General features: G+C 43.5%; 2 protein-coding genes across 3 annotated transcripts; one reads left to right on the plus strand and one right to left on the minus strand.

Moving 5' to 3' along the window:
• Positions 1-6,472: 6,472 nt before the first annotated feature.
• Positions 6,473-13,444, minus strand: LOC141128547 (uncharacterized). Its single transcript, XM_073615937.1, has 2 exons — positions 13,260-13,444; positions 6,473-9,018 (listed from the first exon to the last, which is right to left on the minus strand). The coding sequence occupies exon 2, from the start codon at positions 8,704-8,706 to the stop codon at positions 7,573-7,575; it is 1,134 nt and encodes a 377-aa protein (XP_073472038.1). The 5' UTR covers positions 8,707-9,018; positions 13,260-13,444; the 3' UTR covers positions 6,473-7,572.
• A 10,179-nt stretch (positions 13,445-23,623) lies between these two features.
• On the plus strand, positions 23,624-59,746 carry GSTT4 (glutathione S-transferase theta 4). 2 transcript variants are annotated; one of them, XM_073629203.1, is made up of 5 exons: positions 23,624-23,785; positions 35,892-35,979; positions 38,960-39,110; positions 43,520-43,696; positions 59,406-59,746. In XM_073629203.1, exons 1-5 carry the CDS (start codon positions 23,671-23,673, stop codon positions 59,604-59,606), a joined length of 732 nt encoding a protein of 243 aa, XP_073485304.1. In that variant the 5' UTR covers positions 23,624-23,670; the 3' UTR covers positions 59,607-59,746. The 2 variants fall into 2 exon arrangements, with proteins under 2 accessions (XP_073485304.1, XP_073485305.1); XM_073629204.1 differs by lacking the exon at positions 23,624-23,785 and adding an exon at positions 26,343-26,519.
• The last annotated feature ends 12,343 nt before the right edge of the window (positions 59,747-72,089 follow it).

Below are 72,089 nucleotides of genomic sequence, written 5' to 3' on the forward strand. Positions count from 1 at the left end.
TTAACAATTGATGGCATCGCTGTGTATCTGCTAAAGGGCAGCACGTTTCTGTGGTGTCAGAAAAGTGATTTTGCATGCATTCCTGACACACACAAATGTGAACACAGGTTAAATGTCTCAGTTACTTTGGTGGTCAGTGTAAATCTTCTCATTACATTGGTGTTTGGTGTAGAATCCTTTCATTCACTAGTGACCAATGTGAATGTTCCCCTTACATTGCTGGTCAATGTAAGTCCCTTCTTACATTAGTGGTTATGGTTACTGTGAATGCTTCTATTACATTAGTGGTCAGTGTAAATCCCTCCTTACATTGGTCGTTACTGTGAATGCCTCTATTACATTAGTTGTCAGTGTAAACCCCTATTACATTGGTGGCTAGCTTAAAACACCTCTTTATATTGGTAGTTGGTAAAAAAATCAGCATTGCCACTGATCACACCCTCCTCTCCCCCCAGCACTGCCACTGATGCCAGTAGTTCTAGGATCCCTAGGAGTTTTCTCTCTATTGATGGGTCCCCTCACCTCCTCAGTCCATGGTGTGCAGGCAGTGAGAAGATGATGTGCTGTAACCTCTAGCAACCAATTGGAGAGCAGTATTACTGTACAGTAATCTCTAGCAACCAATCAACAAGCAGAAATCATGTACTCTAACCTCTAGCAAATACTCAGTGAGCCGTAATGTGTGCTGTAACCTCTAGCAACCAGTCAGTAAGTGGTAATGATATGCTGTAACCTCTGGCAACCAATCGCAATCGCTGCCTGGTCTGATACAGTAAACTGATTTTGCGTCTAGCTACTATTTATTGTATGTCTCAGAGCAGGTGGAGAACGAAATTGCATGGGGGGCGGGGGCTGGTGGGGGCCCCAAGAAAATTTTTGCCCAGGGTCCAATCAATATTAAAGATGGCCCTGCCAGAGCCTAGGGAGCAGTATGATCACATCAGGAGACCGAGTAAGATAGATTAGGTACTCTTCTTGGTTTGCGGGAGAGGAAGCAGACCAGTAATTGAACATTGACATAATGGGGGTTTATAGGCAGCAGTGCGGAAACGGACCATGGTGGAGGTTTGAAATATAGGAAATGAGAGTAATAGCTGAACTCCAGGATAAGAAATATTGGGCCAAGCTAGCCCTAATGAACTATTAACTGCATTAATAGGCGTGCTGTATGTATTGTATGTAACCTTAGGTACATACAATATACAGCGTTGTGTTTCAGCAGTGGGATGAGAACTTCGCTTCTCACTCCCAAAACAAAACAGAGTTGGGCTGAACACACTCAGACATTTGTAGGAAGGTCTGTATTCTATGAATGAACACAAAACTACCTCTGAGTGACTGAGACAGATAGGCAGACAGATGACATCATAATCACAATAAAATAAATATTACCAGGTAAACTATTTGTAATTATTTCTATTTCAATTCTGCTGGCTCCTGTTGTCTGTCAGGGAAGTGCTGCTTCCCTGAACATTTGTGTAGATGGAGGAAGGGAGGAGGAGGAAGAGGGAGGAACAGGGGACTTCCTAGCCATTCTAGACTATGGGGCTGTGTATTTCTATTGATGTGCACAGTGCAGGGAGACACAACTCTAGTCCCTGCATGTAAGGGTGGCTCCATAGGCCACTATAAAACAGGAAACATGGGGCAGTGGTCATGGCCCAAGCTTAAACAGGATCATAGGAAAGGATTAAAAGATAAAGAAGCTGCATACTCAGTAAATGATTAAATCGCCTGCTGAAAGTGCTTTAAAAAAAAATAAGGATTTAATATCAATATATAAGTGGAAATAAAAAGAAGTGCAAATAATATTGAGTGGAAATAAAAAAAAAGTATTACAGACAGAATTGTTTTGTTGCAATTGCACTAATACAGCTACAGTAGATTTATTTACAAGAATCAGATGGCTATTGACATACTTAACAACTTAATTTATTGACACGATTTCCATTTTGTTTCATCAGGCAAAGAGGCGTTATCTCAGACTGTGCAGCTTAGTGACAGAAGTGACATTCCTGGTGATTCAGCAGTTTTCCTGTGATAAGTCATTAGGGCCTCTCCTATTGTGCAATTAGGTGAAACAAACAGGCAGGCTTGACAGTGAAGGCTCGTTAGGGGACTCATTACATTTCTTTTTTCCTACATAGAAACACCTGGAACAGGTTTAGTTACAATGTCAGGAATATTTACTGAACGTTTAGGATATCGTATTGATGACAAAAATTGGCAAATCAATCTAAAATTCTGGGATAGGATGGATTAGGCCAGCTTAGCTACTACATGACTACAAACAAGAAAAAAAATAGTAAATTATTATATATATATTCATGATGAATTTTGTATGTATAAATGTATTATCTGATATGCTGTGTACACGCTCCAAAATGTATACAATATTTATAATACAAAAAATCGTAGTATTATATATGGACCTACACTCATTTGGAAAAAAGTTTGGGTACCCCCAAACTTGAGCACGCGGTCCAGGCATTCTTCCCTGGGCACATACTGCCCAAAATATACATATTGCTCGGCGCACATATATTTACGTCCAGCCACAGCAGCTGTCACATTCATCTGTTCCCTCCACCTGCAGGTAAACGCTGGAGCCTCATGCCTAGTGTGCATGAGGCTTTAATCTAATACAGGAAGAAATTGGAGAGCCAAACTTCCATTTATGTGCTTGTGGGATGAGACACAGAACAATGGTCACATCTAAGTGCACGCCATAATGTTCAATCGCCAATGCACAGGACTCCAAGCATTTTCATATACGAAGTGTCAAGCATGCAGATAGTGCCAGGACAAGGTCATCCAGTACCCAGGACGAAGATAACAAACTGTGCACCCCCCCCCCTAATAAGGACACAGTGAAATGTATGTAATGCTTGTGTGATGCTCCGAAATACTACCAATAGTTGTGGTACACCAAAGTGAACTGAAGAATTTAAAATGTTGCACCAAAATGGGCCTCGGGAAAAAATTTTCCCCAAGTTATTGGTGTCACCGAAAGAAAAAAAGGTCTCACCATCGGTAGTGTCACTTGGAGGAAAAATGTCCTTGTGTCACTGGAAGCAAAAATTTCCCTGTATCAGAGGTAACTCTGGAAGGACAAAATATCCCTACATCAGTGGTGTCACTGAAAGGGAAAAAGGTCCCAGCATCGGGGGTGTCACCTGAAGGGAAATTGTTCCTGTGTCAGTAGTGTTGCTAAGAGGGAAAATGGAGCTGCATTATTAGCAGTGGGGAAAAAATGCCCTTGCATCATTGGTGTCAGTAGAAGGATTGATTGGCATCTCTTTTCATTGGGATGAAGGTGCATGGAGGGGTGCATGGAACTAAAAGGCTCTAAGGGGCTTGTAGGGAAGAAGGGGGGCTGAAAGGCTCATTTAGACTGTGCTGTTACTCTGAAAATTTATCTGCTTTTCATCTGTGTACTCACAGTTCATGCCTCAGTCTCAGAGCAGGAATGAAAACAGAAAATTGAATAATTACCTTTCCGTAATTTTCCTTTCCTGGTGCCTATCCATGGCAGCATACCCATGGTTGGTTGCTCCACCCCCAACCAACCCACAGGACCAATTTAACTCTATAAAAGAAAGAGACAGCCCCCCCATATACCATTCTTGTAACTAGACTCAAACTTTAAGGATTATAGAAAGGGAGGGCATATGCTGCCATGGATAGGCACCAGGAAAGGAAAATTACGGAAAGGTAAGTATTCAATTTCCCATTTTCCTGGTGCCTTCATGACAGCATGCACATGATAAATAACTCACTCACAGGGAGGGTTGCTACAAAAAAAATGTAATTTCGATTATAGAGCAGACAACTGTAAAGCTTTTTTTCCGAAGTCGCGAGAAGTAAGTGCGGCTGGATCCAGACTATAGTGAGTCATGAATGTGGTGAAGGATGACCAACTTGCCCCAGGACAGATAGTTTCTGGAGAGACTCGCGCTAAAGCTGCCCAGGAAGAGGTCGTTTCCCGCGTCGAGTGAGCATTGATCGATTTCGGAACTGGAAGACCACTAGCCCGATATGTCCTCTGAATGAGACGTACAATCCAACTTGCCAAAGTTGTCTTTGATGCTGCCATTCCTATTCTCACGGCCTTAGGGATCACAAAGCGACGTTGATCCTTGCGAAAAGATTGTGTTAGCTCAATGTAATGTCGGAGAGTCCTTGCCCCCTCCAGCTCGTGCAGTTTTGATGTTGCTGGATCTTCCTCAAAAAGCTGGGAGCACCCATTCTTGGTTAAGATGATATACAGAGGGAACCTTGGGGACGAACTGGTGTATCGGTTGGAGGACCACCCTGTCTGGGAAAAACGTAATGTAGGGATCTTGAGCCCCTAAAGCTTGGATCTCTGAGACCCTTCAGCCAGAGGTGATGGCAATTAGAAATGCCGCTTTGAGAGTAGTATCTTCTAGAGAGCATTCTTCCGTAGACGCGAGTGGAGGAGCTGTGAGCGAACTGAGCACCAAAGGTAGATCCCACTTTGGGTATAGAGTTTTTCTTGGCTGTCTTAATCCAAGGACTGCCTTTAAAAATCATTCTATCAGAGAGTTTAGAGCCCACCTGGTGTCTGTTAGAGTTTATAAGGCTGAGACCTGTACCTTAATGGAACTACATCCCAGGCCTAGATCTAACCCCTTTGTAGAAACAGGATAATTTCGTGAACACCTGGCTTTAACGGGTTGAAATCGTTAGTTTCCACAAATTCGGAGAATTTTTGACAAATCTTGTAGTAGGTGCTATTGGTGGAAGCCTTTCTGGCCTGAAGCAATGTCTGTATTACTTTGTGGGAGCATCCCAACTTTTCCAGCCTCTTCCGCTCAATTTCCAGATCCTCAAATCCAGGATTTCTGGATTGTGTTTGGAGGAAGTTATGAAGTTGGAGTGCTCTCAAGAAATCTAAGGCAAATCTTCCATCCAAGTGCATCAGGGTCAGGATTGATGGCCAGCCTTCTGAATTGAGAAAATGTGACACTTTGTGACACTGCGCCTGTATCCAACAAGAGCTGAAACAGGCCCCCCCACAGACCAGAGGGAAAGTCGGGATTACCAATACAGGGTATAATGGTGACTTAGAGGTGGTAATAGCCGGGTTTTTGCTTAAAACTTGGCAAATCTTAAACTACACTCCTTTATATGATGCCACAGTATACGTGACCTGCAGACCTGGCAAAACCATGATCTTTCCTGGATGGGTAGAATAGCAACCGTCAAGATGACGGTTCTCCCCCCGTATTCCATTTTATTTTAAATATCTTCCGATACCAGTCCCTTCTGTTTTCCTCCGGCAGTTACAGTCCCTGATCTATAAATTTATCTGGAATAAGGGTGGTTGCCGGGTGGCCCGTTCTACCCTATACAGGTCCAAATAGCGAGGGGGGCTGGGAGTCCCACATTTCCTGCAAAATTATAGTGAGGCACAATTGGTCCAATTATATCAAATTTTTGCTGAAGGACACAGACCCGATTGGGTCCAACTAGAGGCGCAAGCCAGTCAGACCACTCCACTGGATCTTGTAATGTGGCTACCTGCAAAGGAGCGTCGGGCGGTGTTAAGCCTGTCATAAAGACTCTTTGCGTCTGTGGGACACAGCGTGCAGGATACACCCTTTAAAATCCCCCCCCCATCTACCAGCAGACCCACTTTTCAATAACCCTCACTTTCTGCCAGGCCAGCAGATCTCACAATTCACGTGGTGGATCAACAAGGGTCTTTACAGAATTGCTCACTTTATAGATAACGGGGGGGATAAGACGACCCAGCTATTTTAAGGAAACCTTACCAATGCCCCCCACAGAGACTTATCGCCTGTACCAAATTATCCATTTCATGAAAACCTTGTTGAAAAATCAGGTGGATATAACCACTAGGACCCTTTTTGAAAACTGCTGTATACGAGGTCCTGAATCACGGGGAGGGGAAACCTTCCTACCACACGGCTTGGGAATTGGACATGGGGGAGGTGGTGGAGGAGGAGGTGTGGACAAAATGGTCGACCATGGTGCACAAAGGCATACTCAACACCTCATTGGTAGAGGCAAACTATAAGGTGCTAGCGCGTTGTTACCTTGTCCCTACAAGGCTAGCTAAACTATACCCCAGCACTTCACCCCTTTGTTTCGGGGGTGCGGACAGGAAGGAGATATGTATCATGTCTGGTGGTCTTGCCCGAAGGTCTGACGTTTTTTGGAACAGAATATTCAACCTGATCTACTCAGTGACAGGACAAAATATACCTAGAGAGGCCAAAACAGGGTTGTTTACTGACTTATCGGAGGAGATCCCTAGACATCTACGATCTCTCATATTTTTTATTCTCCTAGCAGCTAAAATAACCATAGCCCGTGCATGGACAACACCTGTAATTAACGTTACCTTGGTAAAACACAAGGTGTTGTTAAGTTGAACCTTGAAATAAAGGACATCAACGCCAATAGAGCTGCATTCGTCTTATGCATGTTTACTTCAGAATATGCACCGTACAGTGGATCGCATTTCTTCAGGACAATGCGATGCAGTTTACAAGACAGTACAGTTTATATAGAGAATGGTTATACAGTAAGTATTTCAACACAGGTTTGGCTAACATTTAGGGGTCACTAACCCAAAATATTTCAAAATGACAAGTTGTTTTGACAGAAGGGAGAAATAATTGTAGGAATAATTACTTGGAAAGAAGTTAAGTTGACATTTAGACAGGGACTTTCTATGTCAACATCTTTCCCTATCACATATTCCGAGAATTGTGTCAAGTCATTGGCAGAACATTTTAATGTCAACTGGTCAGCCACATGTGTTGCAATACCAAAAGAATTCAGAAACATTTTACAGAAAATACAGAAAAACAAGTATAATAAGAACTATCAAAAATACAGCTTTATGTTGAAGAGGAACTCTGGATACATAAAAAGATATGGCTCCTATATTTCATATCTTCACAGCCCCTGTGTTTAGAATTCTTTCGGTATCTCTTTTAAGATTCTTCTGTGTCTTTAGGCTGATCTCCAGGTATACGGACCACCATCTCATGAGCAGTTCTGACTCGAGACCTTAAGGGCTCAGAAGAACCAATATTAGTACCAGCACTTGTGATTTTCAAACAACTTTTGCATAACATGTACACCTAATTCCTACAATGTATAAAATACCATGAAAAATTCCAGAAAACCATCCTGCAATACCTGAAAACCAGTTGAGAGGTTTGAGCCAGGGAAGTCAGCTTTCCCAGCTACCTTCCACCCAAGCAGGTTCGGTATGTTCTTTGCGAAATTTAACCTTCATTTGTTGTACCTTTTCTACATGTGAAATGATGGCATCTTCAGTCTTAGTATCATTTCCGATGTAGTTACAACAAGTAGTTCCCACTATGGTGCACATTCCTCCTTGACTGGCCGTGAGATAATCCAGCACCAGCCGGTGCTGCAAAACCTCTTTTTTTATCATCTTTAATTCTATAGCAAGGGCTATAAAGTTTCCATCATACAAAGCAGTAATGTTATCCATCAGGTCTGCCAAATCAATGATGAAACTGAAAGCCTTTTTAATACAACATCTATTTACCCAAGGAATAGAAAACAATGGTTTAATCTCTCTATCATGTGATTCAATATTTGTGAAGTTATCATCTGACTTAGAATAAAATGTAGGCCTATCAGGAGAATCATCATCTTTCTCATTAACCTCGAGTCTTCTTCTTCCTCTTTTCCTCCTGGGATTTCATCTTCTCCTGTAGCTGACTGATCAGTGAGGTCCCTTTTAACAAGGTGCACAAAGTCTTTTTTAAGAAAACATATAGGTATTTTGTGGAGCTGTGTTTCTTGAAAGTCATTGTCCTCCATATACCAAGTAGCAGGTATGACTCTACCAAAGTAACAAACCCCATTAGAATTCAAAGGAACCCAAGTATATGCTTTCTTTCCACATATGAAGTAATAACCTGGTGGGGCAGCACAAGCTTTATTGAAATTATATCCTCGTAGGCACATCAATAGCTTCATATTATTCTGCTGGGAATGTTGACGATGTGTGTAATCATGTAATTCCTGATATCTGTCAGTAGTACTCCACACAACATCCTTACCATCAAACCAGTACTTGATATCGGCATTATCCATGCAGCTGGAGTTCCCAGTCAGTCGGGTAGTACTCTGGTAACCCTGGGAAAGTAACTCAGGTGTATAAGTTCGAGTAAAGTTAATGCAGACTGCTGGTTTTCTCAATGGAGCATTTGTGAACAGTAGAAGTGAAATAGCTCTGTCAATCATTGTTCTACTGACATCACCAAAGTGTGCACTGTCCTCTATTTCAGCTAAAGTGCTAGGTATTCCTAACAAAGAGGAGAAAGTCTTATGAGAAATAGGTGCGTGTGTGCATATCCAGCAATTAGTGATATTCAGTTTCTTGGCAGCTTGCAGGTGCATAGCTACAAAAGAGTTATGGAAAGGCTCTGCCAGCTTGGCATGATATTCATGTGCAGCTTCCCTCCGTGCTCTCAGATCAGCATCTGAAACCGGTTCACGTTGTGTCATTTCTTCCATTACAGTAGCATTAAAAACAAAAGTGTCTTGTATCTTACCCTTTTCTTTCTTGTATGTCCACTCATATGCCATGACTGTAATCCATACCACCACACCACCGCAGAGGATAACACTCCAGAGCTTCACATTCATCTTAGGCCCTAGGAGATTCATTCTGCAGTCTTCTTGCTTGTGCACGAGTCAGTGAAGGAGACCTGGAAGGTAAATGTACAGAACAATTCTTGCCAGTAGCAGACCGGCTTTTATTCTCTTTTGGAATCACAGACTTCTTACAGTGTGAACCATGCACCCAATACTTATAGTCTTTCAGCTTCACTGCAGTAGGAGACACAAGAATGACCTGAAATGGTCCTTTCCACTTAGGAGACAAAGTAGTCCGGGGTGTGATTCTTGATATACGCCCAATCTCCTGACTTTAGTACATGAGTTCCTTCACTCGTATCCGCAGGTTGTCCTGCTTTGGCTCTGGAAAAAGTATCAGAAAACACATTTGCCAATTTGCGAACATATTCTATCATGGAATCTTGACCATTTATTAAAGTCACTGTCTCTGGCTGGACAAGAGATGAATTTAGTCTTTTAGGCGGTCGCCCAAACAATATGTCAAAAGGTGACAGTCCATGTTTCTCCTTAGGGGTAGCCCTAATGGTCGCCAAGGCTATAGGTAACGCTTATACCCATGTGCTTTGTTCGTTAGCAGTTATTTTGGCTAAATACCTCTTCAGGGTTTGATTGCTGCGTTCCACCAGGCCACTAGCCTGAGGTCTGTAAGGAGTATGCAATTGATGCTTCATACCCAAAATACTACTTCTGCCATGAGTTTATTATCAAAATGTGTGCCTCTATCTGAGGAAATTATTGACCCTATATCAAACCTTGGGATCAATTCCCTCGTCAGACATTTTACCACAGTTCTGGCAAAATTTTTGGACATTGGCCAAGCCTCTGGCCAGTTCAAAAATTGATCAATGCAAACCAAAAGATACTTAAATCGACCACAAGGGGGCATATCCGAGAAGTCAATTTGCACAATTTGAAATGGCTCCTCAGTATGCGGAATATGCTTCATGGGAGTGGGCACTGACTTTCCTATGTTATGCATTTGACATATAGAACATTCAGTAACCTGTTTAGCAACATATGCAGAAAAACCTGGAGCCCACCAATCTCTGGCTACCACCCGACTCATCCCTCCTGTTGAGACATGGCAAAGCCCATGGCTCAAAACAAACAATGAAAGAAACAATGTCGGAGGAGCAACCAGTCTGTTTTTTAATCTCCATATACCATATGCCCCACAAACAGCTCTCTTTGTGGTCCAAAAGGATGTATGAGGCGAGCTTGCCTGTAGAGCTGATACAATATCCAGATCCACTTGAAGATCTGTGAGCAGAAATGTTGGAAGCGCTGTAATTGGCTCATAAGAATGTATAGCATCTTTAGCATACCTATCAGCCAAAGCATTTCCAAGTGATATACTATCATCTGCTCTGGTATGTGCTTTACATTTAATTACTGCAACTTTAAGAGGCAGCTGGACCGCTGCCAATAATCTAACAATTAACTCTTTATGTTGTATAGGGGTTCCTGCTGCTGTCAAATAACCCCTTTCTTGCTAGAGTTGTGCAAAACTATGCACTATGCTTACAGCAAAGGCTGAGTTACTATAAATATTTACAATAGCCCCTTTTGCTTGGGGTTAATAAATTGCTGGCATAAGGAGCAAATCTAAAGTCTCCCTTTACTTCAAGTATGTTTTACTCCCATTCCTTCAGTGTTTAAAACTATAGTTATTCCTATATTTATTACTATACCTCTGTCTAGCAGACTGCCAGGGGAGCATGGCGATAAAACAAAAGAACACTTATGACACTGACCTCCCAATCTTACTTATAGAGGTTCAGTGACTTTGGCAGTAATTACATCATTACCTACCCCGACCAAAATTCACCTGCTGATTCGAAGTGGCAACATTGGCATCACATATATTTAACAAACTCTTTGAATCGCCTTTATCTATTAAACACAGGATAGATAAACCATTAACTGACACATCAATCATTGGTTCTGTATTTTGTCCCAAATTCAAGACAGCAAGTTCAGGGAAGGAATGAAATTTTCATTAATCAAATCACCACACTCCACTATGTGCTGAACCTGAGCCCCCACTCTTGGGGCATTTCTAACATACATCTTAGTTCTGCTAGACTTAGTTCATCTTTCCCTTCTACTTTGAACAGCTAAGACCTATAATTGTAGAATATTGAGGTAAAAACTGTCTACAATATCCCACTAATCCAAGGAATGCTCTCAACTGTTTGAGTTGTGGGCATTCGTTGCTTTGCAACGAATTATTTGGCTGTCAAATGTTTTTTTCCTTTTCCTTTTTGGCTGTCAAATGTTTGATACCTTGGGAGACACAGTGGCCCAGGTATTGTACTTTTAATTTAACCCATTGCACTTTTGCAGCATCTACTCTTTGTCCTATACTGGCCAGGAAATTCATTAAAGACATAGATTCCTCAGTACAAGCCTGTTCATCAGAGGATGCTAGCAAGAGATCATCCACATATTGCACTAATATTGATCCCATGAGTGGCTGCTACTCATCTAATTTATCCTTGAGCGCCTGAGAAAAGCAACTGGGGGAATCATGATACCCCATTGGCAATCTGGTCAGGTAAGTTGCTTTTTATCAAGCGTGAAGGCTAGCAACCAATGATCATCAGGATGAACAGGAACGCTAAAGAAGGCTGAGGCAAGGTCAATTACAGTAAAGTGAGTTGCTGAAGGAGGTATTGTTGCCAGTATAGTAGAGGGGTTGGGTACTACAGGTACTGATGGTATAATTACCTTGTTGATTGTACGCAAATCATGCACCAATCTCCATCGACGGTTATCCTCTCCTGCTTTTATAGGTTTGGGAACTGGATAAATAGGAGTGTTAGCTAAACTCCTACAAGGAGTAAGAACACCCTCCTGTAGTAACTCCTCTATCACTGGTTTAATACCCTCAACTGATTCAGGAGATAAGGGGTATTGAGGTAGTCTAGGTACTGGCAATGTAGGGTCTCTATTTAACCTCACAGCAGCAACTTTCATAAGGCCAGGAGTGTTTGCTCCTGTTACCCATATGGAAGGGTCAATTTTTTGTTTGGCCTGTTCTGGAATTCCTCCCTCCATATCAGCTACTAATAAAGGTATGAACAACAGATCAGTTGCTTCCTCTTTTAACCTATGTGGTATGTCAATGACAGCTTTACCCGGAGATAAGCAATGGTTACCCCCATTTTAGAAAGTAAATCTCGTCCTAATAAATTACAGGGGGAATGTGGAGTCAATACAAATGAGTGTTCTGTTGAATGCTCTCCCAATGTCACCGGTACAGATTGTGTAACCCTTGCTGAGATTATATTATTACTTACTCCAACCAAAGAAACCATTTCATTGGAGAGTGGTAAGTTGGGGTCAAAGACATTCAAAAGGGACCGGGAAGCTCCTGTGTCTATGAGACCACACAAATCAATACCGTTTACATTTATTTCAACCATTGGCTCATCAACAGAATCAACTTCAATTACAGCTAAAGCTTGATAAAATGGGTCATCTATATTGTCACCACATCCCACGTTATCCTAGCGCCCCCTACAGTCCCTGGCTATATGCCCACTCAATCCACACTTGTAGCAAGTGGGGGAGGCACGAGGCTGCAGGGTTGGGAGTCTTACTCTATTTGGAATGATCTGTTGATATCGGGACTGAATTCTAGAGTTTATGCGTTGTCCCTCATTTTGTCTCCAATTACCACACTTTTGCCGTGGTGCCCCATAATTAGAGATATATACCACTCCCGAAGGTGGGTAAGGGGGGGCCGCTACTGGTACACCCTGAGGTGTTACCTGTACTGTAGATACTGGTACCCCCTTGGGCTCTGGGACTTTTTCTTTAACCTCTGGTAGTTGTATATTCATTATTTTTGTTTTCTCCTTCTTTTCTACCTTGTCTTTCCTTTTTTTTTAACACTTCTTAAGCTATTTGAGCAATCTCAACTAACTCAGGGGTGGGTTTCTTTCTCCATCCCAGTGTACAAAGCTTTATTTCTTCCCTAATCTCAGGCAACATTCCACCCACCAATACATTCACATACTTTGGTCGCTTCATATCACTTTCATCATCTTGAATCCAATCAGTATGCTTCTGAATAGCATCTTTGAATCTATTCCAGTAATCTAACACATCCTCATCTTTCTTCAGCACAACATCCATCAATGCTCGCATATCTTGCAAATACATTCTATACATCCACATCACATAACTTTTTATACCATTTCTTTGGACTTTTCTCTAAGTTGGGCAGATCAACAATAATTGCCCTAATTTCATTGGGTTTCCAGGGGACATAAACTTTTCCTATTCTTGCGGTATAATTACCCTGGCCATCTTCTCCATGTAGAGCAGCTTTCTCTGAGCACATTTTAAAGGGGGGGTGGTTTTATATCCTTCCTGGATACTTTTTCCCAGGCTGCTTAACATTCAATCCCCCCACAATCAAACATTTTTAAAAAGCAGATTAAACAATGCATCAATTGTAGGCGTATCCAGAGACCCTCTGGTGGCCACCATTTAGATGGGTCCCTTTTATACTCCTTTTTTGTTAGTTTACAACATTTTACATGATGTTTCAGGGCATCTGGGTCTCCACTCACCATCACGTCGGGGTCACCAAATGTTAAGTTGAACCTTGAAATAAAGGACATCAACGCCAATAGAGCTGCATTCGTCTTATGCATGTTTACTTCAGAATATGCACTGTACAGTGGATCGCATTTCTTCAGGACAATGCGATGCAGTTTACAAGGCAGTACAGTTTATATAGAGAATGGTTATACAGTAATCTTATGGCGGACACAAACCCAAAGTTACACGTCACAAGTATGCATTTCACTAAGTATTTCAACACAGGTTTGGCTAACATTAAGGGGTCACTGTATATTTCAAAATGACAAGTTGTTTTGACAGAAGGGAGAAATAATTGTAGGAATAATTACTTGGAAAGAAGTTAAGTTGACATTTAGACAGGGACTTTCTATGTCAACATCTTTCCCTATCACATATTCCAAGAATTGTGTCAAGTCATTGGCAGAACATTTTAATGTCAACTGGTCAGCCACATGTGTTGCAATACCAAAATAATTCAGAAACATTTTACAGAAAATACAGAAAAACAAGTATAATAAGAACTATCAAAAATACAGCTTTATGTTGAAGAGGAACTCTGGATACATAAAAAGATATGGCTCCTATATTTCCTATATTTCATATCTTCACAGTGTCCTGGATCATGATCAATGAAAAACTGGCCAGTATAAGACAAAATAGGCAAGTTAGGTTTGAGAAAGTCTGGAAACCCTGGATTGCTTATCTTCAAGCTCCCTGAAAGCTGGGTTATTTGTGATGAGAGGCCTGGGGGACTCATTCCACTCTGTTCTACTCTACCCAATTCCTTATTTCTCCTGTTTTTTTTTCTTGGTTCTTGTTATGTTTATGTTTTTGGTTTTTCCACTCCATCATTTTTTACCCGAAATCGAAAGAGGAACAATGTCCTTCTGTCGGGTCTTTGTCATCGAATGAGCTGAAATCTGCATTAATGTGCTGAGTCAGGGTCTCTGCATGTAACACCCTGGTGTTTAGGCAGGGTTGCTAACAACTTTATTTTGCCAGTTAGTAATTGTCCTGGCTAATTGTTAGAAGATCCATTGATTTCCCTCCAATTCTGGAATTGCTGCACCTTTTCTCTTCTCTCACTAGGAGGCACTGTGGCTGGTGACATTAGATCGACAAGGGCATAGCAAGGTCAGATCATGAATAGATGGGGTGTCTCAGCCAATTGGCAGGGGTTTCTTTAGTCCCTTGGCCTGCTGGGAGAGCCTATTTATTTGGGTGGAGTCAGGTGATCGGGGTTCTGTGCAGTGGCGTCTCCAGCTTTCATATTTAGGGGGGGCACATGGGGGGACAGGGACAAAAGTAGGGGGGCAACTATAAAATGTGTATATATATATATATATATATATATATATATATATATATATATATAGATCTAGATATATATATAAATATATAGATATAGATATATATCTATATCTAGATATAGATATATATCTATATCTAGATATAGATATAGATATCTATATCTAGATATATAAATATTACTGGGGCCCTTTACTACGACCCCACAACGACCCTTTCACATGTTCTGCAGTGAGCTCCCTTCCTACTCTATTGGGGCCCCCCAGGGTGGCAGAAAACAAGAGATATATGTCACCAGCATACCAAGAAAATATAAGGATCCAAAGCAGTGGGAGAACTATCAGGGTTGCAAAGGTTGTCTTGCCTCCAGGCCCTGTTGTTCTGCCACTGTGGGGTTCCCCAGCCTCCTCTTGCTGTCCTGCTCCTGCTATTGACTGCTCTGGTCTGGCATCTCTTGGAATTTACAGGCTGGTTCTCCTGTCCTAAGGATGGGAGAGAGTCCTGGTGGAGTCCTTCCTGCAACTCGCCCTTCTCCCTGCCAATGAGGATGCAGGGGAAGGAGCAGATCGGGCGGCCGTGTGAGCGCTCGCATTATGCAGTGTCAGCAAGCAGAGGGAGGGGGGAGGAATCACCCGCAGGAGCTGACTGGGTACGCTCTCCCTTTTAGACATTGATTTTTTGTAAAAAAAAAAAATTATTAATATTTTTTTAATGGGGGGGGCACATGGTGGGGCACAGCATAATGTTGGGGAGGGCAGGGCCCCCTCTGCCCCCCCCCCCTAGGGACGCCATTGGTTCTGTGCCACCTGGACGGCTGTCAAGGTGGACGTGTGTTATGTCGCCCCGGGTTGCTAGGCGGGAAACCAGAGGCCTATCCTGGGGACACCTGGCTGCTAGGCTGCCTGAGGCCTATCCAGAAGCAGGAGAAGCAGCATAAGGTTGGGACTGCAGGATTGGAGTCCAAACGAGTTGTGAAGGTTCAGCCGGACGGGGAACCAGTTGTGGTCGGAGGTAAGGGGGAAGCAGTCGCCACTAAGGGACCATCCACCTTTTTACCAGAGACTATTGTGAGTAAGCTTGAGCAAGTACCAGAGCAGTCTTCTCACCAGCCTGGGATTGTGAAGAAGTGGGAAAGCTTTAGCAAGTGCCAAGCCAGGGATCCAGCAGGTTAGCGGGGGTGACGCTTAAGGAGTATACAGTGGGTTAGCTGTGGAAGAGCTCAGGGGATCCGGTGATGACTGGGATCTGGAAGTCTAGTGAGAGACTAGGAGCTCGGTGAGTGAAGACCTACAGTGGGATACTGTGAGAAAGGAGAAGAACTATTCTGTGTTACCAAGAGTTATTTACAACTACCTTTAGTGACTGTTACAAGTTCAGTTGCCATAAGAAACAGCAGTCCTACCTATAGAGACGTGGCATCATGCTGGAGGCCTTTCCCTGTATAGCTGTCTACCTATAGTGTCTCAGAGTCTGCCAATTAACATGGCATCTACCATGTTAGGGTAACCCTGATGAGATCGTCAAAGGAGCTTTCCAACACTTACTTCATACAGAAATTAGGAGTGATAGAACCAAGAAAGTGGACGACAACCCACAATCAATTCGTTTTGTCACACAGTTCCACAGCCAATTTAGAAAAATGAAAAGGATTTTGGCCAAACATTGGCCCATTCTAAGTGAGGACCCCCATCTCAAATCCATACTTACGGATCGACCACAGGTCACTTATAGAAGAGCCAAAAATATTAAGGTTAAAATAGAGCCCAGCAAAATAAAAACACAAAGCTCTAGATTGACTGCGAGCGCTTCTCTCACTTTTTTTAATCTTAAGGGAATGTACCGGTGCAAGAAACCTTTGTGTCTTACATGTAAACATGTCACACACAGACAAAAAGAATTTACTTGCAAAGGCAAGCAATACGCCATACCAGATTTTTTTCACTTGCTCCTCTGAGTACGTTGTGTATTGCTTGACATGTCCCTGCGGTCTATTTTACGTAGGCCGCACCATTCGGACCCTTCGCAAAAGGTTCAGTGAGCACCGAAATTTTGTAGAAAAAGGGTAGGACAAATATAGTGTTGCAAGGCACTTCAAGGAATTTCATCAACAGTCCTCTGTAGGACTGCATGTCTGGGTCATAGAGACCATTCCCAAGCAGCTTCCCAAAGCAGAACATTACATAAGGTTATGTGAAAGGGAAAACTATTGGATTTTCACCTTGGATAGTCTTTCGCCCGGGGGCCTAAATGAAGGCATAGAAATCAATATCTTATTATAACTATCATCTATTGCTTCAACATTATCCTCATTGTCTCTATGCCTTTAATTGTAGTTGTTACACATATACAATACATTTGTCACACCGAGTGTTCTCACACGTGTACAACCAACTATCATACCCACATTATGTTTGGTAATTAACATCCTTCCTCTGACCCCCGAACCTTTTTACGTAGTCACCAGTGATTGATTGTTGATTTCCCCCATCAATTAACCAATCACTGTTTTATTTTTAACAAATATATTAAAATATGTTTATATCATTTTTTATCGCATGTGCATGTACATGGGTCTGTATTCCCTATAGACATGTCTGCCCATGTATGCATGCACATATGCATATATATATATATATATATATATATATATATATATATATATATATGTGTATTTATAATAGCATATAGATGTTTTAATCCGATATATTCTTTTATTTGATCGAGCCGGCTCATTTTATATACAATTTTTTTATATATATTCTTTATATATCTTTTATATAATTAAACTATTGAACGGCCACTTCCACATAGACACATCAGGTAATTTCTCCTTTTTTCACATACCCATTGTTATCGATCGATGAGTCTATGGGAATACTCACTTTTCCCTCTCCTATACTCTGGCAGCCAATGCTCCTCCTTTTTTTTTTTATTTATTTTCTTTTGACTTTTCCTTACTTACTTGCCATTTAAAAATCCACTCCTTTTAACAATTGTACATTTTAGTAAATTGTTACAGTGTGTTAGTGTTAGTATCTTATTGTGATACATTTGGTCTCGATTTCCAGCAATGTCCAGTGTTACCTTTCAGCCAATCAGGTGGCACGAGCTTAGTATATTGCATACCCTTTCAAAGATGGCCCCACTAGAGCCTGAGGAAGAGGCACGCATGCTTTGACGCGTGCACCCTCCCGCTAACCTTGCAGCCGGAAGTGACGACATCACAGCACTAAGTTCCGGTGTCTGCAGATTCTCTTCCCTGGATATTGATAGCGCTGGGCCCCACCACCGCAGTCGTTACAAGGGACGGTTTCACGGCTCACACTGGGCCACAGTCTGCTCCTTCTGGACAAGTGCAGATGACTTCTATGTTACATGCCTTTCTCCATCATCTGTTTGTGAGTGCATCTGTTATTACCATACACCAAACTTATTAAAACTATTGATTTGCTACGCTTAGAAGGTGCCGCTTTTTTCTTTGTTTAGCACTGTCAAAAGACCTGTGGGGAGGAAGCAGCTCAGCTGATTTCTTACAGAACACATCCCGGTAATCGCTGTATGCAGCGGGAAGATCAGAAGATACAGATGTGGTAGCAACCGGAAGTCTCTCCTTGGGGGGCCACCTTCAGAAGGCAGGATGGGAAACATGAGGGACCCCAAGCCAGGATCTGCCCAGAGACCCAGTTCACATGTGGAGAGTGGAGCTGTAGCCAAGGAAGGCCCAATACAATGGGGGTAGAGGCCTTGGATAGAATGAGGAAGGATATCCACTCCTTGTGGAGTATCTCTACAGACATCCTAATAGGTAGAGTCTGAAAGCGGATAGGGCCCCCTGGGAGAACAGTGCCATCAATTGCCGAGACTACCAGTGGCGTAGTGAGGGGCGAAAGGGTAAGCTTCATGGAAGAAGCAGTTCTTCAGTCCATAAAATTGCCGGCAGCCCCAGAATCCAGATATGCAAAGATCGATTGAGGAGAAGTGACTACATGAAGGAATACCGGAAGAAGATGAGAAGGTGATGTTTCTGGGTCCAATACTCCACCTTCCAGATGTATTAAACCTGAGCGTTTCCCAGACGAAGCAAGTAGGAGTCATGAAAATGACCCTTGCCCCCACAAAAGAAACACAAGCCCAGAGTTCTGCACCTAGCACGTTCTTCAGGAGGTTAGTCTGGTCCGGCTCAGCTGCATAGGTTCCTCAGCAGACAGAAGATGCTCCATGGGACGAAGGGAGGAGAGCTCAGACTGGCTAGGGCCCAGGGAGTGCTGGCGTCTTTTTTCTAGGGACCTCTCCTGGAAACGAATGTCGATCTGATTGCACAAGGAAATTACATCGTACAGACCAGCGGGGATGGCTCGTTCCACTCATTCGTCTTTCACTCGGTCAGAGAGGCCATGTAAAAAGATTGCAACCAGGGCCTCATTGTTCCAGCTCAATTCAGCTGTGAGGATATGGAACTGAAGAGCATATTGTCCCACTGAACAAGATTCTTGGCGAAGACGTAAAAGGGCACTAGCCGCTGAAGAAACCCGAGCCGGCTCCTCGAAGATGTTACAAAAGAGCTTCAAGAAGTCAGACAGGCTGGAAACCACCGGATCATTCTTCTCCCACAGGGGGGCAGCCCAGGCTAAAGCTTCACCGGAGAGGAGGGAAATGATATAGGCTACCTTTGCCTGATCAGACAGGAAGTTTTGAGGCTGGAGCTCAAAATGATTAGTGCATTGGCTGGGGAATCCCCTGCAGGCCTTCGAGTCCCCAGAGAAACAGGACGGAGCTGGCAGTTGTAATGAATGTGTGGCTGCGACCAGTATAGGTGCTGATTGTACTTGAGGTTGCTGACTCGGGGTTCCCAAGGAGGCCTGAAGCTGCTCGAAGCGAGAAGCCAGATCCTGGAGAAATCACATCACCTGAGTCTGATTCGATTACTGGGTCTCAAGTCTGCGGACTATGCCCTGCAATGGATCATCTGCGGGAAGCGGCACGTCAGCCGGGTCCATGGCTGATCAAACTGTCAGGTCACCTGAATCCAGGTGACAGATGTACCCCGTTGGGGTCTGGAGTGCACCGCAAGGTAGTGGACTCTATGGCTGACTGCTGCGGATGGAGCTCTGAGATGCATGAGTCGAGGAAGAGTGTTCACTTCTTGCGCTACTATGACCTTTGGACCTCCTCTGCGGGATGACCGACGATGTGGGTTGTAAAGAAGAAAAGACAGGAATTCCTGTTTTTCATACAAAACACCCAGATGCTCTTTTATTTGAACTTACCTGGCAATTGCAGCCACTTACCTAGTGGTATGTTGAGGACACACAGCAAGGGAAGGCATGTATGGCTGTGCTCTGCAGTATAATAAGGCTGGAAGCTGCTTGCCAGGAAGCACTTTTTTGCCAGACATGCATCTGCAGAGACAAAGGAGCAGCAAGGAACTGAAGAGAGCCCAAAACAGGTGGGGGCTGGCTTTATATAGGAGCAGGCTTCTCAGCAGGGAAAGGGGGATGAAAGAAAGAACCCGGACCCCTGACCCTAAAAAGATCCACAGAAAAACAGGTTCCCAAACTTATTGGTGCCTTTAGGGGAGCAATGAACCTGCAATGGTTGCACCAACATAGTGGTGTGGTAAGGGCTGTTTCCAGGTGATCCATGATCCTGCAGGTTTGAGGACAGAAAAAAAGAATGGAATATGGGGGGGCTGACTCTTTCTTTTATAGAGTTAAATTGGTCCTGTGGGTTGGTTGGGGGAGGAGCAACCTACTCCAGTACCCCAAAAAATTGCGGTGTAGTAGGTTAGCGGTTGCTTTCCCTAATCTACTACACTGCGATTTTTACTCTTTGTGAGCTTTTTAGCTTATATTTTACTGCAACTATTTTATTCTTATGCACTTCACAGTTCCTCTGTTGATGTGCCAATGAAATACCTTTAAGGTTTTACACTATCAGAGCCCCCTTGTTTCTCGTTCATTTTTTTGGCTGCCATGACAGTTTATTTCTAGTGTGGGAGAAACAGCTGGAGAGACGTGGAGTGCCTGCACAATATTTCCTTCGGACGCCCTACTAACAGATGTATCAAGAGCGCATTTGACCTTCCATAATTAGAGGTTCCACCATGCGGGTAAGGGTACACCTTGACTAAACGTTGGTGACGTCACTTGGTGGAGGATATCACTGGATACCCTGTTTTACAAAATCATCACTCATTTGCTGATCGAATTTGAGCATTTATTTCACTATTGGACTTTTGCTTATTTTCACCATATAATTGGCAAAACTATTACTTGTTTTATTTTATTTTGTCTGCTGTGACTGCTTTAGCTGGAGTTTGGCTTCAATTTGTTAATGTATTTAAATTTGCTAGCCCCCAGACTGACAATGCTGCTGTCTAGAGGTGTGTGTTGCTCCTCCATCAAGAGTTGAGGCACTCTTAGTCCCCTTTCACATGGGCACCTCTGTTGGATGGACTCCACTTGCTAAGCGGGGGTACCCGCTGAGCAGGTGGCTGACAGGTCCGTCTCAGCTTACTGAGCAGAGCGGAGATCGACCCAGTTCCACTCTCCTCTATGGGGAGATTGGATGGTCCAATTATATCTGATCCGATCCACCAGATGGATGGAAAATAGGACCTCCATCCATCTTGATTTCACGGACAGAATCGGATCAGATAATGGCAGCTGATATTTGCCGCTCCATAGGGTTGAATGGAGGGTCCGATCAGGTCTGCCCTAAAAACTGACAGGTGGACCTGATCTGACAGCCCGTGTGAAAGGGGCTTTAGGCCTCTAGTACTGATATTTGAGCACCAGCATTTCTGGATGTAATTTCAGGCATTTGTGTTACACATATTTGCATGTATGCACATTCGCGCGTATAATACATTCCTTAGGCGAAATATATGAATAATCAAATTATTTATGTTCATTTGTATGTGTTTGTATACATTTGTGCAAATTTGCGTGTACCAAAATACTGACCTGGAACGCAGATTTTTCTTCTTTCTTTTTTTTTTTTTTTTACTCATGATTACACAGCGTTTGTTTATGTTCCTGTGTGTACAGGCACATTGTAAACAATGGGCTGCATTTTAGATGAGTGAAAAAAAAAAACCACACTGTAATGAGCTTTTTCCAGCTGCAGTGTGCAAAATGCCTAATGGCTCATACACACGATCTGAAAATTGGACGACAGATCGTCTTTTTTTTTTTGCATGCTAGTCTCATATCGAACCTGAAGAGTTTTCTAAAGTTCCGAAAATTCTCGTACGACAGAATAAAAATCGGAAGTGATGTAATGTGTTGTAGTGTATTTGTATTGTAATTTTGGATGACAACTGTACTGATTAAATGAAAATCGTACTATCTGGTATCATACGAGAATAATTTTCGTGAATGTCCGATCAGATAATATCGGATGAATTGCCATGATGGAAAGCTTTGTACTAACGATCCGATTATTGTACAATCGCTTCTAAAGTGGTATTTTTCGTACAATTTTCGGATCGTGTGTATGGGCCATAAGGCTTGGTTCACACTGGTGCTATGTGAGAATCCGTGCAAATCCAGTGCAGGTTCCCGCATCGCACCTGACTCGCAGGCAGTTCACACTGCCTTCTGTGAACTGCTGTGGGTGTCAATTCAACGTTAATGACGCCCCCAGATCGGTTCGCAGTCCCACTCTCAATTCGGACAGGAATCGGATCTCATGGGTTGTGAACACCCATGCGATCCGATTCCGGTGCGGACAAAAATAAAGAGGGGTCCTGCACAAGCTTGATCAGAATGCGATGCAAATTCCGCCATACAGTTTGTATGGGTGAATTTGCATCTCACAGACATCGCATGTGATCTGAACAGCAATGTGGTGCGAATCACATGCGATGTCTGGCATCGCAGCAGTGTGAACCGGCTCTTAGGCCTCAGGCACAATGCAGCTGTCAAACACCTGTTTTACAGGCATTTGACTTTTTTTTCCGACCCTAAATGCCCCTTTGTGTTAGCCAATGTATGTATGCACACATAGGTGTTTACAGGCATTTAGAGGCAGGGGCGTTTAGGAGCAGATATCTGAACGCACCAAAATTGTGTTCAGGAGAGGAGCTTTTGGGCAGAAAAAAAACGCCCGGCGCATCTAAGTTCGCCTAATTACTAGGTACGTTTAGCTCTTAAACATCTATTTATTTTATTTTTTCTAATAACAATTTTTATTGAATTTTTTTCAATTATAAAAAGAAAATATAAATACATGCAATATAAGATACATGCACTGTACTTGAGTCAAACAGTTCACAATCTAAGCACACCTCATTTATTTTAATTCCGAGAATATATTAGTATTCAGGCCAGAGAAATGAATGAACGCCCAAACGCATGACACACCTATATGCTTCTAAATGCAGCTTTGGGTGCCTTTTTTTAATACTGCTTTTATTCCTGTCTGGAGAAAAGTCTTATGAAAGAACATACTGTGCATGAGGCCTTATGCAGGAGGGGTGTCACTGGCCAGATCTCCAGGTAAAAACAAAGGAAAAAAAAAGCCTAAAAAAGGAAAAAGGAATGCAGCTACCAAATCTAATGATTGCTAAGCTTGCAATATAATACAGTTCTAGTTTTGGGTTTATTACCGCTTTAAAAAGTGGATGTGTATTTGAAGAATAAGGACATCATTCTCTTTCTAAACTTCTTTTTTTGAACCCGAGGACTGCTTTTTAATACATTAGAGAAGTTAGAATGTATAGATGTTTTTTTTTTGTTGTTGTTTTGGAAAGGCGATGTAAAGGTGAACTAAGCCTATTAAACTGATGGCATTTATTTGGCTGGGTTGAACCATCAGAAATATTATTAAATAGTAAGCAAGCTTTTAAATGAATCTCAGTACTTGCTGGTAATATTATGTGAAGCATCCTAAGAATCCATTCAACAAAAGGCCAGTGTGATCAGAGGTCTCTGTGCTAATATATGACAGCTCAAATTACAAATGTGGAGCAGAATGAAGGGGGCGTGTCAGTGAAGGGGGCGTGTTCCTCTAGAGAAGTCAAGGGCAGGGTCTCTGCTGTCTCTTCTTCTCTGCTGATTATTCTGTGCTGAGTGTACAGCAATCAACATGTCAGATCTCACCTTATACCTGGATCTCATGTCCCAGCCATGCCGATCGGTGTACATCCTCGCCAAGGCAAACAATATTCCCTTTAACAACCATAATGTGCTGCTCTTTAAAGGTGAGTGCTCTGATCGGACGATTATTAACCATGATTAACTCTTCTGTGCCTGGATCTGTAAAGTGTAGAGAAGGGGCAGACAGCTGAGCATGTGGGGGGATACCCCAAGTCTGGATATAGGGCATACCCCCACCTGTGATCACTGAGGACTAGAACTCCTTTAGCTCAGTGGACAGTTCCTCCATGATCAGAAGTTTGCAGGGAATTCTATAAAACAAGACATAGCTGTGCAAGCATAAAGATACAGCTGCTCTAATATCATGATAGTACACATTGCAGATTTCCATAACTAAACAGCATCTGGGTGTTGATCTATGGTGTAACCATCCAGGACCCATTCACACCTGAGCAGTGTTATTGCTCGATTCCAGAAGTGTGACAACACTCAAGTTAAAGAAGTTGAAGTATCCAGTAAGGCAGCAGTCCCCAACCTTTTTGGCACCCAGGGCGTGACGTGCGGTTTTTCATGGGTGATTTGTCGGGGGGGGAATGGCTGGTGTTAGCGCTTTAATCATCACGACACCATGGATGATATGGTGTCAGGATGATTGAAACTATGATAACTAAGAAAAATGGACTTTAGAGGCACATGGGTATTTTATCTACAAAACGTAAAAAATTTTATTTTATTGAATGATAATCTACAAAAATGGAGACAGTACTATCGATAATACATTTCACAATTAAAAATTATATGTATTCAATATTTCCTGCCCTACATGCAATTGAGACACCACAGAGTATAGTTTGTAACCGTAATAAAATATTTCCAGGAACAGAATGGGGAATAAATTCCCAAGCCAAAGTTACGATTTATGAATGTAGAGTGACAGGTTGTGGGTCTGATTGCAGGTCCAGGTAAGTGCTTTCTTGTTAGCTCGACATGTTGGCACACTATCACAGCTGTACCTACAGTGTCACCCTGTTTTTAGGTACACATTTATTTGGGAATTTCTCAAATGGTGTCAGGATGATTGAAGCACGTTACAGATACTCCACGTTTAACGACCACTCTGATTTACAACCAGCTCTCCCCACCCGAACGACCCGCTATACATCATTTTATTGTACAGTACAGAATTTTTCATTTGTGTTCTGTACTTTATGCAAATTAAAACATTATTGAGCTAGAGTTTTGTGTTTTTAGACCTTCTTTTTTTTTTTTCACAATGCAGTACAGTAGTTAATTGATTACTTGTGACTAAGGATGAGCTCCGGCGTGTTCGCCAGGAAGTCAGCACTGCGCTGCGCTAATCACGAGCAGTGAGACATTTCCCGATCTCTGCAGCCGCGCATCGGGAAATGTCTCACTGCTTGTAATTAGCGCAGTGCCGACTTCCTGGCGGGCTCGGCACGTGCAGCATGCGAACACGCCGGAGCTCATTCTTACTTGTGACTCCTCATTTAACGACCTGGTCGTTGGAATGGAACCTGGTCGTTAAGTGAGGAGTACCTGTATTTCTAATATCACATTTTTTTAAAATATAAAATAAAGTAGTTCAGAAACTCAGAATCAGAGGGAGCCCTGAGCGTGTCACTTGCCACGTCGCCTGCCACCAGATGCAGCGTGTCACTTGCCACGTCGCCTGCCACCAGATGCAGCGTGTCACTTGCCACGTCGCCTGCCACCAGATGCAGCGTGTCACTTGCCACGTCGCCTGCCACCAGATGCAGCGTGTCACTTGCCACATCGCCTGCCACCAGATGCAGCGTGTCACTTGCCACATCGCCTGCCACCAGATGTGGATTGTCACTGCATTGGTGGCAGCACAGAGGTGCGCATTGGTTCATTGAGCAAAGAGGCTGCAACCCACCCTGCCTATCTTAGAGTAAGGCTCCATGCACACTGCACACTAAAATCTCCTACCTGTTAGTTTCTTATTACAGGTTGAGTTTATCTGTAATTTGTATTTTATTAACTCCTTGTACATTTCAGGGCTCATTCCCCCAATGTCCCTGCTGCATAGATTAATGCAAGAGTGTAGAAAACAATAGATTTCTATGTGCCCTGTTTACACCATAAATATGCAGTGGCGTGAGCGACGTTAAAAACAAAAAAAAAAAAAAAAGTGCTGCAGTGCATAGATTTGAAGTCCTTTTTTGTTTTTTTGTGTTTACTTTTTTAACCTTTTTGGGAAAAAATAAGCCGTGTAACAACGCATCGCACTGCCCCTACACAATGTACACCAGTGCTCATATGGTTTAGTGTGCTGGCAGGTATGAACGAGCCCTTAGACCTTATAGCCCCTGTTCACATTGAGTGCGATTTCAAAGCCGCAGTCATTTCAAAGCCGCATGTCAGTGCGACTATGGGTGCAACTTTGAAGACCTCTGTGCGGCTTAACGCGCAGATGTTTATTCAAGTCGCACCCTGAAATCGCCAAGGTAATAATATGTGAAACATCCTAAGAATCCATCCAACAAAAGGCCAGTGTGATCAGTGGTCTCTATGCCAGTATGACAGCTCAAGTTACAAATGTGTAGAAGAATGAAGGGGGCGTGTCTGTGAAGGGGGCGTGTCTGTGAAGGGGGCGTGTCCCTCTATAGAAGTCAAGGGCAGGGTCTCTGCTGTCTCTTTTTCTCTGCTGATTATTCTGTGCTGAGTGTACAGCAATCAACATGTCAGATCTCACCTTATACCTGGATTTCATGTCCCCGCCCTGCCGATCGGTGTACATCCTCGCCAAGGCAAACAATATTCCCTTTAACAACCATAATGTGCTACTCTTTAAAGGTGAGCGATCTGACGAATATTAACTCTAATCTGACCATGATTAACTATTCTGTGCCTAGATCTGTAAAGTGTAGAGAAGGGGCAGACAGCTGAGCATGTGGGGATACCCCAAGTCTGGATATAGGGCATACCCCCACCTGTGATCACTGAGGACTAGAACTCCTTCAACTCAGTGGACAGTTCCTCCATGGTCGGAAGTATGCAGGGAATGCTATAAAACAAAGGTCTCAAACTGGTGGCCCTCCAGCTGGTGCAGAACTACAAGCCCCATGAGGCATTGCAAGGCTGACAGTTACAAGCCTGACTCCCACAGGCAGAGGCATGATGGGACATGATGGGGGGCTGCCAGTTTGACACCGTGTGACAACACTCAAGTTAAAGTATCCAGTAAGGCAGCAGTCCCCATCCATTTTGTGGCACCGGGGGGGGGGGGCGTGACATGCGTGTTTTTTTTTTTGGGTGATTTGTCGGGGGAATGACTGGTGTTAGCGCTTCAGTCATCATGATACCATGGATGATAACTTGTCAGGATGATTGCAGCGTGTTACAGATGCTCCTCGTTTAACGACCACTCGGACTTACGACCAGCTCTCCCCACCCGAACGACCCGCTATACATCATTGTATTGTACAGTACAGAATTTTTGTTTGTGCTGTACTTCTGCAAATTAAAACAACGTTATTGAGCTGGAGGTTTGAATTTAGACCTTTTTTTAAAAAAAAAAATACAGTACAGTAGTTAAGAATTCTTAAAATATTGATTACTTGTGACTCCTCGTTTAACGACCTGGTCGTTGGAACAAAACCTGGTCGTTTAAGTGAGAAGTACCTGTATTTGTAATATCACTTTTTTTTTTTTTTTTTATATGTATACAATGAAATAGTTCAACTCAGAATCAGTGGGAGCCCTGAATGTGTCACTTGCCACCAGATGCAGCGTGTCACTTGCCACGTTGCCTGCCACCAGATGCAGCCTGTTGCCTGCCACCAGATGCAGCCTGTCACTTGCCACGTCGCCTGCCACCAGATGCAGCCTGTCACTTGCCACGTCGCCTGCCACCAGATGCAGCCTGTCACTTGCCACGTCGCCTGCCACCAGATGCAGCCTGTCACTTGCCACGTCGCCTGCCACCAGATGTGGATTGTCACTACATTGATGGCAGCACAGATGTGCGCATTGGTCCATTGAGCACAAAGGCAGGGTGGGTTCCATCCTATCTTAGCGTAAGGGCGGAACAGCAGTGTTTTGCGGGGCAGGCAGGGAGAGATGATGTCATCTTTCTGCACTCCTGCCACCGCACCTCTAAAAGCGCAGTCTTTCCGGCCCTGTAAACAGGCTGTGGACCACCTGCCGTAAAAGTTAATTTAGACAGGCGCTGGGACCCAACTGCTTTTTGCTGCATGTGCATCCAATTCAGAGCTGTATCTGGCAGCCCATAGAAGTGGATGTAGATGCGGAGGGTGCAGAGATGCAGTGACTGCTCAGAGGAAGTCACATGCCAGACTTTAGACACTGGGGCAGTTGCAGGTGCACACTTTAGAATGCACAGTGTTCAGATATACAGGATGAGTCTCAGCGCCCATCTGAATGAGCCCTCCTCCTCACTGGGCTTGCACACAGCTAAGCGAATAAAGTATAAACTTATTTTGAGGCAGAACTGCATGTTTTTGACCCCAAAGTCTTTAATAGGAACAATTAAACACAGAAAAAAAGTTTCTGCATGGTTTTTCAGGCTCTCCCATTTAAGTCTGTGGAGCCAAAGACACACAAGTCTGCTCTTGTACTGCAAGTCACTCGTAAAAAATGCACAAAAAAAAGCTTATAAAATCTCCTACCTACACTGTCACACCTACTGTGTGTTGTTAGTTTATTATTACAAGTTGAGTTTATCTGTAGCTTGTATTTTATTAACTCCTTGTACATTTTAGGGCTCATTCACCTCATGTCCCTTAAGCTGCATAGATTAATGCAAGAGCATAGAAAACAATAGATTTCTATGTGCCCTGTTCACACCATAAATATGCAGTGGCGTGAGCGACGTGTAAAAAAAAAGTGCTGCAGTGCATAGATTTGAAGTCCTTTTTGTGTTTATTTTTTTCCCAAAAATGTTAAAAAAGTAAACAGTGTAACAACGCATCACACTGCCCCTTCACCATGTACACCAGTGCTCATATGTGTGCTGGCAGGTATGAGCAAGCCCTTAGACCTTATAGCCCCCGTTCACATTGACTGCGGCTTTGAAATGGCACTATTTCAAAGCCGCTTTGAAGACATCTGTGTGGCTTCATGGACGGAAGTTTATTCAAGTCGCACCCTGAAATCGCCAAAGTAGTGCATGTACCACTGTTTTAAATCATCGCGGCACCACAAAGTCGGCGTCGCCCCGATTTTAACAGTACTATTGCCGGCAATAGGACTACTTGTCATGCGATTTGACCTGTCAAATCGTATGACAAATCGCTCTAGTGTTAACTGGGGCTGAGGCTCAATGTATGCATCACACAATGAAGATCTGTTCGGCTGAGCCCAATGACGTATAAAAATGACAGTCACATGCCTGGAAGTCAGGACCATCATCCTTTAAGTCTGAATAAGTTTGCAGAAGAGAGACTTTTTTTTTTTCCTAGAAACAGGCTAGTTGATTTACTGGCCTGAGCAAATACATAAACCTGTCCCTCTCCTAAAAGACCTGGCAGTCATGTACCCGATGTATATGAGCACTGCGGTACCTTCAGCAAACTTGTACATCACCACTGGCTACTGTAGTGACATAGGGATCAGCAGGAGCAACCACAACACACAGCTGTGGACATACTACAATCATACCTGAAAGTTTTGGATAAAAATGGTACCTTGGAGTTCTTGAAAGATTTCCCTCAGCGGACAGGTGAGTATGCCTATTTTACAGAGATTTCTGCAATTATGGACTTTATTGGCTGGTTCACACCAGATGCAGTCATTACATGTTGTTTTTTTTGTTTTTTTTTTTAATTTTTTTTTTTTTTGTTATGCATGCATTTTAATTCTGCATCATAAATGTGTGGACATTATATAACATGGATTCCAATGGCCTAGTACTCCCCAGTGCAGTGTTACAGTCAACAAAAGCAGAACATGTTTAATTTTTCTGTATGGAAAGCAGCAAAATGCTAAAAAAAAAAAAATGCATGTCTTCAATTGTCCTGAGATAAAGGGGAAAACAAGGGGAAAAGCACTAGAAAGCATCAAAAACACACATGCAGAAATGCTACCAAAATGCAAAAATTGTGATGTGAACTGGTCCTTAAGGTGAAATCTAAAATGTTACATTTGTAACTGGAATGAGGCACCCGCAAAGGTAGCATTTGCCCTCGATTTGGGCAGACCCCCCCCCCCCCCGCCTTTCTGTTCCTGGGCCATGAAATCTTCCCAATAGGGAGACAGTGATAAGCACAGAGATTCTAAGGCTCCCTTGGCCTGTTCAAGACTGGAAGGGAATTCTGGCTAGTGTTCCACTTTAACCTTCCAGTAAACTGAAACCAAGGAACCAGTTACTGTGGAAAAGGTTAAACTCACAGATGTGTGTTTTGCAGCATATTTCCCATGGGTGTATAGGTAGCTTTGCAGCATTCTCTCCCATGGATATGTAGGTATAGATAAAAACAATGCATTTCGAAATGCAGTTGAATCTCTGCTCTACTGGTAAATAATGGCTAGGTCCAGTTATTCTAAAATACATTTTGCCTTTTGTGTAATGAATACAGATCACAATGGAAAAACTAAAAGCAAACAAAGTTTCAAGGAATGCAAAGATCAATGGCCCGTTTGTTTTGTTGTCTGCAGCGTTCACTCTATTCATTGCCTTTAGGACAGAAAAAAGATAAGAAAATACATGGATTATAGGTTCACCATACAAGAAAAGAGTGTGGGTTTGTTTTTGTTTTTTGTTTTTTTTGTTTTTTTTGTACAGTAGGTTCACTTGTATAATAAATATTGTGCAGATGTACCTAATATTTTAGTAAACTGGTAAAATTCTGCCTGTACATTGAAATTCAGAATCCTAAAATTGAGAGCATATTACTTTTATGACAAATCACATTGCAGTTTTCTATTCAAAACATGTAAATGTAAATAGAATGTACACCGCTAATATAAATGGAAAGCATTAGGCTAAGACTAGCCATAAGCCTTTGGGTAGGTTTTTTTTTTTTTTTTTTTTTTTTTTTTTTTTTTTTTTTTTTTCCAAAATAACCCACTTTTTTTTTTTTTTTTCCATTCTCTCACCTGTGTTGAAAAAAGTTTGAAAAATAATAATTCAAGGTGTGATAGATTGAAGTCCTAGTGTGTTGCTGACAAAATACATTATTTTTCCATGAATGTTGTGTGATTTGCCCAGCTGCCCATCGGTCAGGGCCGGGTGGTGTGGAGTAGAGTTATCGGCCTGGTGGGGCTTAGCTACCAAGACCGGAGAGAGACTGATAGGACTGTAGAAACAGGATAAATCATTTTGATGTCTGAAGTAATACTAATACTATGGTGGTGAGATTGACTCTGCTGGGGCTTGTCATACTGTGGAGAGATGATGCTGGGGCTTGCAGTACTACGGAGATGGGAGAGATGCTTCAAAGGTTCCTAGTACTAATGAGACGAGAGTGATGCTGCTAGGAATTTTATGTACTAGGGAGATGGGAGAGGTGCAGCTGGGACTTGTAATACTATGGAGATAGTAGAGATGCCGCTGGGGCTTGTAGTGCTATGGAGATGGGAGAGCTGCTGCTGGGGCTTGTAGTGCTATGGAGACTGGAGAGGTGCTGCTGGGACTTGTAGAATTCTTTTGCCAGCAGTGTTGAGCAAAGATTAGAGCCACATCCAGTATTTGAGGAGAAAAGAGAAAAATCCCCTTGTGGTGGACTTTTAAGACACGATATATTAGAAAAACATTTTGTAAAGTTTCAAAAATCTTTATTTAGAAAAGTATATAGAAAACTTAAAAATGGAATGCTTGTCATGTCTCAAACATTATCACTGTCATTAAATATAAGGTACAATCTATACTTCTCTAAATAAATATTTTTGAAACTTTACAAACATAATCTTTTCTAATATATCGTGCCTTAAAAGTCCACCACAAGGGGCTTTTTCTCTTTTCTCCTGCTGGGACTGGTAGTGCTTTGGAGATAGGAGAGGTGCTGCTGGGACTTGTAGTGCTTTGGAGATAGGAGAGGTGCTGCTGGGACTTGTAGTGCTTTGGAGATAGGAGAGGTGCTGCTGGGACTTGTAGTGCTTTGGAGATAGGAGAGGTGCTGCTGGGACTGGTAGTGCTATGGAGATAGGAGAGGTGCTGCTGGGGCTTGTAGTGCTATAGAGGTGGGAGACATGTTGCTGGGACTTGTCGTGCTATGAAGGCAGGACAGATGCTGCTGGTCAGGTCTATAGACCTGAGATCTTGGGAGAGGTTCATGCTGGGACTTTTAACTCTGCAGAGAGCAGGGTGGCATCAATAGGACATGCCTGAACTTGTAGCCGTGCAGAGGGAAAGCGCTGGGGACCATTGGAACATGTGTGGAGTTGTAATGCTGCATTGACTGGAAAGATTTCAGTGATTCAGTTGAGGCATATTGGCATTTCTAGTTCCTTCGGATATATAAAGCTAAAGGAGAAGGGAGACTTAATGCAGCTAACAGGGTTCATTCTGCTACCTCCGCTGTCACACATCCAATATGAAGGCTAGCATTGTTGACATTCAGCTTCTTTTGAACATGCTAGTGCCTGGCTGTCATGACTTTAGTAAATTCTGAGTCACTGTACGACAGGGGTCAGAAACCTGTAGATCGTGACCTACCAGTAGATCCCAGACAGGTGACTGGTAGACCATGGTCTGGTCTTGCTGACCCACCATCCCAGAACATCAAACCGTGCAATGCAGAGGGTCTACTAGTAATGTTGGAGCTGTTGTAGGGAACAAGAGCCACATAAGCCGATGTCTCCTCTGTAGTGCCGGCTCCTGTCCCATGTGGAGTGTTACCAATTGCACTCCACCTCTTATACTGTCTAGCGGTCTCCAGAGTAGTTCCAGCAGCAGGAAAGAAGACCTCTTCAGGTCAATGTGAAGCAATACACTGGGCATAATAGTATAAGGCTGCTTTCACACTGATGTGCTGCAGTTTACCCACACGATGGGTGCAATTCAGTGTACCTGTAGCTTTCCTGCGCTTTTGTTGTGCTTAGCCATAGACTTCTACTATATTCTGTGGGTTTGGTATACTCTCTGAATGTAGGAGTTTTGGTGCACTTTCAGAAAGTGCACCACATCTGCAGGATATGATTGAAGTCTATGGCAATGTGCAGGTAACCCAGAAAACTTGCAGACATACTGCGCTGCACCCACATCAGTGTGAAAGCAGCCTTATAGGGCTCAGAACAGTAAGGGTTCATTTACGTTTGCAGTTTGGGGGTGGTAAAATCCTATAGTTAGGATGTATTTTTATTACTTCCTTTCCAACCACACTCCCTTTAGCTTCAGTGGCCAGGGGTGTACACATGCTGCAGCAGGCGTTGTACACCTGTCATGGTTGGTGAGGGTAGCACCTGCCAAGCATGACCCATTCAAGTGAATGTGGCCACCCTGCAAGTGCCCTACAACCTTGTGCCGTACAGCAAACAAGGGATTGAGGCAGGTAGTACTGTGTTGCTTTCTCACCACCTACTTTAACCCCTTGGACCCCGCAGGAGCATGCTGTTGCGTGTCACTTGCTGAATGGCCACATTTACTTGAATGGGTCACAATTGGCAGGCGGTAGAACCCACCAAAAACAGGGGGCTTAATTCCTGATGCGGCACATATACACCTTTTTGGCTGCTGCTTCTACGGATAAAGTGGGTAGGGATTGGGGGCAGCAAAACCTACCCCCAACTTTACATGTGAACAAACCCTAAGGGTACCATTGCCAAATGCAACTAAGGGCTCATTCACAAGTGCAGCAGGCACTGCTGCTCCTCTGAAAAGCGATCCAAGTGTGTTTGGCAAGTAGTGAGAAGGCGATGGGGTACCTCCTCACCACCTGATTTCACTTGTCTATTGACGTCCTCCCCTTTCAAAGCTGGCCACGCGCGCCCCCTTCAGGTGCGTGCTGTGATCACCCGAGATCACAGACCTGAGTAAGGTGCCGCTCCCGACCCCTTACCACGTGATCAACTGTCAGCCAATGACAGCTGATCAAGTGATGTAAACAGAGGAATGGTAATCTTCTTTTTTTTTTTTTTTTTTATCGGTTCTCCCGCTGACAACGTGAGAAGAAAAAAAGCCAATCGCCGGCTTCTGTTTGAAGGGACATCGGTCCCAAGAAGAAGAGGCAAAGCTGCCTCATATGTGCCCACAAGTACCGCCTGCCAGTGCCACAAATCGGTGCCCCCAATCAGTGCCCACAGTAAGTGCCAGCAATCGGTGCCACCTATCAATGCCCTTCAGTGCCGTCTTATAAGTGCAGCCTATTGGTGCCCATCAGTGTAGCCTCATCAGCGTACATCAATGAAGGAGGAAAAATTACCTGTTTGCAAAATGTAGTAACAAAATATAAAACGGTTTTGTTTTTTTGTTTGTTTTTTTTTTTAAATCAGTCTTTTTTTTTTTTTTTTTTTTTTTTTTTTAAATGTTGTTAACAAAAAATAAAAAACCCATATATGATCAAATACCACCAAAAGAAAGCTCTATTTGTGGGGAAAAAATGATAAAAATTTAATTTGGGTACAGTGTTGTATGACCGCGCAATTGTCGTCATTCAAAGAGTGACAGCGCTAAAAGCGGAAAATTGGTCTGGGCAGGAGGGGGGTTTAGGTGTCCAGTAAGCAAGTGGTTAAACCCGTTATTGCCGTGCAATGCACGCAAATGCAGCACGGTAATACGGCAATTGGAGGTTTAAATCAGGTGTGAAGCTGCGACACTGTGGCCGGTGATCTTTGACTTCTCCCATGTTGTTCAGGTAGATCTTCACCTCTTTAACCACTTGCCGACCAGCCGCCGTAATTTATGCTGCGGCAGGTCGGCATGATCCCGCGAATCGTCGTAGCTATACGTACAAGCAGGATAGCATGTGCGCGTGGCCGCTGCTCAGTGGGGGTACCGATGCTTGTGACCGGCGGTCGCGATGACTGCCGGCCACGAGTGAGCGCGGTCATGAGAGGCAGAACAGGGACATGTGTGTAAACGCATTCATCCCGGTTCTGTGAGGAGAGAGGGGGATTGTGAGTTCCTAGGAGCTGGGAACCAGGATCTCTCATCTCCTATAGTCGGTCCTATCCCCCAGAGTTAGAACACACACACAGGGAACACAGTTAACCCCTTGATCGCCCCCTAGTGTTAACCCCTTCCCTGCCAGTGACATTTATACAGTAATCAGTGCATATTTATAGCACTGATCACTGTATGTCAATCGACCCAAAAAATGTGTGAAAAGTGCCCGCCATAATGTTGCAGTCTCAATAAAAATCGCAGGTCACTGCCATTACTAGTAAAAAAAATAAATAAAAATGCCATAAATCTATCCCCTATTTTGTAGACGCTATAACTTTTGTGCAGACCAATTAATATACGCTTGTATATAATATGTTTTTATTTATTTTTTTCAAAATTGTCGCTCTTTTTTTGTTTATAGAGCAAAAAATATGATCAAATACCACAAAAAGAAAGCTCTATTTGTGGGGAAAAAGGACATCAATTTTGTTTGGGTACAGCGTCGCACAACCGCTCAATTGTCAGTTAAAGCGACGCAGTGCCGAATCACAAAAAATGGCCTGGTCATTGAGCAGCCAATTCTTCCAGGGGGTGAAGTGGTTAAGGTTGCCTACACGTGCTGTACAGTAACAAGCATTTAAAACAATTCTATTTTGTTCTGACTTCATTCACTGTGTGCTTGTTCAAGGTCAGTGACTCCGAAAGTAATTAAGTCCAAGGTTCAGTATGATAGCCAGGCAAGTGGTATTTTCAGCTGGAGGTCAAATTGCAGCCACCATATTTCTTGTATCAAAGTCATCCATGTGATTGACACAGGTCTGTTCACAACCGCATTCAGCCTCTGTGCACAGCAGCAACTGGAGGTTACAGTGCCTTGAAAAAGTATTCATACCCCTTGAAATGTTCCACATTTTGTCATGTTACAATCAAAAACATAAATGTATTTTATTAGGCTTTTATGTGATAGACCAACACTTCTTCAGGGCACTGTATAAAAGGGACTGTTCTTCACCTAACCCCCCCCCCAAGAAGAGAGACATCATATGATCGCCAATGGCAAATGTCACAATCTGTTTGATCCCTGGCTACTAAACTACATTCAAATTTACTGTTAATGATTTGCTTGCATTTACAAAACCCATTTTTTTTTTTTCCCCCTTCAGGAGAACATTTAAGTGAAGAATTTGGCAAAGTGAATCCACTTCGAAAGGTGCCGGCCCTAAAAGATGGAGACTTCACAATGGCTGAGAGGTGAAATCACGGTTTTGCTTCAATTTTTAGTAAGACTGTGGTGTTCAAAATTCCTTTAGGGCTTGTTCATATGTGCTTCAGTCCTTACTGCCCTTCTGAAGAGCAATCCATGGATCGCTTTTCAGAGGCGTGTGCCAGACAGTGAGGAACTTGTATGTTGCCTCCTCACTGCCTGATTTAGCCCTGTGAATGCTGCAATAGTGTACACTGCACATGGTTGTGGCACAGCCCCATGGACTTGCATGGGTTAGGGTCAATGGCATGTGTACAGCTCTGAGCAGCTGCGTGTCTGTGTTCAGGGGGGGCAATCGGTGGCTGCAGGATTGGAGAGCTAAAGGTCCAGCATCCGAGTTATTAGCAGCCTACCTGCCCACCCATCTTGTCCTTTGCCCAGTCACAGAAGGCTTTGTATTATGTGAACCCATTCATGAAATACAAAGTGTTCTGTGAATGGACAGAAGAGGGGAAGGGTGGGCAGTGTGGTTGCTGTGTAGCAGAGTGTAACTCTTCCTGTCAGAGTGCCAGGAGTATTGCGATAGCTGCACTCCTGGCACCCAGTAGAAATGGAAATGGTAAAAAAAAAAGTGAGGAAGTCCATGAAGTGACATACACCCCTTATAATACAGCATTATTTTTAAAAGGCCTGCAATTCCTGGAGTTTCCTTTTCATCATGCAGCGCATGTGCAGTTTCTGCTGTGTTCTACGGACTTTTTTTTTTTTTTTTTTTAGCACTAGAAGAGTGAAGGAAGCCTCTGAGCATCTGCGCATTTACTCTTGATTTCTTTATGGTTTGCCATGGATGTGATTTAGTTCCATCACAGTAACATGATCTAAAGCAAGGCCTGTTTGTGGGTTTTTTTTTTTTTTTTTTTCAATGGCCATTTACTAGTCAGTGGTAAAAAGCTGCTACCATCCAGTAAGTGGAGGGCTGGGTTTCAGCTAAGAAAGTGTTGGCTTCAGCTGGTAGGGGGTTTGTGACGTGGAGAGCAAATGCATCCTTTGAATCTAAAATTCCTGTCTAGTTTAAAAGGTGTGTGTTTTTTTTTTTTTTTTTTTTTTTTTTTCCCTGCCTATGGGTGAGATAGTTTCATTCCGCCTCAAGAAAAAGCACCAAGGTCTTTCTTTTTATCTTTAGTTTAACCTACTAGTCCCATCAATCTCTCATTTACTGGAAAGGAACAAAGATAGACATGTTAAAGTCCAGTCTGTTTGACAACCATGGCTGCCCAAATAGATACAATGGAGAAATGAGTGTAGATGTAGAGACAGGAAGTTATATCCCAGTTCACAGAATTGGAGAAAATGAATGTAGCCACTACAATGAAGCACTGGTAAACTGCAATTACATATTATACATAGTAGTGTGTGTGTGATATTAGCCACACACTACAATAGAGTGGGACTCAGTGGCCAAAAAGCATATAAAAAAATGTGCACTATACCAGAGAGAAGGCACAGAACCAAATACCACTTAAATAGAGCCCAGGGAAATAAGATCCAGAATCAGAACAAAATATGTCAAAAATAGTTTATTGTAAAAGATAACAAAATTGACATCCAAATGGCAAATCATCAATTAACACCATAAATAGACAACGTTGTCTGGGAACAAAAACAAGCACATACAGATAAAACATCATACAGAAAATCAAATGACCAATAGGGCACTATAGATGGGTGCAACTGAAGGACGGCACCACCAGCAACATGTGAAAGGGTCCAGGGGACACCGATCCATCACTTTTCAATAGCACTTATCTATGGTGCCCTATTGGTCATTTGATTGTCTGTCTGGCGTCTAAAGTTTTGTCTGTATGTTTGTTTTTGTCCCCAGACAACGTTGTCTATTTATGGTGTTAAGTGATGATTTTTGCCATTTGAATGTCAATTTTGTCATCTTTTACAATAAACTATTTTTGACATATTTTGTTCTAATTCTGAATATTATTTCCCTGGGCTCTATTTAAGTGGTACTTGGGTGGGGGGAAGGAGCAGAGAGTCGGTGGTTCACGTGAGCGTCGATCGCCGTTCTGAGATGAGGTAAAGAACGGCTTATTTTGATAAAACATACACACACAGGGGGACATATCCTTCGGAGCCAAGGAGAATTGTATAAACTATGAAATGTTGTTTCAGCAGCAGAAGGGGAGGGAGCGGTCCCTGAGACAGGAGCCGACAGGGACGGAGGCATGTAAGCTGACCATGATGTCAGGGCTCAGCAGCCATGATAAACCGTGGCCAGTTTACAGAGGGGAGGGCAGAACCAGGCAGGATCAGCCAGGTTTTTAGGTGTCACAGGGGGCCAAGTTACAAAGCACAAGCACTGTACTGTATAACATGCTTTAAGGCGGTGGTTCTTAACTCCTGTCCTCAGGACCCACTAACAGGCCAGGTTTGCAAGATAACTGAAATACATCACAGGTGATATAATTTGCTGCTCAGTGATTGCAGTATTCTAGTCTGTATCTCCCCAAGGTAATATTTAAAATCTGGACTGTTAGTGGGTCTTGAGGACAGGAGTTGAGGACCACAGCTGTAAGGAAACAGGATCCTTTGTTAACCTAAAAAAAAAAAAAAAAAAAAACACTTAAAAGAAGAATTCCACGTATGGCATTTTTACATAGTTACATTGGTCCAGCTTAGACCAGTGTAACTATGAATATACCATACCTGGCGGATCCCGCTCGAAATTACTGTAGTAGACACCACTACTCCAGTGATCTCCATTAGCAATTTGGGTCCTGTGCTGAGCGGCTGCCCTGCTGAATTGTGAACACAGTTTGAATGCAAGAGTTCTTTGATTAGAATAGGACATAGGTGGAGAGATGGGGCATTGACTTCATGCTCTTCATCTCATCCAATCGGAGAGAATGCAAAGCATTCTCTGAATGGCACTCATGTCCAGGGCATCCTACTCATGATCTTGTTACTTGTTAGTTTCTAACTAATACCAACCTATTTTTAATTGTTATTCACCAGTACTGCAATTCTTCTGTATCTGGCCAACAAGTACAAGATCCCTGATCACTGGTATCCAGCCGATGTACAAAAACGTGCCCGTGTTGATGAATATCTTGCTTGGCAGCATACCAATACCCGTCCACATGGCTCCAAATTATTCTGGGTGAAGGTGAGATTGTCTGTCTGTTTTATAATGTAATTACAAAATATTTCCATTTTATGAAACCAAATTTTAAGTAAATGTTTTTTTTGGACAAATAAAGAGAATACATTTTTAACCTACTCTTCTGAATAGCCTTGGCGTCCTGTGGTATTGCTGATGTGGGCTGGTAGTGAAACATATATGGCAAACAAACTCTTCTCTGCAAGTGCAGTAAAGTCTTTGTAGCATTATGCTCAGGATTGTCTCTGTCAAGAGCTTCTTGTGGTCTTCATTAAAATGGAAGAAAAATCCATAGGCTAAGCGAAAATGGTGCTGACAAGCTGGTGCATGGGAAGTAACCACTCTATGCATGGGTCTTTTTTTTTTTTTTTTTTTTTTTTTTTTTTGAGCTATTTTTGCTTATTTTTAGGCGCATGTACTTTAATGCAAATGCATACTTTTTGCACCAATGTTCCTATCTGCACCTGCCAGCACTGAACCCTCTGCCGTTGCAAGCACCTCTGCAACCTTCTTCACTGCCCTGACCTGTGCTTCTGAACCGTCCTCCACTGCATAGATGGACCCTTCTCTATCTGCCTCCACTGCACCTAGGTAGCCTTCTGCACTTACCCCCGCTGCCCAAAGGTTCACTTCTGTAACCAGCGTCACTGCACACTTCTGCACCCGCTGCCACTAAACAGTTGTTCCCTTAGTACCCTCTGCCACTGTACCAATGCACCCACTAACTACACTGATGTACACTTCTGCACCCGCTGCCACTGTACCAATGTGCGCTTCTGCATCAGTCTCTGACTGCGTAATGCCAGTCCTTCCTTTTTTTTTTTTTTTTTTTTTTTTTTTTTAAATGTGGATAGAGTCGGAAATGGTTAAAGTCTGTGTTACCTGTGTGTAGGTACCTGGCGGTGCCTGCACTAAGTCCAGGAGGCAGTTTAACAAGCTTGGTCACAGATTTGGCTGTAGGTCTACTTTGTGTGCCTATAGGACATTTAGCAGGTTGATTATAAGAAAGATGAGTGATTTATTAATCTGTTACAGTGAAAAATAGGATATCACTAAACTCTTCCACAACCTACCTTCAGGAAGCAGTGGAAGAACTCGGGGCTGCTAAGGCAGTACAGCCAGCCCTCCTGTACTGGGCCTGGGCCCCATCTGTTCAAAAGAGGGCCTGGGCAACCCTGAGCAAGAGGGCTGGCTGTACTGTTTATTGCAGATGCTGATCCTCTTCTGCCTCCCCCCGCAGCACTGCCAGCTTCTCCTCCTCCTCTCCCTCCCTCTGGCTGCACTGCAGAGGGGTTGGTTCCAACACATGCACCCCTTCCTTCTGCTGTCCAGGCCCCACTGTGTGCCCCTTTCCCCTGCAGCACTGCCAGCTTGTTTCAGAATGGAGAGCAGGGAATTTCTTGAATGAATACACTGAGCGATCAGTACCAATCACTCCTGTGTCTATTCATCAGGGAAGCATAGTAAACTGTGTTTAGTTTGTGAATGAGTTGGAAGCCTCAGAGCGCTTCCAATTCATTCATCTGTGCAGCTTAAAGTCAGGATCACTCCAGGACCTGGACCGGCTGAGTGACCTCACCTGACAGCGGACTTTATCCCGCTGACCGCTATAAAAGGTAGGTGTGGTGTAGGTCACAGGAGCACACTTGGTTCTGCACTCCTGTGACCTACAGGAGAAGAGGGGCCAAAATAGGTTTGGCTCTACTTCTCCTTTTTAAGACATATATTTTTTTTTCTGCAGTGAGTTACTATATAGCGAAAAGTGCTTCCACTACATAAGAAGCGGGCTGTACTTTAAGGCAAATGTGTGATACAAGACAAATATATGAGGCTATTACTGACCTCCTCCTTGTAATGCCAGTAGTTTTGCCATCAGATTGACCTACTGGCTACATTACTTTGCATCCCTAACCCAGCCATGGTGAACAGATCAGGAAAGTCTGAAAAGAACTGGACCCTTACTGCATACTTGTAAGGATCAGAGAGTCTAAGTATTTAAAGTGTAACTAGGCAAAAAAATATACAAAAATGATGCACTTTTGCCATTCGCATTAACACAGTAGTTTTCGTTTTTCTACAGTTTCCCCTCTGTAACATACTATACCTGTAGATCATCATTTTTCCACTTCCTGTAATAGGGTGGTAACGCTGTTTGATCTCTAAAGAAATCACGCAGCGGTGTTACCACCCTGTGAACAGGGTAGTCTTAGATGGACGTTTAGCTTCAAATGGGCTTTTGATGAGACAAATAAATTAAAGCTAAACTCTAACAAATACTTTAGGTAGTTACAGCAACATGGCAGACTATGTCCTATATGTTTTTGATTTTGGTGCCATTTTATCTTTGACTAAGAGTCAGGGCTAAAACAGAAAGTTCAGCAAAGGTAGCCTCCGGATTTCTGTTAAGGTCTCCCTTCAAGCAGAATGCTGTGGACTCCGGGGTAAAGGGGAACTCTAATGTAAGGGGGTTTCTGCTCCACCAAATCTTCCAATCGCATCAGAGTTCCCAGCAGTCCCCCTTAAATTTTGGTTCCCAAAGCCCCCCCTTTACATCAGAGTCCACAGAGCACCCCTTACACCTTACTTTAGTGTACTCACTTGGAGGCAGGACAGAGAAACGAGGGAGGGTGGAGACTTTAGTCAGACATTGAATGGTGAGCTCACACCCGAGGATGGAGGCTGAGGCATTGAAGCCTTTTATCCATGATGTTTCTGCCGATTGCTGAGCTTCAAACTTCCAGCCCACACATAGCTTTCCTGAGGCATAGAACGCTGGGGATTAGAGTATGGGTGGGCGGACAGAGGTGTAGTGGTGGGAGGAGGAGCAGATCAAGCCCTTTCTTCTCTCCTGTCCGTGTATTGGGGTTGGGCCCGTGTGCATACCTATGCACACAGTGGTTGTGATACTTGGGGCGCCACAGTCAATTCTGAATATTGTGTCTGGATCTGAGGTGGCCTGAAACCTGGACAAACGATTCAAAACCCGAACTGTCTGGGTGAATCCCTGGACGGGTGGCAACCCTAGTTGGACCCCCTTTTGCCTTTTTAGAATTGCCTTTTTATTCTTTGTGGCATAGATTCAACAGGGTGTTGGAAACATTCCTCAGAAATTTTTGTCCATATTGACATGATAGCATCACGCTGTTCCTGCAGATTTGTCGGCTACAAATCCATGATGCGAATCTTCCATTCCACCACATCCCAAAGGTGCTCTATTGGATTGAGATCTGGTGACTGTGGAGGCCATTGAAGTACAGTGATCTCATATGTCATGTTCAAGAAAACAGTGGTGAGATGATCTGAGCTTTGTGACATGGTGCATTATCCTGCTGGAAGTAGCCATCAGAAGATGGGTACCCTGTAGTCATAAAGGGATGGACATGGTCAGCAACAATACTCAGACCGTGGCATTTAAACAATGCTCAATTGGTGCTAAGGGGACCAAAGTGTGCCAAGAAAATATTCCCCACATCATTACACCTCCATGAGTTAGAACTGTTGATACAAGGCAGGATGGATCCATACTTTCACGTTGTTTACACCAAATTCTGACTCTACCATCTGAATGTTGCAGCTGAAATCGAGACTCCTCAGACCAGGCAACGTTTTTCCAATCTTCTATTGTACAATTTTGGTGAGCCTGTGTGAATTTGTAGCCTCAGTTTCCTGTTCTTAGCTGACAGAAATGGCACCCGGTGTGGTCTTCTGCTGCTGTAGCCCATCTGCTTCAATGTTCAAAGTGTCTTGCATTCAGAGATGGTATTCTGCATACCTTGGTTGTAATGGGTGGTTATTTGCGTTACTGTTGCTTTGTATCATCTTGAACCAGTCTGTCTATTCTCCTCTGACATCAACAAGGCATTTTCCTTCACACAACTGCTGCTCACTGGATATTTCTCTTTTTCTGACCATTCTCTGTAAAGTGTGTGTGTGTGTGTGTGTGTGTGTGTGTGTGTGTGTGTGTGTGTGTGTGAAAATCCCAGTAGATCAGCAGTTTTTAAAATACTTAGATCAGCCCGTCTGGCACCAACAACCATGCCACGTTCAAAGTTACTTAAATCCCCTTTCGTTCCTATTCTGATACTCGATTTGAACACGTTGTCTTCACCACGTCTAGATACCTAAGTGAATTGAGTTGCTGCCTTGTGATTGGCTGATTAGAAATTTGTGTTACCAAAGAATTGAACGGGTGTACATAATAATGTGTCCGGTGAGTGTATAGAATATGTGTATTTTGCTGTATCGCCAGCATAGTTAAATAGTAAATTACACATTATCGTTAACATAACCCTCTTGTGTAATATTGTGTACACCATACTACCCTTTAGGGTTAGTATAACCATAACCTGTATGGTTATACTTTTTTTTTTTTTTTTTTTTTTTTTGGTAATTTACATTATTTATTATTCTAACAGGTAATGACACCCTTTCTCCTTGGCCATGAAGCTGAACCTGAGAAGTTGGAGCCTGTGGTGACTGAATTTAATACCACATTGACTACTATAGAACAAAACTTCCTGGGAGGCAAACCTTTTATAGCTGGTGATGAGATCTCTATAGCCGATCTAGTGGCTATTGTGGAGATCATGCAGGTAAGTGACCAGCTAGGATATTTCAACCTTCACCCTGTAATGCTTACTGTATCCATTATTCAAGAAGTACTTTTTCAGCGTGGCAGGCTTATCTGTATCTGGCACCCTTTGACCATAAAGGTAATCAAAAATTTTGAATAAAACGTATGCAGTTTGCTAGACCTGTCCTCAGCCCCCGCCCTTATCAAAAAATTGACCAAACCGCTATTTTGGAAGCTATTGGTTAGATCCGGTAAGATCAAGTGTTATGCTTTAGCGTTTATCTATTACGGTTCTTGCGGTAAAACCAAGGAAGCTTAGATTTCTGTAGTATATGAATGCTTTCCTGAATAGAAAAGCTGCACATAAAACTGTAGGATACACAATGCAACACAAATACACCTACTTCCTGTCCTCTGCTCAGCTCCAAAACCTTGAGCCCGGGTTCACACCTATGCGAATTAGATGTGCGTTTCCCCGCATCTAATTCGCATAGTAGGAGAATGTGACTGGCTCCTTATGGAGCTGGTTCACATATCTCTGGGGCGGCTGCGGAGCGCACTGCACAAAAACGTTTCAGGGCCGAATTCAGGCATAGAATCGGCCCTGATTCGTCCCTGAAACGGGGAACAGGGATGCACAGCGCTTCTGTGCGATCCGCAGCCCGGTATAGTGTGAGCCCGGGCTGAAAAAAGGATATTGTATCAACACAGAGTGGTACTGTGGAATATATATATTTATATTTATATTTATATATATATATTATATATATAAAAAATATTAGTGCCATGTCCCATTGAGATTAGAAGAAATTTGATAAAGAGAGCTTGGACTTTTTAGGCACAACAACACAAAGGTTACAAAAATATACATTCATTTAGGAAAAAATTTCAAAACTTATATAAAATCGCACCGATTAAAATGAACCAATGAGAAGAATTATATCGCTAAATATAACCGACTTATCACTACATGGCATCGGACAACAAATAAATTTGCTGTATAGTAACAGTGAATCCAAGAGTACAGTTATATTGCAATAGAGTAATCTCTTGCTCTACATGTTACGTGCCTTGCGCTTCAGGAGAATTTGAATAAAATGAACTATATATAAAACACAGGCTCACAGCTAAAAGCGATGCAGATAAATTACAGACCGGCTGCTGAGAGGTCAGATAATCCCATCAGAAAGTAGAGATCTATTGGTAACACAACCAATGTTCACAAATGGGAGGGAGGTATAGGGCTGAAGGTGGATGCAGTAAAGTGGCAGAAAAAGGTGAAGAAATGAGCGCCAGCACAATTCCCCCCTCATAGTAAACATTGCCATGGATTTACAAAAGGTAATTGATAGCAGACTCCCCCCAGAAAGATAAACGCTGCTGAGTATAATGCCGGATAGTCTTTGCCAGGGAGATCCCTCAAAAACATACAGCTGCCTGTGTAGTAACACACCAAGTAATCTATAATTTATCTGCATCGCTTTTAGCTGTGAGCCTGTGTTTTTTATAGTTCGTTTTATTCAAATGCTCCTGAAGAAGCGCAAGGTACGTAACATGTAGAGCAAGATATTACTCCACTGCAATATAATCGTACTCTTGGATTCACTGTTACTATACAGCAAATTTATTTGTTGTCCGATTCCATGTAGCGATAAGTAGTCGGTTATATTTAGCTATATATTCTTCTCATTGGTTCATTTTATCAGTGTGATGTTATGTTTTTGTCATATTTTTTTTTTTTTTTTCTAAATACATTTATTTTTGTAACCTTTTGTTGTTGTGCCTAAAAAGTCCCAGCTCCAAAACCTATCCAACTGGTTTATTTACATATCAATGGATGAGGGGGGTTAAGCTTGGCTTCCCTGAAAACATATGCTCTTAAAAATCTAACTCTATTATTTATAAAGTCACTATTCATAACTGTAGCAACACATCAAGTGGTTTTAACGTTGGATCTCACATAATTAGAGACTTATTAAGTGATGAATGAGGGGGGGCTGGCCCCCTTATTAAATTTTCTGGCCAAAAATCATTCAGGCTAATAGATATTTGTTAGATCCGGTAAGATTAAGTGGTTTTAATGTCAGGTCTCACATCATTTCATTGATATTCCACATAAAAATTGAGCTATTAGGTGGTACATAAGGACAGGCTGGCCCCCCACATGCCGCTTGAGTTTGTTCAGTCCGTTACTCTGCCCTTCAACCCTAAGAATCGTTCCAGCCCCTACTGGCACTCCTAGCAATAAGGTTAGGGTAATAGCACAATAAATGACACACAGACATAGTTCAAACTGTTTTAGCTCTCTCAGGTTTATTTAATCAAGAGAAGAGACTTAAAAGGGCATTAGTCAGCCAAGTCCTGGATGGACAACCAAAACTTGGTTGAAATAGTTTTTAAAGCAGTTAAATAACAATTGGCAACAAGTAAATGATCCCAATGTATACAATAACAGACAATCAGTAAATTGATTCGTCAACAAGGCTGTTGGTTGCTGTAAGTACTACTACTGCTAAAGGGGAACCCCAGGCCGGCCTATAATACCTTTTTAATCCGAATGAGAGAATATAGATACCAGTAACATGTCCCCTAAGAGCAATAACGTAAGTGTTCAACTTACAAGGCCTTGTAAATATCTTCACCAGCAGTTAGCTCTCATAGAAGACAATAAATCATCAGAGCCTAACAAAAGGTAGTCATTAGTCAGCATAGAGTATTTGATACTTCCAAACTATGTCTGCCTGAAAGGTTCAAAAGTGGGTAGTGTGTCAGCAGGGTGGATAAATGCCCTCTCACCAGTCCTGCGACCAGGGCAGAAAAGGGATGTCTTGGCAGTTCTTCAGCGGCCCGCCTGTCCACCTTGTGACTCAATAGCCTCTTGCTCTCAGATGCCTGCAGTCTTCACCGGAGGCCTCTCTCTGGTGGGACGCCTGTCTTTAATCATCTCTGGAACCGTCTTTGGATGGTTCTTTAGAGGGTGCCTGTAGCCTCTCCTCACACGTCCGTTCACCTCCCTGCCTCGTGGTGATCTCTCCTCAGACCAACAAGCTGGAGTCTTTAGCTAGCCCCCCCTTCTTGCAAAACAGGGTGGGTTTTGTAGTTCCACCCCCTGTAGAAATCAGTGGGGCCGTTTTGTGATGGGACTTTAAGTCCCATGGTCCTCTGCTGCTGCTTGATTGACTCCCTCTACCTGCCAAAAGGGATACAGAGGAGAGAGCAGAGCGGGCGGATACCTGTGAGTGAGCACTGCTCGTCACTCAAGAAAGAGGAGAGGGAGGGAGAGAAATCCCCCTCAGGGACTGACAGGCGCGCTCTCCCTCAGTGCGCACATGTGTTTGTTTAGTCTGGCGGGTGACAGAGCAGCCCTGCTACACACTTCCCCCTACCAAAGACCCTTTGGTCCGCCAAAGAAGGTAAAGAGTCTATGACCTGTTGCATGCTTTTGATATACACGCATAGAAACAAAAACAGGTTGGTGTGCACAGGAAACCATACAATTTACATCTGCATAGAGGAACCTCCCACCAATTAGCATAGGAGGGGAGGTTGTCCTGCCTACAGGCCACCTTACCTGGAATGACCCAGCTAGATGTGCCAGGGGGTGATTTGGGATTGTCCACCACCAAATCTGCAGTGGAAGGGTCAGGTGCTTCCAGAGTCCTTTTTGCAGTGAGAATGACCTCCTCAGAGCTTTCACTCAAAGTGTCATATGTTAGTTTGTTGGGCGGGTGAATAACCCTTCGCTCTCGCTGTTATTTAGGCTCTGGGGTTACAGATACACTGGTCTCTCTTGTTCTTCTTCCTGCATATCCGCTTCAGCTTCCTCCTCAATGAAGGATGGAAAGTCTTCGGGGTCTGCTGTCAGCAATGAATATTGAGGGTCTTCCAACTTTTCAAAAGGTGGACTTTGAGGTACAAACTCAGGAGCCTCTAGCCTGAGAATCCCGTTGTCAGTCACCATGGGAGGAGAAGGGGGGGGGGGGGGGGGGCGTTGGCAGGCCCTGGCATTTGAGAGGACCACAGACAATCTATTCCCATCTCTTCATCCTCGCTGTTTTCATCTTTTTCAGCAAGGGGTACAGACTGGAATCTAGTCACTGTCCGGGATCTCTGAGAGTCCGTGGGTATGTACCGTGAATCTGGCTGTGGATTCACAGCCAGAAAACTGCTTCTGACAGAGGCAACAGATGATTGCGATGCCAATTCTTCAGTGGGCCTGTGCTTCCCTCTGGCCAGATTTGATATACTGGGAGTCCTGGCAGCTGCTTTCAAACGACATATGGCTGCGACTTCCAGTGGTTAGTCAATTTGTGCTTTCCAGGGACACTTAGGTTTCTCAGCAGTACCTTGTCATCTGGCTGTAGGTCCTGCACTCGTACCCTGAGGTCAAAGTTTATTTTGTTTCTCTGTGCTCGGGCGTGAGGCAGCTTAAGCCTTGTCATAGGCGGTATTCAGACTTCTCCGCAGGCGATCCACATACCCTCTGTGGAAAGTTGCTGAGGTATGGTTGAAGGATGTGCCGAAGGCCAAGTCTACTGGCAGCTGGGACTCCCGTCCGAACATCAAACGATAGGGAGAGTATCCTGTGGCATCATTGGCGGTGCTGTTATAAGCATGCACCATAGCCACTTTATGCTTGCTCCAGTGTTGCTTTTGTTCCGAGCATATCCAGGAGGATTCGGTTGTATCTCTCTGGTTGAGAATCTCCTTGAGGATGATACAGGGTGGTTTTAGACTTCCTAATGCCAAACAGGTCTAAAAGTCTTTTGATGAGACTACTCTCAAAGTCTCTCTCCCTAGATCAGAGTGGATGCGTTGGGACAGACCATAGTGCACAAAGAATTTCTCCACTAAGATCTTGGCCACCGTGGATGCTTGTTGGTCCCTCACAGAAAATGCCTGGGCATACCGAGTGAAATGGTCAGTCACTACCAGGATATTTTCCTGCCCACTCGGATCAGGCTCCAAGCACAGAAAGTCAATGCAGACCAGCTCCATGGGCCTCTGACTCTGAAGATGGCCCATTGGGGCAGCTCAGTGAGGCAAAGTCTTCCTTTTGGATACATCTGATGCAGGAGTGGCAATGGCCCTCAAATTCAGCCCGCATGCTGGGCCAGTAGAACCGGTCCCTCACCAGGTGAAAAGTCCTCTCGGGCCCTAGGTGTCCATGGTTGTCGTGTAAGGCAGTTAATACTGTCTCCCTATATTTTTCAGGTAGGAATAACTGCCGTTTTTCTTCGGAATGTCAGAGGGATCCCTTCAGTAGACCACCTCTTGGTGCAGCTGTAACCGATCCCACTCTCTGTGCAGCAGCCGGCCTCCTTCAGGGAGTCGGTGAGGAGCAAGTCAGAGCATTGGCTCTCCAAGGCCTTCAATGCCAAGCTACAGAGATGGTCCTCCAACTGGTCTCTCCACAGGTCTTTCTTTGACATCTTGGGCAGTCCTTCATCCCTGACTTGGGTGACATTGCAATAATATCTGGGGACACCAGCAGCTGACACTACAACGTCTTCTGCCCTGGATTCTCCTCCAGCTTGATGTTCTGCTACTTGACATAAGGTTTGTACCCCTTCAAGTGTCAGCTGGGCCCATTCTTCTAGAGGGTCTCTGGAACAATGGGGCCTTCTTGACAAAGCATCCGTGTCTTTGTTCCCGACCCCGGTCAATACTTTAGGCTGAAAGTAAACCCTGATAGAGCAGCCAACCATCTGTGACCCATGGCATCCAACTTTATGGTAGTGAGGATGTAGGTGAGAGGATTGTTGTCTGTCTTGATCACGAACTCCGCTCCATACAGGTAATCCCTCAGCTTATCCACCACCGCCCACTTCAAAGCCATGAACTCAAGTTTGTGCATGGGGTAGTTCTTCTTGGCGGGGGCCAAGCTCCGACTCGCTTAGGCAACAGGCCGTCATGCTCTTGATATAGCACCCCACCTAACCTATCTCAACTGGCGTCAGTGTAGCTTGTACGGCTAGGTTGGATCTGCAAAGGCCAAGACTGGAGCGGTTGTTGGGCTTCACTTCAGCTGCCTAAAAGCCTCATTACACTTCGGAGTCCATTGTTCCTGAATGGACTCTGGGTTTTCTGGGCCCTCCAGCAGGTCTGATAGGCTTCACCAGATCTGGGTCATCGTCTTCCTCTTCACCATCTCATTAAGTGAGCAAGCTATCTTTGACTAATCTTCTGTAATACGGGCAGAATCCCAGAAATGACCTAAGCTCAGTCACGTTGTTGGGTATCAGGCAGGAGGTGACAACTTCCAGCTTCTGTGGGGTTGGTGGCCACTCCATCGGTAGACGCAATGTGGCCAAGGTAGTTGACTGAGGGTTGATAAAACTGGCACTTTTTCCAGAGACCGCTCTCTTCAGGACCTTCTCCAGACGCTATTCATGCTCTTCCAGGCTCTTGCCGAAAACAATGATGTTGTCTAAGTACACCAACACCTCCATCAGGTTCATGTCACCCACGGTCTTCTCTATTAGCCTTTTGGAAGGTGGCTGGCACACCAGACAGGCCTTGAGGCATACGGTCGAATTTAAAGAACCCCACCGGGATATTGAAAGCGGTCTTCTCCCGATCCTTGGGGGTGCTTGGGGATTTGGTAATGCCCACTCTTCAAATCCAGTATGCTGAACCACTTCCCTCCTGACAGGCTCTGCAAGCCATCTTCTATCCTTGGGGTGGTATATTGGTCGGGAATGGTCCTTCGGTTCAGTATCCGGTAGTCAATACACAGCCTCAGCGACCCTTTTTTCTTCCGTAGCACCACTATCGGGGAAGCGCATGGACTCTCGGATGATACCTGCCCTCTTCAACCCTGCCAGTTGTTCACGCAGATCCTCCAAGTCCCCATAAGGAATCCATCAAACCCTTTCCCTGAACGGCTTATGCACTAGAAGGGACAGATCCGGTGTTGTGCACTTTTTGCACACCCCACATCAAATTCACTCTTGGAGAATGCAGCCTGCCATCTCAGGAGCTGAATCTTGGCCCTTTTCCTTCCATTCAGGCGAAAGGAGTAGTCTTTGCATAGAACTCCTCAACAGGTATGCCATCCTTTGCTCCCCCTACCAAATAAGACGGTGGGACTGGGGTGGCCGGATTCACTTGTATCAGCCAGCATATTCACTTTGGTTGAAACAACCTTGGGAATTATCTTCTGTCCCATGTCTTCTCTCAGTCCGCTTCAAGGACAATGAAAGGGCCTGGTTGCTTCCAATTTAGCTTGACAGATGCTCATAAACAGGCCACTTCATCAGGCTAAAACACCTTCTCACACCGGTCCAAGCGCCAGATCTTTCCCACTCCAGCTGGGATCTATTGTTCTTGTACCAGCATGGGGTGCACACTTGTAGTTGAAGTGCCCGGCTCCAGAATAAGAGGTGTCAATAGCCTTCTGACAAGATCAGTATTGGTCCCTATGATGAGAGAACTCTTGCTGGCCCCTGGTGGGTGGGGACAGACCATTGCCAGAGTGTCAAAAATCTCTGCTTTCCCAGCCACGGAGGGATCGAAGGTCAGCTTGACCGGTAGATAGCCATCATAGGGGAGGTTCTGAATCCCAATGCCCTTCCAACTTCTGCAATGGCAGGTGCTTGAGGTGCCTGTTGTAGAAGTCTCTGTAGAGAAGGGTAACTTGAGCTCCAGTATCCAGAAGGGCCTTGGTGTAGATTCCCTCTACTTGGATGGGAACAACAGGAAAAGGTCCCACCAGCTTGTCAGGGTACATGGAGGAAGTGGTGGTCTTGGCCTGTTTGGTGGCTTGTATCCGCGCTCCTCTTACAGAGATTCTGATCTGGCTTAAGTCTAAACTGAGTTCTGGAAGTCTGGTGTGCATTGACTCTCTGACACTGGGCAGCATGTGTCAAAGAGAATGGGACACTGGGTTCCTTGGAGGCAACAGGGGCCCTGTGCAAGGGTTTGGACTTCTGCTGCTGTCGTTGGTTTTGGAGTCAGCTACTCTAGATGGGCACCCGGTTGGCTCCTTCACCGTGGCCCTCTGAAGTTTCCCGATGGCTTTTGGCGCTGTGCTTCAGGCTTCTCTGGGCTTGGCCACACTCGTGGATAATGCCCCACATAATTTCAGCATACCTTGGTATGCTCAATGACACTCCTCACTGGTACACGTGAAAATACTTGCTCTATACCTCTTCCCTGGGCCAGTTGATAACCTCCCATGGCTTCCAATACCACGTCTATGCCCACGACACCCAGATCTATCTCTCCATTCCTCAACTCACCCCCTCGATCTCCTCACAGATCTCAAACTTACTGAATGACTTATCGGTATAGATGTCACACCACTTTCTCAAACTGAATCTTTCTAAAACTGAGCTTGTTATATTTCCTAAATTTCCTCCTTCCTGAAGCGCCCCCCCCCCCCCCCCCCCACGACTTTACAATTAAGATCAACAGCCGAACCATTGGTCCCTCCACACATGCCAGGGTGTTGGGTGTAACCCTTGACTCTGACCTCTCCTTCAGCCCCCACATCCAATCGCTGGCTAAATCCTGCCGCCTTAACCTCTGCAACATCTCCAGGATTCAACCCTTCCTGACTAATGACACCACAAAGCAACTTATTCACTCCTTGATTATCTCCCGCCTTGACTACTGCAAGTCTCTCCTTAATGGCCTACCCTTACGCAAGGGGGCCGCGCAGCCATTACTTTGATGGGCTGTCACTCAGACCGGCCCACTGAGCCATCGGCCCACCGGGAATCTTCCGGTAGTCCCGATGGCCAGTACATGCCTGATTGTACATACAGAACATGATGTGCATTCACCCTAATGGGATTCACATAGTTACATAGTAGGTGAGGTTGAAAAAAGACACCAGTCCATCAAGTCCAACCTATGTGTGCGATTATGTGACAGTATTACATTATATATCCCTGTATGTTGCAGTCATTCAGGTGCTTATCTAATAGTTTCTTGAAGCTATCAATGCTCCCCGCTGAGACCACCGCCTGTGGAAGGGAATTCCACATCCTTGCCGCTCTTACAGTAAAGAACCCTCTACATAGTTTAAGGTTAAACCTCTTTTCTTATTTTAATGAGTGGCCGCAAGTCTTGTTAAACTCTCTTCTGCGAAAAAGTTTTATCCTTATTGTGGGGTCACCAGTACGGTATTTGTATATTGAATTCATATCCCCTCTCAAGCGTCTCTTCTCCAGAGAGAATAAGTTCAGTGCTCGTAACTAAGATCCTGCAGACCCTTTATTAGCTTTGTTGCCCTTCTTTGTACTCGCTCCATTTCCAGTACATCCTTCCTGAGGACTGGTGCCCAGAACTGGACAGCATACTCCAGGTGCGGCCGGACCAGAGTCTTGTAGAGTGGGAGAATTATCATTTTTATCTCTGGAGTTGATCCCCTTTTTAATGCATGCCAATATTCTGTTTGCTTTGTTAGCAGCAGCTTGGCATTGCATGCCATTGCTGAGCCTATCATCTACTAGGACCCCCAGGTCCTTTTCCATCCTAGATTCCCCCAGAGGTCCAGCCCCCCCCCCCCCCCCCCCAATGTATAGATTGCATTTTGTATTTTTGCCACCCAAATGCATTATTTTACATTTTTCTACGTTGAACCTCATTTTCCATGTAGTTGCCTACCCCATTAATTTGTTCAGATCTTTTTGCAAGGTTTCCACATCCTGCGGAGAAGTTATTGCCCTGCTTAGCTTAGTATTGTCTGCAAATACAGAGATTGAACTGTTTATCCCATCCTCCAGGTCGTTTATGAACAAATTAAATAGGACTGGTCACAGCACAGAACCCTGGGGAACCCCACTACCCACCCCTGACCTTTCTGAGTACTCCCCATTTATCACCACCCTCTGAACTCGCCCTTGTAGCCAGTTTTCAATCCATGTACTCACCCTATGGTCCATAGCAACGGACCTTATTTTGTACAGTAAACGTTTATGGGGAACTGTGTCAAATGCTTTTGCAAAATCCAGATACACCACGTCTATCTAGATGGCAACTCACCTCCTCATAGAAGGTTAGTAGATTGGTTTGGCAAGAACGATTCTTCATGAATCATGCTGATTACTGCTAATGATACCATTCTTATTACTAAAATCTTGTATATAGTCCCTTATCAACCCCTCCAAGAGTTTACATACTATTGATGTTAGGCTAACTGGCCTGTAATTCCCAGGGATGTATTTTGGGCCCTTTTTAAATATTGGTGCTACATTGGCTTTTCTCCAATCGGCTGGTACTATTCCAGTTAGTAGACTATCTGTAAAAATTAGGAACAATGGTCTGGCAATCACTTGACTGAGTTCCCTAAGTACCCTCGGATGCATGCCATCTGGTCCCGGTGATTTATTAATGTTAAGTTTCTCAAGTCTAATTTTAATTCTGTCCTCTGTTGACCATGGAGGTGCTTCCTGTGTTGTGTCATGAGGATAACCACTGCAGTTTTGGTTACTGAAGCCCCCTGATTCACTCGTGAAGACTGAGGAGAAGAATAAATTCAATACCTTCGCCATCTCCCCATCCTTTGTAACCAGATGTCCTTCCTCATTCTTTATGGGGCCAATATGGTCTGTCCTCCCTTTTTTTACTGTTTACATACTTAAAGAATTTCTTGGGATTTTTTTTGCTCTCCTCCCGCTATGTGTCTTTCATGTTCTATCTTAGCTGTCCTAATTGCACCCTTACATTTCTTGTTGCATTCTTTATAAAGTCTGAATGCCGAGGATGATCCCTCAACCTTGTATTTTTTGAAGGCCTTCTCTTTTTGCTTTTATATGCATTTTTACATTGGAGTTAAGCCATCCAGGACTTTTGTTCGCTCTTTTAAATTTATTACCCAATGGGATACATTGGCTAATGCCCTTATTTAATATGCTCTTAAAGCAAACCCATCTCTCCTCCGTATTCTTTGTTCCTAATATTTTATCACAATTTATGCCTTTTAGCAAGGTTTTTAGTTTAGGGAAGTTGGCTCTTTTGAAATTCAGTGTCTTTGTATTTCCTTTGTTTCCTATTTGTGTGATTTATACTGAAACTAATTGACCTGTGATTGCTGTTATCTAAATTGCCCCGTATTTCCACATCCGTGATCAGGTCTGTATTTTTGGTAATCAGTAGATCCAGTAATATTTTATTTCTAGTTGGTGCGTCTACCATCTGACCCATAAAATTATCCTGCAAGACTTTAAGGAACTGGTGAGCCTTGACTGAATGCGCGGTTCCCTCTGCCCAGTCTGTCTGGAAAATTAAAATCCCCCATTATAACACTTCTCATCCTTGCTGCTAATCCAAATTGTGATAGATCTGTCTCCACTTCCTCCCTCAGGTTAGGGGGCCTATAGCATACTCCCAGTATTATTTTCCCCTTAGCTTCATCCCTTTGTAGCTCTACCCATAAGGATTCCACCTCCTCTCTAGCTCCCTCTGTAATGTCATCTCTCACATTCACTTGTACATTATTCTTGATATATAGGCATACCCCTCCCCCTTTTTTACCCTCTCTATCCTTGCGGTATAGGGTATACCCTTGAATGTTTGCCAGCCAATCATGAGAGCTGTTGAACCAGGTCTCTGAAATTCCCACAAAATCCAAATCCTCCTCGTACAACAGTATCTCTAGTTCACCCATCTTGTCCGCCATGCTCCTGGCATTGGTGAACATGCCACATAGTTTAGACCGTTCGCATATTGTCCTCATATTGGGTGTTTCGAGATTGCAACTAGGACTTGCTACTATACTCACCTTGTGTTTTTGTGCTTTGGTTAACCTACCACTAATGCCCCCAATACTACCCTCTGGAATATCTTCTGGCTATCTCTGCCTCTGGACACCCCCCCATCGCCTAGTTTAAAAACCCCTCTAACTTTTTAACTTTTTGGCCATCTTCATTCCCAGCAGATCTGCACCCTCATTTAGATGCAGTCCGTCCCTTCTATAGTACCGGTTACCGACTGAGAAGTCGGCCCAGTCCTCCAGGAACCCAAACCCCTCCTTACTACACCAGCTCTTCAGCCACTTGTTTACTTCCCTAATCTCCCTCTGCCTTTGTGTGGCTCGATGTAGCGGTAGTATTCCTGAGAATACTACCTTTTTGAGGTCCTTTTCCTCAATTTAGCTCCTAAGTCCCTAAAATCGTTCTTTAGGACACTCCATCTGCCTCTGACTTTGTCATTGGTGCCAACGTGCGCCATGACAGCCGGGTCTTCCCCAGCCCCTCCCAGTAATCTGTCCACAAGATCCGTGATGTGCCGAACCCGAGAGCCTGGTAGACAACATACTGTTTGGCGCTTCAGGTCTTTGTTACAGATTGCCCTCTCTGTCCTAAGAATTGAGTCCCCTACCACCAGAATCTGTCTTGCCTTTTCCCTTTGCTGCCCCCCCACTCTCACTGGAGGAGTTCTTCCCCCGGCAGCTAGGAGAGTCCCTCAGTGCTGGTCCCTGACTGGTTTCACCAATGTCACTCAATGGAGCGTACTTATTGAGATGCTCCAGTCCTGGATCGGCCTCCCTGGCACTTCCCCCTCTACCCTTCCTGACTGTCACCCATCTACTCTTTGCTAGTGCCTGCGCCTCTTTGTCTCCACCCGCCTCTGTGCTGGCCCCTGCCGTCACCTGCCGTGTACGTTCCTGGCTCTCCTTTAGTATGGAGGGACTTCTCAGTGCTGACAGTTGCTTCCCCAGATTCAGAACCTGGGCTTCCAGGGAAACAATGTGCTTACATTTTGCACAACATAACCAAAAGAGAAAAACTCTCTCCTGCGCTCAAGTGTCTAGATACTCAGTGTGTGATAAGGCCAGTAAGCTTCAGTGGTATCTGCTGTCTTGCAGCCCTCTTCAGAATGTTGGGCATTCAAAAACTACAAAAAGAAACAAAAAGAGAGGGCGCACCGACCTAGCGCATTACCACTGATAGCGTTTATTAAAAAGTAAAATAGCAAGTATATACTCGCAAACTAGCATGAAATACAGGCATGGACATAGACTGCAGGTATGCAGTAACAGACATCAGGATGAAAATGGGACCAGACATCGGGTGGATACGGCAATGGCTAATGCGTTTGAGTGGTAATGCGCTAAGTCGGTATTCGCCCTCGATCGGATGATCAAGGAACGCATACATGCAGCAAGATGTACAAAGAGTCGCCTCTCCACACCCGCCGGGCATCATACCTATTAAATTTAGTGAGGATTGGGGATTTTACCCTGTCCAAATTACCTAACAGCTAGCTTCCTGGCACTAATACTCAAGACAATACACAGATACACAACAAGACAATACACAGGTACTCGCAGACCTACATGCACTCGCAATACACAAGTATACAGTACAACACTCAGGTACTCACACTACACAGGTACTATGACCCCTGTTTTAACCTCCTGTTTTAACTCACCACTTAGACCAGTTCCACTTGGACTGAGTTCCAACAGCCTCACAATGAGCAGGTTCAGTATGAGTCCTACACAGTTATATAGGCCTCAAGCACCTGTGAGCAATTAACCACTCCCCTTAATTGGTAGCCTGAAGGAACCAAAGAAGAAAAAGGAAAAAAAAAAGCTATTTAAAAAGTGACAGAAAAAGGTGATTGAAAAACTAAAAGGAAAAGCCCCAAAAAATGCAACCCAGCAAACAAAAAGCAAGACTTGTTCACTCTCCCTCTGGTTTTAACTCACCACTTAGACCAGTTCCACTTGGACTAAGTTCCAACAGTCTCACCATGAGCAGACATTAATATCGCTGTACTATCACATGATAGTACAAATCTGACCTCAACCTTAAAGCAGAGTTCCACCCACTTATTAAACTTAATATTAAATAATATATAAATGGCTTTATTTTCCTCATTGATCGTTCATAATTTTTTTTTTTTCTTTTCAGTCCGCTTAGCCTGATTATAAGCTGTTCTATTTAACTTCCGCCTTCTCCCACCCGCGGCTAATCCCATCATTTTCTGTGGCGCACGGTCTCCTGGGAGCTTTGTGTCATAATTCCCAGGAGTCAGTGAGGATCTTCGTTGACATCACAAAAGGGCAGGCACTTCCGACACCCGTTGTGATGGCAATGTGAAGTTTATGGCGCTGCGAAGAACGAGAACGGGTGGTGCATGCTGGCCATTCAGCTGCACCGTATCTCAAAAGATTCTGCTTGTGGGCTTCACATGCCCACAAGCAAGATGGGAACTTCCAAGACGGCAGAATATAAGGTATTTCTAAAATATATTCAATCTAGCGGTGAAATTAACAAAAATCGTGAGTGGCATTAGTGTATGTAAATGATCCTAAGATATGCATTATTAAAAAAAAGAAAAAAATGTAGTTGGAACTCTGCTTTAAATGTATTCAACACCTTCTTTTTTTTTTTTTTTTTTTTTTTTTTTTTTTTTTTGCTTTAACTAGGCGTTAGTTTATGTATAGCCTCTGTGTGGATTTTTTTTTTTTGCCTTACCTTGTAATGATGGGCTCAAATGTTGTGGCTGTAGTTTGCAGTATCTTGGCTAATAAATTTCCCTTTGTCCATGTATTCATTTATCTTGTCTCTATTCCCCAAAGGGACCTGACAATTCCAATGCATGCCTTGCTATTTGCTCTGTCACATCACAGATGTGGAAGAGCTAATGTAATACAGTCGACCCCCGAAATTTGCGGGAGTTAAATTCGTAGAGCAACTGCCAATTGTGAAAAAAAGCTCATTTTGGATGTGGTCAAAAAAATGCCTAATATGTACTGTAAATACAGTTAATTTCATTTTAAGTAAAGCCTTAGAAGGTGTAGTGCATCTTAGGGCTTAAGAAGAACAAAACAAAAAACATGAGAACTCTCGAGATAGCTACACACAGTAAACTGTTATGATACGGGAATGCTTGGCTGCGCATCTGCCAGAGAGGAAAGTCTGAACAACTGAGGCCACGAACTCTGAACTGTGACTTCTCGGGGGTCGACTGTAATAATAAAAGTAAAAAGCCCCAAAAATTCTTGCAGCTAAACGGCGAGCACTCTCTGTGAATGCTTTGCCTAATTTTGTCTCAGATCTACTTGCTGTGCAGCTCTCGCCTGCACCAGCACTGAACTAAAAGATTGTGGGATATATAGTTTCTTCAAAGGAAGTGTCAGTTCTTGGACTATAGACAGAGGTCATGCATTAACTTGTGCAGTGCCTGGCTGCATCCCTCATGTTGGAACAAAGTTCACAGGAATGTGAAGATTTGTTACCCCTCATCCCACCCCCATAATACTTACCTGAGACCTCAATTCAGCGATGCGCACATGAGCTCTCTCCTCCCTGGTCACGGAGGCAGCAGCAGGAGAAATTGGCTCTTGCTGCTATTAATCATAGCCTGTGAGGTGAGAGCTGGGGGTGGGGTCGAGCCATGCTCTTTGTGTCTCTGGATCGAGCCCGCATGACTGCCCCCGTAGCAAACAGACTGTTATGGAGGCACTCGGCAGAGGGACGGGTCCAGGAGCGCTTGCGGGGGACCCTGAAAGAGGAGGATTGGGGCCATTCTGTTCAAAACCCATGCACAGGGCAGGTAAGTAAAACATTATTTAAAAAAAAAAAAAAAATGTTTACAATCACTTTAAGGCTTCCCCTGTCTACTATTCCAAACCAGAAAAAAAGATTAGCAAGAGTTTCACTTTAAAGAAAAAAAAAAATGATTTTTTTTTCAGATTCAGAATACTTTATATATTATACTTTTTGTAACCCAATATGAGATTTCACACAACTTCTATAATTTTACAGCCTGTTGCTGGTGGAATTGATGCTTTTGAAAACAGACCAAAGTTGGCAGATTGGAAGAAAAGAGTGGAAGATGCAATTGGAGCCGAGCTGTTTAAAGAAGCGCATGAGAAAGTTCTCAGAGTAAAAGAGATGCAAAATATGCCCATCCCTCCAGAACTTAAGGAGCGACTTAGAGCCAGATTGCAACAGTTCACCCGTTGATGAAACTTGAAGAGGATATGAAAGTTCAAATTCTTTAATATTAGGAGGCATTTTTTGCATCATAATTCTGCTAGTTTTACTACTGTGTATTTGAGTTTTCACCTTATAAAAAAAAAAAAAAAAAATTCAAAACCTGTAAATTACTTTTTTAAAAGAGTCTTTCTTGAAGCCAGGTGCAATTCATTGTGTGGAGTTTATAAAATAGGCATCCTATTGCCTGTTGTGAGGCTTATGTAGCAGTGTTTTTTCCTTTGTGTTACTGGCCCTGAAGTTATTGAGGTACATGCCCATTCAATGTTTACCACCCAATCCTCCACCAATTTGTTTAATGGACTTTTGTGGAATATTCCATTCATGATTCCATCAATCTACAGTTAGGTCTATGTATACAGTTGTATATACAGTTGTGCTCATAAGTTTACATACCCTGGCAGAATTTGATTTTCTTGGCCATTTTTCTGAGAATATGAATGATGACAAACTTTTCTTTCACTCAGTCAAGTTAATGCCAGACCATTGTTCCTAATTTTCACTGACCGTCTGCTGACTGGAATGGTACCAGCTGATTGGAGAAAAGCCAATGTAGCACCGATATTTAAAAAGGGCCCAAAATACATCTCTGGGAATTACAGACCAGTTAGCCTAACATCAATAGTATGTATACAAGCTCTTGGAGGGGATGATAAGGGTTTGCATGTTCTCCCTGTGTCTGCGTGGGTTTCCTCCGGGTACTCCGGTTTCCTCCCACACTCCAAAGACATGCTGGTAGGTTAACTGGATCCTGTCTAAATCGGCCCTAGTATAGGTATGAATGTGAGTTAGGGACCTTAGATTGTAAGCTCCTTGAGGGTATAGGGACTGATGTGAATGTATAATATATATATGTAAAGCGCTGCGTAAATTGATGGCGCTATATAAGTACCTGAAATAAATAAATAAATAAATAAATAAGGGACTATATACAAGATTTTAGTAATGGGAATGGTATCATTAGCAGTAATCGGCATGGATTCATGAAGAATCGTTCTTGCCAAACCAATCTATTATAAAGAAATGGGGGAGCTAATGCGCAAAACCAAACTGTATAGAATGGGATATAAAAGGATGGGAGAAGCTGCCAACATATAAAAGTGTTCCCACACAGATAAAATATACGAATAAGTGAAGTATGTGGCACTAATTAAACTACAGAAATGAATCAATATGTATATAAATACTAAATGGAACCGCTCACACACCTGACAAGTAAGCGTGTAGAACAGAATAGGCAAGTGCAAGTGAAAATAAAAATAACAAATCTTCTCTACTCTTCTCTAGATCACTGGTAAAGTGCACCAATGCCACAGATTCCAAACAGCAATCTAAAATAATATCCAGTGTGTATATAAAGTGCATCAAGTGAAAAAATATGACAATCCTAGTCTAATGATAATACATACAAAAAAAAAAAAAAAATGTGAAAAATTAAAATTTCTGAATAAATCCACTGTTCTCCTGGAGTGTAAAAGGTGAAATTCAAAAAACAAATTCCAACAAGTGATAAACACTAATATGAATAAGTTTACATATATAAGTTGATGAATTAAATCCATGTGCAAAAACTTTCCATCGATGTCAAATTCCTCCAATCACATATATAATATCTGCGGTGCGCCACGCGATTCCCCCAGCCTCTCACCTCAGATACCCCTACGGGTCGAGTCAAGCCTTCAGTATGGAAAACAGCAGATCCCAGCACAATGATCGATTTCCAATGATTGTCCCAACAATAGCGGATTTTTGGGGGTGACTCCAGGCTTAACCAATGCGGCGAGGACATGAAATTAAAAGAGGGTGGCTCCATCGTGTAGTATTTCCCAAAAGAGTTTTATTAAACCAAAGAATAACTTACGGTTTAAAATCAGATAATCCAGAAAACAGCAGAGTACTTCCGGTCTCGGAAGTGACGATACCTGGCTCTTCCCTGATGCGTATCGTCATTGAACACGTGACTTTATCAAAGGGTAATGGAGTCAGGTGCCAAAGGTGTCTATTTTTATATAGTGAATCCTGCTGTCACATGACAAACAGCTGCGTAGTAAATACATTCTGTAGCTTCTAAGCTAACAAACATTTAATCCCTTTTTTTTTTTTTTTTTTTTTTTAATTATATCAGGAAAAAGGTCCACAGAGACCGCAACAACAAAACAATCAGGATATCGGTAATACAGATACAAATAAAGGTACATGGACACGGGAAACCTCATATGGGTGTGTTTTGTGTAATGACATTGTCCCATGTTGCTGTGTGTTGGGAGATATTATAAATATGGATGTTCTTGGTTAAGCCTATCTATAGGGTTCTAGGTTCCTGACGTATTTCCCTATGTCCAAAGGGTTTTTTCGTGTTCCTGACTGGGAAGTCAGGTAACTATAGCTCTGTGGGCCCATCTCCTACCTTTTTCCAAAATAGTAGAAGTAAAGGTAAAGAAGATTAAAGATAGTAGTGCCCTAGTATATAGAAAGGAGAAGAGATGTAGTCAATAGAAGGGGGGGGAGGGGTTCACGAACATGGACCCAAGCATTCATACATTGAATACCATGTCTCTAAGGTATGTTGCATTATATTCTATGCCTGATATTAAGGAGCTGTATAGTTGAATTTTGAGTTTTTAAGTTAATGGGTCTCCTCTGAGGGCTTTTCCCTCTTCTGAATATTTGAAAATATTCCATAGTTGCCATGTCTTAGAGTATGCCTCTTGTCTGTCTTAGCTTGTAAGGATGAGGTCTTCCATTTTGTTAATGTCCTCCTATTTTTTTTTTTTTTTTCAAGCCATAAGTCAATGGTCGGCGGTGTGGTGATTTCCAGTTAAGTGGAATACAGGCCTTGGCTGCGTCTAGGAGGTGTCGTACTACTGACTTTTTGTAGACGCGTGCGGGGTGTCATTTGCATGTAGTAAGAAATATGCGGTGTGGTTTGGGACTGTACAATCCTGTAATTTTTGTGTTATCCAGCGAACCTCTCCCCAGAAATTCTGTAGCCTGGGGCAGGACCAGAAAATATGTAACAGGGTATCTCTTTCCCGTTGGCAGCGCCAACATAGATCTGATGTTGTCAGGAAGAGTTTGTTCAGTAAAGCTGGGGTTCTATACCAACGAGTAAGAATTTTATAGTTGGTCTCCTGAATTTTGGTACATATGGAAGATTTGTGTGTGAATGTGATGTTTTTTTGGGTAGTAAGATGACAATTTAGATCCCGTTCTCATTTGTTGAGGCTCGGAAGTTGATAGTACTCTGATGGTGTTATTAGCAAGTTGTATGTAAGGGATAGACATGTGCGCCGTCAATAATTTCGTTTTGTTTCATTCCGTATTCGTATTTTGTATATGAAATTCAATTTGGATTCGTACGAAATACGAATTTTTCATTAGGTTCGTTAACTTTTCATAACAATTACGAACGTTCTGATGAATTTTTAAAAAACAAAAAATACCTTTCTCAATATGGCAGTCGTCGGACTCATTATGCTCATTAGGAGGGGCTCCCACCATCCCTGTGCGGACTTCCTCCTGGGGCTGTACCCCTACTGTGCTCATTATGAGGGGCTTCCACCATCCCTGTGCAGTGCTGACTTCCTGGGTTTGTACCCCTGCTGTGCTCATTATGAGGGGGCTCCCACCATCCCTGTGCTATGCTTACAAACCCAGGAAGTCCCCTGCTGTGCTCATTATGAGGGGCTCCCACCATCCCTGTGCTGTGCTGACTCCCCCCAGGAAGTCAGCACAGGGATGGTGGGAGCCCCTCATAATGAGCACAGCAGGGGTACAGCCCCAGGAACTTCCTCCTGGGGCTGTACCCCTGCTGTGCTCATTATGAGGGGCTCCCACCATCCCTGTGCTGTGTTGACTTCCTCCTGTGGCTGTACCCCTGCTGTGCTCATTATGAGGGGCTCCCACCATCCCTGTGCTGTGCTGACTTCCTGGGTTTTTAGCTTCATCATAACGAATAATCGTAATTATTATGACAATAATAAAACTATATTAACAAACATTCTTATTTTGCCTGATTCTGAATCTCCCATCGACTACCAGTACCAGTCTCCCACTCCCATATTAAAAAAGGTCATTTTCCCAACCCTCACTCAGCAGCAGAAAAAAACCTCAGGTCAACAAAACACCAGTCATGTTTCCATTGTAATGGAATTTGGATCCAAAATTCGTCAATAAAATTTTGTATTTCGTATAAAATTCGGAAGCATAGCAATTCGTATTTTGGATGCTTCCGGATGTACAAATTTTTGGAAATTCGTACAAATTTTCGATTCGTATGAAACGAATCGCACATGTCTAGTAAGGGAAAGTGTATGTAATATTATACCTGTTTCTGTACAAGGCTCTTCTAATGTCGTGAGGGGTTGATTTGTAGTATTGGGAGGCGCTATGGTGTTGAGAAAATGGTTGGAGAGCTCTTAGGAAGTCCAATCTGTATTGGCCTACTGGATCGGAGAGTTCTGCAATTGTTTTCCATCATCCAGCAATGCTGAAATGTGAGGCTTGGTATAGTCCCAATTCCCTCAGGGCACAAAATTTTGTGTCTTGTATACCCGGTTCAAAGTGGGGGTTGCCTAGTATGGGACACAGGGGTGAATTGCGAGAGGATGCTCTGGGATAGCAACTGTGCACATATTTTAATGGTATTACCTATCGGTGGTTTGTGTTTGACACTCGATGGTAAGGCTGTGTGACACCATGGTGCTCTATGTAGAGGAGTTTCACTCTGTGCTTGTTCTATCTGTGGCCAAAGTTTGGTTTCTTTATGTCTGCACCAGTCAACAAGTCTGCTTAAATGTATCGCGTGATAGTAGGTGCGGATTTCTGGCATTGCTAGACCCCCGTATTGTTTTAGAAGGGAGAGTATCTTCTTGTGTAGTCTGGGTTTTTTCCCAGGCCATAGGAATGTTATGAAAGCTGAATGTTCCTGTATGAAATATTCCGCAGGTATATGTATAGGAAGAGCTTGCAGGAGATAGAGAAATTTGGGTAGAATCGTCATTTTGAGAATGTTACAGCGGCCGAAACCAGGAGTGTAAGGTCAGTATTTAATGGAGAGATTGGGCAGTAACTTCCGCATTGGGTTGGGTCTTTACCTTCTTTGGGTATTACAGAGATCAGTGCTTGTAGTGTAGATTTGATAACAAACATTAATCTATCAAGCAAGCATAACATTAAAAATAAAATAATATTAAAATTTAATCCACTATGGGAACCTAAATACAGAAATATATTTAAAAACATAGTAGAATGACCTCTAACCCGTCCTAAACAATGTCAACAGGAAATTATGTATACAGGTCTTTGCAGACCATGAGAAATTACTAGTGACATCTAGTGGTGAAAATATAAAAGGCAATTCATCGGGACACAATTCATATATCCTCAATAATAGTATGATGAAATGAACCCAATATCGGCGTAAATTCTATCAACGGGTATAACAATATTAATCAGCATAAAAAATTAAAAACCTATTATAAATAACAAATATCTCAATAAATACAGAAAAATATAGAAATTCTACAATTAAAAACTGATCCTATAATGACCACTTAGAGAGAAAAAAAGGGTGGTGTGGAGGAGGAGAAAAATTGCAGAACTAGTAATTAGAAATAAAACAGTTCAAATCAAATTCTATGTTATGTCCTAATGGAAACAAAGTCCGCATTTCATGTATCCATCTGGACTCTGGCTGATTGTGATAACTTTATTGTCTCCTCTCCAATGTAGCTTATATTTTTCAATGCCACATATCCGTAAAGATGAGGGATCTCTTATGTACTTCAGCATAATGCCTTGACAGGCTATGTTTTACAAAGCCATTTTTTTATATTCTGGACATGTTCCCTCAATCTTTTCCATAATTCCCTTTTTGTTCTGCCGATATATTGGATCTGACACGGGCATTCTAACAAATAGACCAACCCCTCAGTTCGGCAGGAAATTAAGTCTTCAATCACATATTCTTTAATGGTTACAGTGGAGGTTGCGTAACAACTCTTACAGGGATAATATCCCTTTCCCTCAAAAAAAGAAAACTTCTTCTTAGTAGGGGGTCGTTTTAGTTTTTTTGCTAAGTGGTCTCTAAGGGTCGGTGCCCTCCGATACTTGAATCTGGGCTTCTCAGGGAGAATGGCACTAAGATGACTGTCTGCTCTTACAATGTCCCAATGTTTCCTCACAATTCTTTCGATTTGTTTGTGTTGGGTATTAAAATCCATCACCAAAGATAGTATTCTTATTCTCTGTATTTTTCACTGTGTCCTGTATGAGTTTATCTCTATCCAATGCAGCAACGTCACTTATTCTTTCATCAATAAAATCAGGACAGTAGCCCTTTTGAACAAATCTCTCTCCAATTAATGCCGCCTGTTTGAGAAACATCTCTTTCGTTGTACAATTCCGTCTTATTCTAATTAATTGGCCTTTTGGTATGTTGTCCAGCCAGGGTGCATAATGGCAGCTATCCAAAGGTAAGTAGCTATTCCTGTCTACAGGCTTGAAATAGGTCTGGGTGGTTATACTTCTGTCTTCTTTCTTTATCAGTAAGTCCAAAAAGTGGATTTCTTCCTCGTTTATCTCCCAGGTGAGCTTTATATTTTTTCATTGTTATTTAGGTTGAAACAGAAGTCAGTAAGACTTTCTCTGTCTCCACTCCAAATAACAATGATATCATCTATATATAATACAATGGGTCTTCCAGGGGGTTTATTTTTATCCTTATGGATCTTCGGCAATGTGTAGATTACCGGAATCCTACACTTATTGGGTTGGAGGTATTTAGTTTAGTTTTACTGTAATGCCCCGTACACACGGTCGGACTTTGTTTGGACATTCCGACAACAAAATCCTAGGATTTTTTCCGACGGATATTGGCTCAAACTTGTTTTGCCTACACACGGTCGCACAAAGTTGTCGGAATTTCCGATCGACAACCACGCGGTCACGTACACCACGTACGACGAGACTAGAAAAGGCCGGTTCAGAACCAAGCGCGGCACCCTTTGGGCTCCTTTTGCTAATCTCGTGTTAGTAAAAGTTTGGTGAGAGACGATTCGCGCTTTTTCAGACTCGTGGCTTTCAGATCGTTTTCTGCCGTTCAGTTTGTGCTTGTGGGTTTGTATTTGCTCTTCAGTGCGTGCAGTCAGTTCGTATCGGAGTTTTCTGTGCGATCTTGTCCGCTCGTTGCTGTTTTTCAGGTCGCTCTTCACAGGCCTTGCTGTTCTTCAGTGCGTTCTGTTACTTCGTTCTGAGCAGCCGACCGTTTTCTAGCCATGTTTCGTATGCGTACTCCTCGTACAGTTCGTGCTGTGCGGGGGCTTGGTGTTGGGGTCCTGACCTTGACACAAGTCCAGTCCATGAACAGGGTGGGGAGGAGTTCAAGGACCAAGAATTGGTTGCTTCAGCGTGACCAGTTCTGTCATATGCCTTTGCTCCGTGAGATCCGTGAGAATAATCCTGATGATTTCAGGAACTTTCTCAGGATGACGGACCCCGTATTTCACCGTTTGTTGGCTTCGCTGACCCCTTATATTAGCAGGCAGGATACCTGCATGAGGCAAGCCATCACTCTGGAGCAGAGGTTGGTCGCTACCCTGCGGTATTTGGCCACAGGGAGAAGTCTGCAGGACCTCAAGTTCTCAACAGGCATCTCCCCCCAGGCTCTTCTTTGTGGACATTTACTGCTTGTGTTTGTTTGAGCTGACCCTGACAGAAATGTGTGGAGTGCAGAAAATGTCGTGATTGTGTAACCTTATACAAAGCACTGTTGGCTGTTATTTACTAAATGCAAAGACACTTTTCACTACAAGTGCACTTGCAACTGCACTGAAACTGCACTTGTAGTGCAAAGTGGATTTCCCCTTAGGAAATAACCCCCATTTTCTCATAAAACAACAATTACATCACCCCAAAAGTGTTGTAGCGTTGAGACAATAATCCACACATTCTTGATGAACAATCTTTTTAATACCTGCACAATCACATGTGCATTTACCAAAGGTTTTTCTGACAAACCAACATGTTTGTTGTATAACAATTTTGTGGTGTCATTATCCAAAACCCACAAGAAAGACACACATCTTGATAATACAAAGTTCACATTTGGTAGAACTGGAAGGCAATATCAGACATGAGTATTTAGGAACTGTGTTTGATATTGCGTTCAGATGGGGGGAAATCACCCCTGGAAAAGCCAAATTTGGAAGATGCACACAAATTTCCCAATGTCAACATGTGCTATCTGCCATCACGGGGGATCAAGGGACGTGTTTTGGGGGAGAAAGCCCTTCCTCACCGCTACTTTATAATTGAGGAAGAGGTTGCACCCCCAAAACGCGTCCATTGATCTCCCGTGATGGCAGATAGCACATGTTGACACACTGTGTGCATCCTCCAAATTTGGCTTTGGGAAAAATCACAAAAACATTTCGCACATTGTAGCAGACAAAAGAAGAAAGTGATTTGGAGGGGCTTTAAACTCGCCCCAAAACATCAATGATGTTTTTATATTTTGGAATAACATCATTGATGTTTTGCTTGATGTTTTCCAATTGTAAATTACACCCCATGATCTCCCCGATCAGGATCTGGGCACTTTCTGATGTGAAAGGATCTTCATCCACAACCTCACGATCACCTAAAAAGAGGAAACCCAAAATAAATTAGGTCTAAAAAAAATGCCGCCATCCATCTCTTATCTGAGCCTGTGGTCGCAGACACTCACCTGTTGTGGTGACTAGTTCCACCACGTCTTCTTCCTCCTGCTCATCTTGTGTTGGGTGGATTTCCCCTTCTTCCAGAGGGGGGGGTCTCTGGTCTCCTCAGATGAGGGGTGTCCTCCGAGTCTTTTCTCCCCTATGTAAAACAAAAATGGTATAATTAGCACACAGATATTTGATGGCAGAACTCTAAAGATGAAACATTGCTTGGAAGTGGGGTACAATTGTCTATTTTAGCAGAGTTCCAACATGTAGCTTTTTTAGTGCCCTTTGTCAAGCTGCAATACTTTACCTGTTTGGTACAAGCTTCACAGATGGAGACCCCCCTATAGTATACACTGGAGCACCTGTGTGGCCCCCTAATAAAAATGGTGTTCTTGTGTCCCACACTAGTGCTCCAGTGTTCAGATGTGAAAACAGCTGCTCAGTGTCCTCTCCTTACACACAATCTAGTTTGCATTTCATTCTAGTAACAAAGCCATCTACACAACCCAATTCTTTGAAGACAAGTATAGGGCCTCAAAATGGTGGCCAAATGCATATGGGCTAAACAATGGTATTTTATAGTCCAAAAAAAAAATGTGTGATCCGAACGAATAATGTGCCCATGAACATGAAAGTTGCCATTTTAAACTGTACAACAGTTCCTAAAAGCACATGGAGCAGCACGAACATAATAAACATAAAGAATAGGAACACAGCACAACTACTTACTTTTTTGCAGCACTCTCCGGATCTTTCTGTACTGCTCGTGTTCTCGTAATTTCAGGTCTGACCACCGCTTCCTGAGCTGATCTTTCGATCGTCGTACCCCGAATTTCCGGTGCAGACTCCTGACCACTTTCGCCATGATCTTGGCCTTTCGGACATTGGGGTTGGGGTAAGGCCCATACTTTCCATCATAGTCGGCCTTCTTCAGGATGTCCACCATTTCCAACATCTCCCCAAAGGACATATTTGAGTCCTTTAATCTCCTTCTGGATCGGGACGTTTCAGGCTCTGGCCTTTCCTCCTCCTCCTCGTTGCTGTACTTAGCACGATCCTGCTGTCTATCCGCCATGTGCTCTTCCTCCACTGCGCCGAACGAAAAGGGGCGGGGAATAGAATAGAAAGAACGTCAGGGGCGGGCGGAGTTATACGCATGCGCAGTGTGTATAAATCGTAACGCGCGCGTCTTACGTACGATCTGTGAGCGGAGGAAGGAGCATCGGAGACCCCGATCGTGCTAACGAAGGTAGGATCTAAACTTGGGCCTATACTGCTTCGAAATTGAAGCCTATATTGTAACAAGATTAGGGGAGTTTGGCCTGACATTAGGGTTTGTCTTGTGTTGTGTCTTGCAGAGAAAATGGATGGTTTCAACGACCACAATTTCCTGCCCCTGTTTATTGACAAGTACAGGGAGCTGCCCTGTCTGTGGCAAGTGAGACACCCCCACTATAACCACAAACAGAAGAGGCAGACAGCGCTGGAGAAACTGCTGGAGTTGGTGAAGCCGGTGGTCCCCACAGCAACCATCCCCTATTTGAAAGCTAAAATTGGTGGCCTGAGGAGCACTTATCTTAGGGAGCGCAAGAAGGTCACAGATTCCCAGAGATCCGGAGCTGCAGCAGATGACGTTTATGTCCCCAGGCTGTGGTACTATGAGAGACTGCGATTTCTGTCAGACCACACTGAAGTCAGGGAATCCCTCTCCACTCTTCCTTCCACTCTTCCTTCCATACCAGCTGAGGCTTCCGATGTCCAACCTGGGCCTTCCAGCCAGGAAGAAGTGGAGGAGCCCAGCTTGAGTCAGGTATAGCATTCTTCTACAGATTTCTGGTCAATAAATAAATGATGTTTACTAGATGTTATTATTGATCACTAATTGCTGATTGAAAAAAGTGTTTTACATATCAATAGACAGTAGTGGGCACCCAAAATTGGGACAAGAATGCAAAATGCTGGGCTCAGAAGGATAGTCTGTTATATTTGTTAACATTGAATTTGCAGCAGTCAGGAGGTGAAAATTGTGTGTGATTGATGAAAACAATACTAAAACTATGTCCCTTTTTCATACACAGGAAGACCTCAGCCAGGAGGAGGCTGTGGAATGTGGCAGTCAGGAGGAGGCGGGGATTATTAGTGTCAGCCAGGAGGAGGCGGGGATTAGTGGCAGCCAGGAGGAGGCGGGGCTAAGTGTCAGCCAAGAGAAGCCAGGGACAAGTCGCAGCCTGACTGAGTCTCAGGTTCCTCCCCTCCGCCTTCCATACAAAAGGGCCAGGAAGGCCACTCCCAGTCCTGTGCAGGATTCAGCGTACAGGCTGATCCAGGAGGCTTCGGCGTCCCTCAGAGCCTTCCCCAGTCCTGAAGAGGCCTTTGCCTGCATGGCTGCCACCAAATTGCAGGGCATGCAGGAGGGCCAACGCAAGATTTCTGAGGACCTGATTTATAAAGTCCTACGTAAGGGGGAGAGTGGGGAACTGACACACAAGACGGATGTCATGGAGAGGGACGATCCTCCTCCTCCTCCTCCTCCTCCTGCTGCCACAACTCCACCACCACAGCCAAAGGCTGGAAGGAAGCGTGGAAGGAAGACCAAAGAGTGATGACCCTGGGTTCAGTCTGGTCTGACAGAAGATGCAGTCTCTTGTATGACCACAGCCTGGGGACACAGATGTCATCTGCTGCTTTCCAGATCTCTGGGACTTCTGGACCAGACTGCACTCCCTTAGATATGGACTCCTCAGGCCACCAATTTTGCTTTTAAATAATTGATGTCTGCCCTTGGAGTCCAAGGCTTCGCCCACTTCTGCAGTTTCTCCAGCGTTGCCTCCCTCTTTGTTTATAGTTGTGACCCCTTAATAAAATATTTTTCGGTAAATTCTACTCTCCTGTGTGTGTTTTCATCCAAAAAGGACAGTTTGTTGGTGACGATTCAGGTACATTTCTAAAGTACAATGTGAAATTAACAAGGGACAACAACACCAAACAATCTCCTACAGATTAAATAGAACAACATATCAATGGTGTTGTGGGAACTTGTCACAAAAAACACACAAACATTTTCGGGAGTACAAATCAAAATCACCAAAAAATAAAAATAAAAAGAGAAACACAAAAAAAGATTCTACATTAAAGTAAAAAAACAAAAAAAAAAAAATATGTTGTCAGATGTGAGAAATAAAAATATATTGAGGGAATCCCGATAAATAGTAACGAAAAAACTTTGTGAGAAGTGTGTGTGAATATGAGCATCAAAACGACTTAATTCTTGTCACATTATAAAGAAGAAGAGAGTGCGCTGTATTAAACCATTTTGAACATTGCAGCGTGACGAAAGTGCTTTATCCATTACGAACGCTAAGTTTACCAGAACGAGCTGTCCCGTGTCGGAATTTCTTCTGAGCATGCGTGGCACTTTGTGCGTCGGAACAGGCCACACACAGTCGGAATTGACGCGATCGGATTTTGTTGTCGGAAAATTTTATCTCCTGCTGTCCAACTTTGTGTGTCGGAAAATCCGATGGAAATGTCCGATGGCGCCCACACACGGTCGGAATTTCCGACAACACGCTCCGATCGGACATTGTCCATCGGAAAATCCGACCGTGTGTACGGGGCATTAGAGCGGCAAGGATGTGGAATTCCCTTCCACAGGCGGTGGTCTCAGCGGGGAGCATTGATAGCTTCAAGAAACTATTAGATAATCACCTGAATGACCGCAACATACAGGGATATGTAATGAAAT

The sequence above is a fragment of the Aquarana catesbeiana genome, linkage group LG01, assembly GCF_042186555.1.
Source record: "Aquarana catesbeiana isolate 2022-GZ linkage group LG01, ASM4218655v1, whole genome shotgun sequence".
NCBI classification, from domain to species: domain Eukaryota; kingdom Metazoa; phylum Chordata; class Amphibia; order Anura; family Ranidae; genus Aquarana; species Aquarana catesbeiana.

What these genes read in the sequence shown, in the direction of transcription:
- LOC141128547 (XM_073615937.1), bottom strand. Translation starts at nt 8,706, where the DNA reads ATGAATCTCCTAGGGCCTAAGATGAATGTGAAGCTCTGGAGTGTTATC.
- GSTT4 (XM_073629203.1), top strand. Translation starts at nt 23,671, where the DNA reads ATGTCAGATCTCACCTTATACCTGGATCTCATGTCCCAGCCATGCCGA. An exon ending in TAATGTGCTGCTCTTTAAAG is followed by an intron (nt 23,786 to 35,891) that starts GTGAGTGCTCTG and finishes TTCCCCCTTCAG; the next exon opens with GAGAACATTTAAGTGAAGAA. An exon ending in GACTTCACAATGGCTGAGAG is followed by an intron (nt 35,980 to 38,959) that starts GTGAAATCACGG and finishes GTTATTCACCAG; the next exon opens with TACTGCAATTCTTCTGTATC.